Raw genomic sequence first — 72,089 nt, forward strand, 5'->3', positions numbered from 1 at the left:
ATTCTAAATTGAAATTCCTTCTCTTTATCCTTTTCTCTTTCTGCCATTACTAATTTCTTCTTTTCCATTTTGCCATTTCCCTTTCTCTCTCAGCCTGAATGCATGCTAATCCCATTGCCTTACCTTTTAGAGAAGAATCAACTCAAGAACAGCTTCTTCCCTGCTGCCATCAGACTTTTTATAGAATCATAGAATCCCTACAGTGCAGAAGGAGTCCATTCAGCCCATCGAGCCTGCACTGACAACAATCCCACCCGGGCCCTATACCCTTAACCCTGCTAATCCCCCTGACACTAAGGGGCAATTTAGCATGACCGACCCACCTAACCTGCACATCTTTGGACTGCGGGAGGAAACTGGAAAAAACCCACGCAGACATGGGGAGAATGTGCAAACTCCACATAGACAGTCACCCAGGCTGGAATTGAACCTGGGTCCCTGGCGCTGTGAGGTAGCAGTGTTAACCACTGTGCCACCGTGCCACCCTAATGGACCTACCTTGCACTAAGCTGATCTTTTTCTACACCTTAGCTATAACTGTAACACTACATTCTGCACTCTCTCCTTTCCTTCTCTATAAATGGCATGCCTTGTCGGTATAGCATGTAAGAAACAATACTTTTCACTGTATGTGAATAAATCAAATCAAATCAAAAAGATTGGTCTGCCTGACATTGCTGGCAAGTTTAAGTGCTCTGCTAGTCTTTCCACAATCTCGGATTTCTTTAATCATACAAGTGAACCTCACTCCAAGTTATCTGCCAATTCCAGTAGTTTAGCCTTAGGCACATTTTTCAATTTTGCCATGGTTGTGTCACCCATTTCCAAATCAGCTTGGACTGAAGTGAGAGATATTTTTCCTGCAGCCTTTTATTTTGAATAACAAGTTCTCACTTGCTTTCCACTTTTCCACACTTGTTACCCTTTAAAGAGTCAAATTCTCTGCACCAAAACAAGTAAGCTTTTAAAAAATCCAGGCCCAAAGAGCCCCCAATTTATGTGTCACGAAACCCCCGCTGATTTAGGTGAGAGAGCATTCCAATGTGAATCATTGGTTTCGTTTGGTGTATTTCTGTTTGGATTATTAGTGAGAAATGTTTGTGGAAATTGTGAGAACTCTTTCTTTGAACAACAATAAAAGTATTTATTAAAGGAGAAGAAAGATAATGAAACACTAAAAGAAAAATCTTATACTGCAGAAAATTAACAGTAAAACTTAGTGCCTCACAGTCTATAAACCCAAAAGCATCTATTTCTCCTGTAATCCTCAACTCTACTGACACCCATCCATTTCCAAACAATATCCATAAATCTGTCAGTCAAATCCAGCCAGTGACTGCCACACTGTACAATTGAGTGACCAGTGTTAGAATGTAATCAATGATAACATTGGATCTGTCGTAGTGTGACCAATGGTAACAAGTTGTAAGGGTCAGCTGACCCAGTAAACTGTGTCACCAATGACAAAATGATGTGATGAGCAGCTGACCAGCTGACTCAATATAAATAAGAACTAAATAAGAAATAAATATAAATAAGGGCGGCACGGTAGCACAGTGGTTAGCACTGCTGCTTCACAGCTCCAGGGTCCCGGGTTCGATTCCCGGCTTGGGTCACTGTCTGTGTGGAGTTTGCACATTCTCCTCGTGTCTGCGTGGGTTTCCTCCGGGTGCTCCGGTTTCCTCCCACAGTCCAAAGATGTGCGGGTTAGGTTGATTGGCCAAGTTAAAAATTGCCCCTTAGAGTCCTGGGATGCGTGGATTAGCGGGTAAATAAGTGGGGTGGGATTGTGGTCGGTGCAGACTCGATGGGCCGAATGGCCTCCTTCTGCACTGTAGGGTTTCTATGATTCTATGAACTTGTTGGGAATTGTTAAATTGCCTGGAATGGCCCAGGGTGAGGCTCAAGTGTTGGAGTAATGAAATTTCTTTATTAAACCTTTTTCTTTGATTTATAAGTTGGAGTAAGTTTTGTTATATTTTATTGCCTACACTTGAAGAGTTCCTTCTGGACGGTCAACAACCAGGAATGGTCTTTGGTTCAGTGAAGAAAACAATCTTTTGCACAAACTGACGTTTGCCTTCAATACTTCAACTCTGGCTGAGCTGTTTCCTGAAGATGGCTGCCCCTCTCTCTCTTGCTGCTGCTTCTTCAGCACCTCATCTGAATCTGCCGACTGCTTCCTGAACACAACACTCTGACTCCTAAATGCATCAATTGCAGAGAACACCCTGTTCCCTTAGTTTCTGCCCAAACATGGTTAAAAAAATTACATGGCAGTTTGATTTTACTTTTGCACAAAACAATGCATTCATTTTAATAGCATCCTAACATTTTGTGACATCAGTATTACTGTATCAGTCTAACAGGGTGTAAAGGCTGACAGGGCCTCAGTTTATCATCTCCCCTAAAAAATGGCTGCCCTGATAGTGCAGTGCTGGGAGTGTCATCCTGGATCATTGCTCAAGTTCACAGAGTGGGACTTGTACCCATGCAATTGTAGATCATGGGCTAATTTCTAGAAAAGACAATGGCTAGAATTTCCGTCCATTGGAAGGTCACAAAGGCAAAGCTGGAGAGCCAACGAGTCCAGGATGCATTGCTGCTTCGAGCAGAGAAGGGCTGATGGGATTGAACCCTGAGAATGGGCAGAATCCATGTGGAAATGGAGGGAAAAGTTTTCTGTCCTTGTTCGCGGCTGGGATTTCCCGGCGTCACCGAGAGTGAATGGAGTTTTGGCGGGGACACCAAGTTTTATGTTCCTGCTCACAATGGCCATGGGTGAGACCGGAGAATCCCACCCAGAGTATGTTTGTGAAGGGGTTTCGGGAGCAATTTTCTAGGGATGCAGGAATTGGTGAGAAGTGAGATCATTAATTTAGCATGTCAGCTACGACTCTCACCAACTTTTACAGATGCACCAGAGAAAGCATTCTTTCTGGTTGTATCGCAGCTTGGTATGGTTCTTGCTCTGCCCAAGACAGCAAGGAACTACAAAAGGTCATGAATGTAGCCCAATCCATCTCGCAAACCAGCCTCCCATCCGTTGACTCTGTCTACACTTTCTGCTGCCACGGAAAAGCAGCCAGCATAATTAAGGACCCCACGCACCCCCGGACATTCTCTCTTCTACCTTCTTCCTTTGGGAAAAAGATACAAAAGTCTGAGGTCACGTGCCAACCGACTCAAGAACAGCTTCATCCCTGCTGCTGTCAGACTTTTGAATAGAATTACCTTGCATTAAGCTGATCTTTCTCTAAACCCTAGCTATGATTGTAAGACTACATTCTGCACTCTCTCATTTCCTTCTCTATGAACGGTATGCTTTGTCTGTATAGCACGCAAGAAACAATACTTTTCATTGCATTTTAATACATGTGACAATAATAAATCAAATCAAATTTTTAAAAATCAAATCAATTAAGGTATTAAAACCAGGAAAAAAACCCAGATGTGGGATAATGGAGCTCAAGGTTAAGAGCCAATGTGATAGAATCCCTACAGTACAGAAGGAGGCCATTCAGCCCATCAAGCCTGCACCGACCACAATCCCACCCAGGCCCTATTCCCACAACCCCACACATTTACTCTGCTAATACCCCGGACACTAGGGTCAAGTTAGCATGACCAATCCACCTAACCCGCACATCTTTGGGCTGTGAGAGGAAACCAGAGCACCCGGAGGAAACCCACGCAGACACGGGATAACAGGGACCCCGCTTCTCTCTCCAGCGATCCTGCCAGACCCATTGAGTGTCCTTGGCCTTTCTGTTCTCATTTCAGATTTACAGCAGCTGCAGGACTTTGCTTCTAAAGGCAGATGAATTAGTGAAGGGTTTTGGATGAACAGAAACGAATGAAGGTAGAGATGTGAAGCTGACAATAAGGCATTGACTACTTCTTAACGTTTTGCGTTCTTCTCATGTGAAAATAAATTGATTAGTGCTTCGTTAGATGGCCAGCAATGGAATTGTGAGTGAACGCAATATCAATTTGTCCACTCCTGTCACCAATGATATTGCTAGCTTAGAGACTCACGGCTGAGGGCCTATCTGATCCTTGTTTCTAGCTTCAGGCTAGAAAAAACAGACAATCATTTGTGGGTGAAAGAGTTTGAATCTGAGACACAGGCTTCCCTGAAACATCTACTCCAGACATGTACCACACATTGATGCATTTGCAGAACTGCCAAAATGTTTTATTTTACACTGTCATTTTATTATACATTAAGTTCCGTCAATCTACATTGATTTTAATGCTTAATGAATGATGTTGCTGCTAATTGGCCCTTTGGACAACACATGCCATGAGTGGAAATACACCAACAAGTGGAGGAATATGAGGAAATAAATGAGAAAGGACATATTATACTCCTGCTGTTAAACGGAAGTTAAACACCTCCTCTGTGATGGTGGTATCTTAAACAAAGCTCCTGAAAGCAAGCTAAACTTTAAGCAGGTTGCAGTCATTGGAGGGATAGAAGTGGATTTACCTGTGAGAGAGGCTGCCGTTAGCCTTGAATCATCGAATCCTATAGTACACATGAGGCCATTCAGCCCATTGAGTCTGCATTGACCATCCGAAGGAGCACCCTACCTAGGCCCAATTCCCCGCCCTAACCTTGTAACCTTGTACATTGATCATGGCCAATCCACCCAACATGCACATCTTTGGACTGTGGGAGGAAACCGGAGTACCCGGAGGAAACCCACGCAGAGACAGGAGAACGTGCAAACACCACCCAGTCACCCAAGGCTGGAATCGAACCCAGGTCTCTGGCACTGTGAGGCAGCAGTGCTAACCACTGTGCCACTGTGAATGCAGTGGGGTATCTGTGGAAAACCGCTTTTTCTGAAACAGTGGACTACACACAGATTGACACTCGAATATTGTCTTTGGTAGTCACTCATTGCCATCTGTGAGGGCGGCACGGTAGCACAGTGGTTAGCACTGCTGCTTCACAGCTCCAGGGACCTGGGTTCGATTCCCCGCTTGGGTAACTGTCTGTGTGGAGTTTGCACATTCTCCTCGTGTCTGCGTGGGTTTCCTCCGGGTGCTCCGGTTTCCTCCCACAGTCCAAAGATTTGCGGGTTAGGTTGATTGGCCAAGCTAAAAATTGCCCTTAGTGTCCTGGCATGCGTAGATTAGAGGGATTAGTGGGTAAAATATGTAGGGATATGGGGGGTAGGGCCTGGGTGGGATTGAGGTCGGTGCAGACTCGATGGGCCGAATGGCCTCTTTCTGTACTGTAGGGTTTTTAAGATTCTAAGATGATCTCTCAAGCATTCCAACTTCTTATTAGGATAGACTTTTCTTGGAAAATGACGACACAAGTATTCTCCTTTTGCTGACTCATCAAACCCCGTGTTTTTCACGAAGGAAGAGTTGTGTGCCACTCGCTCTGAGTAGTGCCAGCATGGATGTATTTGCCAAACTCCCTTCCATTCAGTGTCTTGACTTCAATCACAAACACTCTCCATTATAGCGCCCTCGATACAGAGCAAAGCAGCATTCTTTTCAACCACCCCTTCTGTCACTATGCAGGACCAGTAGGATGGAGTCAGAGTGGGGGTTGGGGGGGGGGGGTGGGGAGTAATCGTTTCCCACCCTGTCTCTTCCATCTCTTAGGCTGGAACTGCAATCAGCAAATTTGATGCTAATCAAAATCGTCACAGTTAACGGTGCGGAAGAGCAGTGGGACACACAAGAGGAAGGGTTTCAGTTTGAAATATTGGGGTGTAATTGTTCTAGGTAGACAGTGTAAAGCGGGCGTTAGCAAACCAGCTGGCTGATTTTCTCTTTGTCCATTGATTGCACTAGAGAGGGGCTCAGTTAAAATGGGTCGCCAATTCACTATTACCTGTTTTATGCTATCATCCCAGACTTATTCCAAAACTGAGAGGTTTAAGCCCCACAGGCACCATAAGCAACTATTGTTTTCTGGGGAAATGGTGATGCTTCCTGGCTGTTTCTTTTGGATGGTGTTACTGGCCAACAGGAATTTTTTTTCAGTTTATTTATTAGTGTCACAATTAGGCTTACATTAACACTGCAATGGAGTTACTGTGAAAATCCCTTGTCGCCACAATCCGGCGCCTGTTCGGGTAAACTGAGGGGGAATTTAGCATGGCCAATGCACCGAACCAGCATGTCCTTGGACTGTGGGATGAAACAAGAGGAAACCTATGCAGACATGGGGAGAACGTGCAGACTCCGCACAGCCAGTGACCCAAGCCGGGAATCGAACCCAGGTCACTCTGAGGCAGCAGTGCTAACAACTGCGCTACCATGCAGCCCCAGTTTAATGATGTCACCCAAATTTTAATATTGTGCTCCTTGCCTGGATCCCCTGATCAGCATTTGTTTCTCTGTATCCAATCTATCAAATTAATTTATCAAATTAAGCACCCCTGGTAGATCATGGCACAGCCTTTTAAACTCAAGGAAACACTACATGTCCTCAGAACTTAGCCATTTAATTGGTGGCACAGTGGTTAGCACTGCTGCCTCACAGCGCCAAGGACCTGGGTTCAATTCTGGCCTCGGGTCGCCGTCTTTGCACATTCTTGCCGTGTCCGCGTGGATTTCCTCCGGGTGCTCCAGTTTTTTTAGGTTGATTGGCCATGCTAAATTGACCCTCAGTGTCAGAGGGACTGGCAGGGTAAGTACACAATGGGGGTTACGGCAATAGTGCCTGGGTGGGATTGTTGTCGGCGCAGGCTCGATGGGCCGAAAGGCCTCCTTCTGAACTGTAGGGACTCTCTGGTCCTATCCCTGGGCACCATTTTGGTAAAGTCTGCTGCTTTCCCTCTACATTTGGTATATTCCAGCGCCCCCCCCGCCCCCCCACAAGAACTGAATGTAGTGCTCCAAAGAGGCCTGACTGAATGCGAAGGGTATAATTATACCTTGGCTGGGAATACAGAATGGGCAGCAGTGAGTCAGCAGCCTGTCTTACGCCCTTCCATCAATGTCAGGTTATAGCTGAGTAGGTATTATGTGTAGGCGTTTATGACAAATAAATCATAAGTGTCATGATCGGCATTAGCTTGCAAAGCTGTCAGCATCAGGGCAATATTAGGAGTGAGGTTTATGATTGAGTTAGAGATATTGAATAGAGCAATTAAATTTGCGGAGGTGTGTTTAATTTTTAAAAAGCAACATATTTTCACTATTGATCATAATCCATAAACCAAAGTAACCTATCATCAGTCCTAATGCATGACACTGGGTCCCAATGGTACTTATGGCTTGTTTTCACCAACCTTTGTCAAGACACTCTTCACCTCATCCAAAAAGGGGTGGTGGGGTGGGATGGAGGGGGTGGTGGTGGGCATTTGGGGGGTGGGGTGGGGGAGGCCATGCAATGGTGGTTAGGGACACCAACAAGGCTCTGGTCAGATCACATTTGGAATACTGTGAGCTATTTTGGGCTCCATATCTAAGGAAGGATGTGTTGGCCCTGGAGAGGGTCCAGGGGAGGTTCACGGGAACGATCCCGGGAATGAAAGGCTTGATGTATGAGGAGCGTTTGAGGACACTGGGTCTGTACTAGGAGTTTAGAAGGATGATGGGGGGGATCTCATTGAAACTTACAGATTACCAAAAGGCCTGGATAGAGCGGATGTGGGGAAGATGTTTCCATTAGGATCCAAAGGCACAGCCTCAGAATAAAGGGACGGCCCTCTAGAACCGAGATGAGGAGGAATTTCTTCAGCCAGACGGTGATGAATCTATGGAATTCATTGCCACAGAAGGCTGTGGAAGCCAGGGCATTGAGTGTATTTATGACAGAGATAGATAAGTTCTTGATTGGTAAGGGATCAAATGATACAGGGAAAAGGTGGGAGAAAGGGGTTGAGAAACCTATCAGCCATGATTGAATGGCGGAGCAGACTCGATGGGCCGAATGGCCAAATTCTGCTCCTATATCTTATGGTCTTATTGTCAACCACAATCTTTCAGGGGCTATCTAGCCCAATGTGTATTATAGACCCTGGTCAAAATGTCCCCAGATCCATTTAGTCCAATGGGTTTGATGGACCCCAGTCACAATCTCTCACCAGCTAACTAATCCAACAGGTTAGGTAGACACCAGCTGCAGTCTCTCACTGCTTGGCTAACATTTCATTCTGATACAAATGAAATAGATAGGAAGTCTTACTCTGAGCATTGAAGCGAAAATCCATCCAGGAATAGTCAGAAAAATATATACACTAAATATGCCAAAGGTTCTGTTGTAGCTCAATATATATAAGTATATAAAATCTATATATCCATAAATGCACACTCCTGTGATCACCAGTCTTCTCATTAATGTACATCCAATTTTACATGCAGATAGAACTTAAACCATTCTGTTAACAGTAGGGCATTCATTAACTGTATAATTTGAAATAACATACAATTACCTTTGTTACCTTCTGCATGCTTAACTTTTGGGAATGTGTTAAGGGACTAAATCAATCCTGTCAAATCAATTTGTTTTTACATGTCACTTTCATGGACATTTCTACATGCTCTGGGTGAATTATTCTAAGCCTGGGTTTAACCAGATCTCATGTTGAGTAGGTGTGATTCAATGAATAAACATCCAGCAAAGATTCCAATCTCTCAATACCACAGTTAGCACCCTCTTCAAGGAATCCTATTGAGTGTGGAATTCTAGGACAAGCCAATGGAACTTTATTGTAAATTAGCCATGTTGATGTACATTTGTACAGCTGGAAGTGAGGGTGAAGTTTGTAATGCATACTTCTCCACTTCCAATTCAAGTTAGAACCATAGAATCCCTAAAGTGCAGAAGGAGGCTATTTGGCCTATGGAGCCTGCACTGACAATAATCCAACCCAGGCTCTATCCCCATAACCCCACGTATTCCTCCTGCTAATCCCCCCGACAGTAAGCGGCAACTTATCATGGTCAATCAACCTAACCCGCACATCTTTGGAGTGTGGGAGGAAACCGGAGCACCCGGAGGAAACCCACGCAGACACGGGGAGAACGTGCAAACTCCACACAGTTACCCGAGGCCGGAATTGAACCCGGGTCTCTGGTGCTGTGAGGCAGCAGTGCTAACCACTGTGCCATTGTGTCTCCCACTGTGCCACAGGAACTTTTCTGTGGGCATGATTAGTGGCATGGTGTCAGCATGGTTGCGTGAGTACACACAATTCTGACCAGAAGCCATGTAAAATATCAATTTATCCATTGACGATGGGTTGTCATCTCCCCTATATGATTAGCTTTACTGGATATTAGTGTCAAGGGGTGAAGACCTCACTCTATATTTTCATAAAATATATATCATCATGGCTAATTTATAAAATTTTAAAAGCTGGAGAAAGACTTTAAAATGAAAGAAGCCATGGCTGACCGTGGCTCAAAAAAAAGAACTTTCTGACATTCAGAGAAGTTCCTCGTTATCTCTGAAGATACACCTTGTGAGGTGCAAAAGATCAATTTCCAAGTAAATTCTACAAAGGCCATTTACATTCTTAGTTATGACCTGTTCAATGGCGAATCCTTGTTGCTCGGACAATGGACCTTGTAACCTCTTCTGAAATTCTTAATGATTGAAACATTAACTATCTCAAGAATCCAGATTAAGGAATTTATATTCTTTGTCGAAGCAAACGTGAAGAAGTGGGAGTCATGTCACGTGACCTCTCTCCCCACCCCCACCCACCCACCCCCAACCTGCCATCTTTCGTCAACCCCGCAGAAGCTCAGAAAAAAGGGGCTCTGTCCAGATTTGAATGTCTAGCCCTTTCTGTGCTGTTTCTACTGGAAGTTTTGTACCATCTCCCACATGACTAATCCCTCTCTGCATGTTGATCTCATCGTGGAAGTAATCTTCACTGGAAAAATGGATTATCCAGCATCGGTTTTCAACCTGCTGAACTCTCTGAAGGAATGAACGATTGGACTTTTGATTCTGGACTCGCATGAAACAACCTTTCTTATTTTCTCTGAGGTCTTTTCTTTATCCCTATTTTACTCTATGGGCGTGATCTTGCGCGTGATCTCACGCTCCCGCTGCAGCAAGGCCAGTGAATTTGGCAGCCAACCAAATCTCCGTTCACTACTGCGGAATGGGAAAATCCTGTTGACGTGAATGGTGGTAAGGTTCTGATCCATGAATACAGTAAAGGGTGGGGATAGGGAGCACTGTGAACCCTCTACCCACGTTTCAAGTGGGTGTGAAAATAGACCAACTCTCTGATTTTACCCTTCCGTGAGTTTGCTGAACTTGGGTCACACGAGAACACCAGGGTTGGGAAAATGCACCACTGCTGCTAACAGGGGAGATACAAAATATCAAAAATACCATCCAAATAGGGATGGGTAGTGTGAGGGGAAATCAGGGCTATCTAAGTTAAACCCCCTCCTGTCCATAACAGTAGACAAGAGTAGAAAACTTTGCGATGACACCCAATGCATCCAGTAGCAAGGTCCCAAAAACAGCAATATGATAATGATCAGAAAATCTACTTTTAGGTGAATTTGGTTGAGGGATAAATGTTGGCCAGAACACACCTGCTCTTCTTCGAAATAGCCCTGTTGAATCTTTTGCATCCACCTGGCAGGGTAGACAGCGTCTTAGTTTAACATCTCAACTGAAAGATGGCACCCCCAGCAATGCTGCAGTCCCTCAGTACTGCAGCAGGAGTGTCAGCATGGATACTGTGCTCAAGTCACTGGGGTGGGACTTGAACCTATCATCTTCTGACTTCCACTAAGTTTAAGTTTAAAGTTTATTTATTAGTGTCACAAGTAGGCTTATATTAACATTGCAATGAGGTTACTGTGAAAATCCCCTAGTCGCCACACTCCGGCACCTGTTCCGGTACACTGAGGGAGAATTTAGCATGGCCAATGCACCTAACTAGCATGTTTTTCAGACTGTGGGAGGAAATCGGAGCACCCAGAGGAAACCCACGCAGACATGGAGAGAACATGCAGACTCCGCACAGGCAGTGACCCAAGCCGGGAATCGAACCTGGGTCCCTGGCGCTGAGAGGCAGCAGTGCTAAGCACTGTGCCACCGTGCCACCCGAAACCAAAGTTTAGGTCAGTAAAAAATGGGATAAGTGAAGGAATAGAATTTAGATGATGCCAAGTGGGAGGTGGTAGCGCAGTGGTATTCAGTGAACTAGTAATCCAGAACCCGGGGTAAAGTTCCGGGATCGAATCCCACCATGGCAGATGGTGAAATGTGAATTCAATAAAAAAAATCTGGGATGAAAATGACCATGAAACCATTGTCGATTGTCAGGAAAACCCATCTGGTTCACTATTGCCCTTTAGGGAAGGAAATCTGCCTTCCTGACCCGGTCTGGCCAACGTGTAACTCCAGACCCACTGCAATGTGGTTGACGCTTCATTGCCCTCCAGGGGTGGGCAATAAATGCTGGCCCAGCCAGCAATGCCCACATCCAATGAAAAAAAAAGTATGTAGTGGAATGGGAACACTGCTTCAGTGAAACAAAGAAAGGAAGGTTGTACTGAATGTAACAAATAATTGGCAGTTTGATTTGAGACAAGGTTCATCTGCTACAAGTCCTTTGAGGAAGCAAGCTTTCAGTTCCGCTGAAAGAACCTTTCGTTTAATTATTCGTAAGGAACAATTGATTATAGAACCCCTGCCCAGGCACAGTTGGAGAGAATTAAACTGTTTCGTGAAGAAGAATTTGGCTTCATGGCTGTAATGATGTCAAAAATATTTCCCTACTCAACTACACAGCTTTACAGAAGGTGGAAGCTGTTTGATTGATGGGATAACGCTGCCTTTAAGCCCGTGGAACGGGTTACAATGTTGGGATAAAACAATGGTTATCCCATTTCTGTGAATCAATATGAACAAGGGCCAAAATTCTACCACCTCACCCGCCCGATTCCGGGGCTGTCGAGGTTCCCAGAACGGAAATCTCCGTTGACCTTGGGTGGGATTTTATGATCTTGCCCGAGCAAGGCTGTAAAATCCCGCCCAAGGATTGCTGAGGAGCAGGAAGAGGCCATTCAACTCTTCAAACCTGCTCTATCATTCATGACTGATCTGTATCTTTTCTTTACTCAGAGAGTAGTAAGGGCGTGGTCTTTACTCAGAGTAGTAAGGGCGTGGAATGCCCTGCCTGCAGCAGTAGTGGACTCGTTAACATTAAGAGCATTCAAATGGTTATTGGATAAACATATGGATGATATTGGAATAGTGTAGATTAGAGGGGCTTTAGATTGGTTCCACTGGTCGGCGCAACATCAAGGGCCGAAGGGCCTATACTGCGCTGTAATGTTCTATGTTCTATGTAACTCAACTCTATTTGTGCCGCTTTGCACCATATTCCTCAATATTCTTACACAAAAGAGGTACACTGACCTCGGGTTTGAAATCTCTAACTGAACCCTAACATCAGGAGCCTCTTGGTGAGTAAGTTTCATGTTTTTACCACCCTTTGTGTGAAAACATGCTTCCTGATTACAGTCCTGAATGCTTTGGCTCTTGGGTTGGAAGATTGTTCCTCTTCGTTCTTGAAAGGAAATTTCAAGAGTCAAAATTTAACCGTTGGATTTAGTCAAACAATATTCTCTTTTCGTCAAAGAGTTGATAAAGTGGCAGGATGGTCACCCCAGGATGTGAATCATGGGGGGTTCAGCAATGGTAATAAGGGGAGATGGTTAAACTTTCCCTTTTGGAGATGATCATTTCCTGGCACTTGTGTGGCGTGAAAGTGACTTGCCACTTGAATATAATCAGGTCTTGCTGTGCGCTGTACTGGGCTGTTTTAATAGCTGATGAGATATGAATGAGAATAAGCACTCTGCATTCATCAGAAAACATCCCCAACTCTGGCCTTATGATGGAAGGAAGGTAATTGATGGAGCAGTCGAAGATGGCTGGGCCCAAAACACTACTCTGAGGAACTCCAGCAGCGATGTCCTGGGACTGAGATGATTGACATCCAACAACCACAACCACCTTCCTTCGTGCTAGTTATGGCTTCAACCAGTGGAGGGATCACCCTCTTGATTCCCATCGACTTCAGTTTTGCTAGGGCTCCTCGCTGTCACAATCGGTCAAATGCTACCTCAATATCAGGGGCAGATACTCTGAATTCAACTCTTTAGTCTATGTTTGGAACGAGGCTCTAATGAAGTCTGGAGCCATTATGCATGTGGGTGCTTCAGCCCTGAGTATTAGCAAGTCATTCGATCATGAAAGGGTTCAAGATGCAGACAGTCCGACCAACGGAGTTCACAGACTCACACTGCACTTGCTCTCTGGGTTAGAGGTTACACATTTACTCTCTGGGTTAGAGGTTGTACATTTACTCTCTGGGTTAGAGGTTGTACATTTACTCTGTGGGTTAGAGGTTACACATTTACTCTCTGGGTTAGAGGTTGTACATTTGCTCTCTGGGTTAGAGGTTGCACATTTACTCCCTGAGTTAGAAGTTGCACATTTGGTCGCTGGCTTGATTGATCTTAACTGGACCTCTGAGGCTGGTGCCCTCCTCACCTGATGAGATTCCCCCTGTACCTCCAGGTGACTTTCGTCAGGTGGCCTGCCAGGCGCGAGCAGCCTAACCTCGGTAGATTTTTGACCAAGTGAAACCTTCTTCCAAATGTGGCCGGACAGCTGACTCAGGACAAACCAATGACTGGAGATGGGAAGGGCCATTTGAAAGGGTGTCTATGAGGGACGCATCCTGCAAGGAGTGGGCACGGTGCTTGTCTACAGAGATTCAGTGAAGCAGGGTGGAGGAGAATGATGGGAGGGGTTCGTGAGTGGTAGTGTGGTGGCCAGTTTTCAGTCGTCATTCCCCAGTGGCCTTGGAGCAGAGGCCTGTGAGGAAATCAACGGAATGAGAGAAGAAAGAAACAAATAGGTAGCTTGGAGAACCTAATTTTTCACAAACTCTTTCCAAAGCTATCATAAGCCTTGCTATGAGGGCAAAAAGATTTTCTACATCATTGTCATTGCTGTAACACACGTTTGAAAAGCAACCTCATCCTTACATTTGGGGTATGGCTTCCCCCTTGCTTAGCTGACTGAATTGCCAGTTTGAGGCTGGACTATTTTTTGGGAAGAACTTTGTCCTCAGTCCTCCTAATACTGTACACTGATGCGATTGAACAACTGATGAGGTTTTTCTTTTAATCAAGCGTTCCATTGGCTGGTTGGAGCTGACCAGTTCGCCTTCTGATTTTGGACTTGGCTCGCGTGGCTCGAGAGGTCACATGTCAAAGAGCGATGTGCGTGTCCACCGAGGTCATAGAATCCTACAAATGGTTGTTCTTGGACAGGTAGGCTATCAGTGCCACGGCAACGCCCACGTAAATGCCAGTCCCAATTGTGATGGAGAGCACAGCCAGGAACAGGGCCCGCCTGGAGCTGGAGCTGGCATGATGGTAGTCGCCCTTCGCCACGCCCTTGTTGGTCTGGAGAGGAACAAATAAAAATAAATTGGTCTTGAACAGTGAGGAATGGTGCACGTCTGTCATTCAATAGTGAAACTGTCTCTTTAACCAGAGCTCCTCATCAACATTTTCTATAAAAGCAGCATTGCATCATAACAATTTGAATTCAATAAAAAATATCTGAAATTAAGAATCTACTGATGACCATGAAACCATTGTCGATTGTCGGAAAAACCCATCTGGTTCACTAATGTCCTTTAGGGAAGGAAATCTGTCGTCCTTACCTGGTCTGGCTTACATGTTGCTACAAGAGCAACTAGATATAGGCAATAAATGCTGGCCAGCCAGCAACGCCAATGTCCCATGAATAAATTTTTAAAAAACGAAAAAAGAGCAATCGGACCAGAGTGCAGATACCTCAGGAGAAGGATAAAAGCAAATTACTGCGGATGCTGGAATCCAAAACCAGAAGAGAAAATGCTGGAAAATCTCAGCAGGTCTGGCAGCATCTGTAAGGAGAGAAAAGAGCTGATGTTTCGAGTCCTGATGACCCTCTGTCAAAGCTAAAAAGCATAGAAAGTGGGAGATATTTATACTGCAGGGTGAGGGAATGAAAGATGAGTCATAGCCATAGAAACCAGGGAAAAGGCTGCTAATGGCAGTCCTTAGGGAGAATAGAAGGTATGAATGGCCAAACGGCAGAGAAGCTGAAATCAGAGGGTAAGCTGTGACAGATGAAGATAAGGGGGGAAGGGGGGAATTGGCTGGAAGAGAAGTAAATTGAGAAAAAAGGGGGAAAGGAGAAGCAAAGGGGGTGAGAAGGTCAGGAAAGTGGGGGATAAAATAGAGAGAAAGGGCGGGGGGAAAGGAAAATAAAGAAAGATAATAAAGAAATAGAAGGTAGAGAACAGTTAAAAATGAAACAAAATGAAAACATAGGGAAACAGTCAAGAGGCCGATATTGAAAACAATCCTCTCCTGTCAACTTCACTGGTTTCTGCACTGGATGCAGGGAGCCAACTCGGAGAACTTTCTCTGAATTCTACCTCCTCTGTGATTCTTCACGGAACTGAAGTATCAAATTGGAATGTATCCTGCGTGGATACTGTCAACTGCATCAGCTGGGCTTCATTGCATGTGATGTTCGTGTTGGGCCTGTAAGTTCATTGCTGCCTTGGATGTCAATCAGGGTGTCGTTGCCACCACTGAGGGAGTGCTGCACTGTTGGAAGTGTTGCTAAACCAGAGCTTTGTCCGTTTTGCCAGGTATTTTTATTTATTTATTGGACATGAGCGTCACTGGCTGACCAGCATTTATTGCCCATCCCTAGTTGCCCTTGAGGGGAATTGAGAGTCAACCACATTGCTGTGGGTCTGGAGTCACATGTAGGCCAGACCAGGTAAAGATGGCAGATTTCCTTCCCTAAACGACATTCGTGAACCAGACGGGTTGTTCCGACAATCGACAATGGTTTCATGATCATCAGTAGATTCTTAATTTCAGATTTTTTAAATGGAATTCAAATTCCACCATCTGCAGTGGTGGGATTCAAATCCGGGTCCCCAGAACATGAGCTCAGTTTCTGGATTAATAGTCCAGCAATAATGCCACTAGGCCACCGCCTCCCCGTTGATGGTGAAAGATCCCCGGGTACCAGGTTCGCAAGAGTATTAAGGGTGTTCTCCCCAGTATTTATCCTCGAACTTAACATCACCAAAACCGATCATGTGATTGTTATTACTTTGCTGTCTGGGGATCTTGCTGTGTTTCTACAAATGTATAAAATGAAAAAGAGTGGCTAAAGTAAACATTGGTCCTTTAGAGGATGAGAAGGGGGATGTAATAACTGGAAATTAGAAAATGGCTGAGGCATTGAACAGGTATTTTGTGTTGGTCTTCACAGTGGAAGACACAAATAACATGCCAAAAATTGATGACAGGAAGGCTATGGTAGGTGAGAACCTAGAAACTATCATTATCACGAAAGAGGTAGTGTTGGGCAAGTTAATGGGGCTAAAGATAGACAAGTCTCCTGGTCCTGATGGAATGCATCCCAAGGTACTAAAAGAACAAAGAACAAAGAACAGTACAGCACAGGAAACAGGCCCTTCGGCCCTCCAAGCCTGTGCCGCTCCTTGGTCCAATTAGACCAATCGTTTGTATCCCTCCATTCCCAGGCTGCTCATGTGACTATCCAGGTAAGTCTTAAACGATGTCAGCGTGCCTGCCTCCACCACCCTACTTGGCAGCGCATTCCAGGCCCCCACCACCCTCTGTGTAAAAAACGTCCCTCTGATGTCTGAGTTATACTTCGCCCCTCTCAGCTTGAGCCCGTGACCCCTCGTGATCGTCACCTCCGACCTGGGAAAAAGCTTCCCACTGTTCACCCTATCTATACCCTTCATAATCTTGTATACCTCTATTAGATCTCCCCTCATTCTCCGTCTTTCCAAGGAGAACAACCCCAGTCTACCCAATCTCTCCTCATAGCTAAGACCCTCCATACCAGGCAACATCCTGGTAAACCTTCTCTGCACTCTCTCCAATGCCTCCACGTCCTTCTGGTAGTGCGGCGACCAGAACTGGACGCAGTACTCCAAATGTGGCCTAACCAGCGTTCTATACAGCTGCATCATCAGACTCCAGCTTTTATACTCTATACAAAGTCCTATAAAGGCAAGCATACCATATGCCTTCTTCACCACCTACTCCACCTGTGTTGCCACCTTCAAGGATTTGTGGACTTGCACACCTAGGTCCCTCTGTGTTTCTATACTCCTGATGACTCTGCCATTTATTGTATAACTCCTCCCTACATTATTTCTTCCAAAATGCATCACTTCGCATTTATCCGGATTAAACTCCATCTGCCACCTCTCCGCCCAATTTTCCAGCCTATCTATATCCTGCTGTATTGCCCGACAATGCTCTTCGCTATCTGCAATGAGATGGCGGGAGAAATAGCAAATGCACTAGTGGTAATTTACCAAAATTCGCTGGACTCTGGGGTGGTTCCCACAGATTGGAAAACAGCAAATGTGACGCCACTGTTTAAAAAAGGAGGTAGACAAAAGGCAGGTAACTATGGGTCGGTTAGCTTAACTTCTGTAGCAGGGAAAATGCTTGAATCTGTCACCAAGAAGAAATAGCGAGACATCTGGATATAAATTGTCCCATTGGTAAGACACAGCATGGGTTCATGAAGGAAAGGTCATGTTTGACTAATTTGGTGGAATTCTTTGAGAGCATTACATGTACAGTGGACAATGGGGAACCTGTGGATGTGGTGTATCTGGATTTCCAGAGGACATTTGACAAGGTGCCGCACCAAAGACTGCCCCATAAGATAAAGGTGCACGGTGCTACAGGTAATGTATTAGCATGGATAGAGGATTGGTTAACTAACAGAAAGCAAAGAGTGGGGGTAAATGGGTGTTTTTCTGGTTGGTGATCAGTGACTAGTGGTGTGCCTCAGGGATCAGTGTTGGGACCGCAATTGTTTATGATTTACATAGATGATTTGGATTTGGGGACCAAGTGTAGTGTGTCAAAATTCAGAGAGGACACTAAGATGGGTGGCAGAGCAAAGTGTGCAGAGGACGCTGAAAGCCTGCAAAGGGATATAGATAATCTAAGTGAGTGGGCGAGGGTCTGGCAGATGGAGTACAATGTTGGTAAATGTGAGGTCATCCATTTTGGTAGGAATAACAGCAAAATGGACTATTATTTAAATGGTAAAAAATTGCAGCATGCTGCTGTGCAGAGGGACCTGGGTGTCCTTGTGCAGGAATCTCAAGGAGTTGGTTTGCAGGTGCAGCAGGTAATTAAGAAGGCAAATGGAATTTTGTTCTTCATTGCTAGAGGGATGGAGTTTAAAAACAGCGAGGTTATGTTGCAGCTGTATAAGGTGCTGGTGAGGCCACACCTGGAGTACTGTGTATAGTTTTGGTCTCCTTACTTGAGAAAGCATATACTGGCACTGGAGGGGGTGCAGAGGAAATTCACTAGGTTGATTCCAGAGTTGAGAGGGTTGGCTTATGAGGAGAGACTGAGTAGACTGGGGCTATACTCATTGAAATTCAGAAGAATGAGGGGAGAGCTTAGAGAAACATATAAGATTATGAAGGGAATAGATAAGATAGAAGCAGGGAAGTTGTTTCCACTGGCAGGTGAAACTAGAACTCGGGGCATTGCCTCAAAATAAGGGGAAGCAGATTTAGGACTGAGTTGAGGAGGAAATTCTTCACACAAAGGGTTGTGAATCTGTGGAATTCCCTGCCCAGTGAAGCAGTTGAGGCTACCTCATTGAATGTTTTTAAGGCAAGGATAGATAAATTTTTGAACAGTAAAGGAATTAAGGGTTATGGTAAGCGGGCGGGTAAATGGAGCTGAGTCCACAAAAAGATCAGCCATGATCTTATTGAATGGCGGAGCAGGCTCGAGGGGCCAGATGGACTGCTCCTGCTCCTAGTTCTTATGTTCTTATGTTATGTTCTTATGAAAGCTGACTGGTACATCCCCCGAGTTTAAAACAACTGCACTTCCAAAGGTTTTCACAGGCTGTATAGTGCTTTGGGATGTCCCAAAGTTGTAAAAGGTGCTGTGGAAATGGAAGTCTCTCTTCCTCTCTCTCGCTCTCTCTCTTTCTCCCTTTCTTCTCCAGCTGATAATATTATGGAATGACAGGTTTTAATTATTCATGCACACTCTCTGCAGCTGCCTCAAATGTAAATAAGTCATATTTATGGCGTAAAGATTGTTACAAAAATAACTGCAGAGCAGCGATCAAGCTGCAATATTTGACTCTTTCCTGGCTGGAATCGGTTTGATATTTTCAGTCTACCTGCTGCACAATATAAAGCAAAGAGAACTGACTCTGAGACGGGGTGCATGAAAGAGATAGAGGGCGGGACTTTCAGGCCGCACTCACTCCAAGAGCGGAAATTCGTGCCTGACGTCAATGGACCTTTGCATGGTCCGCCGAATATTCTGTCCCACCCGCTACAATTTCCGTGACAGTCGTGACGGGAAAATTCCGCCCAGAGAATCTGGTGAACTGGTGTGATGACAATAATCTCTCCCTCAATGTCAGTAAAGCGAAGGAGATTGTCATCGACTTCATGAAGCGTAAAGGAGAACATGCCCCTGTCTACATCAACGGTGATGAAGTGGAAATGGTCAAGAGCTTCAGATTTCTAGGTGTTCAGATCACCAACAGTCTGTCCTAGTCCCCTCGTGCTGACACTGTAGTTAAGAAAGCCCACCAACACCTCTACTTTCTTAGGAGGCTAAGGAAATTTGGCATGTCAGCTACGACTCTCATCAATTTTTACAGATGCACCATAGAAAGCATCCTTCCCGGATACATCACAGCTTGGTATGGCTCCTGCTCTGTCCAAAAGACTGCAAGAAACTCCAAAGGGTTGTGAACGTAGCCTAGTCCATCACGCAAACCAGCCTCCCATCCATTGACTCTGTCTATACTTCCCGCTACCTCAGAAAAGCAGCCAGCATAATCAAGGAGCCCACGCACCCGGGACATACTCTCTTCCACCTTTTTCCATCGGGAAAAAGATACAAAAGTCTGAGGTCATGTACCAACTGACTCAAGAACAGCTTCTTTCCTGCTGCCATCAGACTTTTAACAAAGAACAAAGAACAAAGAACAATACAGCACAGGAACAGGCCTTTCGGCCCTCCAAGCCCGCGCCGCTCCCCGGTCCAGGATTGAATCCTGAATCCAGGATCCCCGCCCAATTTTCCAGCCTATCTACATACCAATATCCTATCCACCGAGCTGTCCCTCACAGCTACGATGCTTTGTTCATCACAACCTATTAACTCACCCCCACCCCCCCATTCCAGACCATGTGATCTCCAGGTTTTGAATGGACCTACCATATATTAAGCTGATCTTTCTCTACACCCTAGCTATGACTGTAACATTACATTCTGCACCCTCTCCTTTCCTTCTCCCCTATGTACCCTATGAACGGTATGTTTTGTCTGTATAGCGTGCAAGAAACAATACTTTTCACTGTATTCCAATACATGTGACAATAATAAATCAAATCAAATCAAAATGCAGGCCCTCAAGTAAATCCCTGGGAGGTGAGGAAGTGGGGGGCGGTGGGAGAGGCTGGGGAATAGGCTGATCAGAATAGAAATGCTATGGTCTTTCGGTACTTTAATTCTAATCAAAAACCCAATTCAATCGAATCCAATTTATGGTCCCCACGTAAGGGACTAACAAGGTCCAAGCTGACAAGATGAGACATTGCACACCATCCCGGGCTTGATCTAACGCTTCATCTTAGCCAAAAGGCCAAGATGGCTTTGGAAAATTGCATCAGGTAAGGTCTCAGTTTAACCTGATTGGTTACCCTGATTCTTTACCCTAGCTTTGGCAAATCACCATCGCAAGCGCCAGCACACCCCAAGTGCAATGGGCTAGCCTCGCCACCTGCCTGATTTGCAAAGATGAAATGCCAGATCAAGCGTAAGATGGGGTGCGATGCCTTATCTTGTCAGCTTGGATTTTGTTTGTCTCTCTTGTGGGGACCATGAATTGGATTCAATTGGAAGTTGAATTTGGTTTTTGGAGGAAGCAAGGAATGGATTCGGGTTTGCTCGGTCCACTTTGAACTTTGGCTTTGTAACTTCAAGGATGGAGTAAAAACATTAAAAAAACAATGTTATGAAGGCGGGAGGAACTTGATTTTGAAAGAATAATTACATTGGCATTGGTTGCTGAAGACACCAGGGTGAGGTCACGGTGGACTAATTTAGCAGATGGGTCAGAAGATGAATTGGGTCCTACACTTCTGTACATGAGAGTTATAGGGCCTGAAAAATGGCCCGGTCCATTCTTGAGTTGGACATTTTTCAGGGATCCTTGGGGCGCAGGATATTGGGCCCTGAAATTGGGCTGCGTTGTACCTGTTCTCTAATCGTAAAAGGGCACAAAGAAGTCTGATTTCTACCTGTACAATTCTTCCACAAAGCACCATAAAGACAAGACAGTGTTATCCTGGAAAATGGCGAGCCACATGTACACAAAAGTGATGTATGACACACAACTGTCTTTGTGTTGAGTCAGTGATGAATAAAACTACTAAATCATTTTTTTATGAGCCATTGGATTAACCCACTCCGTCATCTCTCACGCGACACACAGCTATAGCAGCTGCTCTATTTAATTGTCGGGAGGTCATTGCAGAATCCAGAAATACTTCACGCCTGGTTGTTTGGGGGTCACACAAATAGCTGAGGAAGATTGAATTCAAGCAGAGATTCAGCATAATCCAAGGTTGGTGAGGTAGTGTGAAGGGCTCCTTTCTCTATTGATTCACATTTGTCTCTGTCAGATGCCGTCTGTTCAATTCGCTTTCTGCGTCTGTTGGCTAGAATCAAAATGTGAATCATATGTTGGCCTCCGAACACTTCCTCAGCCGGCCAAGGCATTTTGTGCTTACACAGCCAGATCCTGTCTCTGTGCGTTAGCTCTAATGGAAAGTGGATGTGATGGAGGGCACTGATTGGATTTTTGTCCTGCCTGACCTCTCAGATAAAGATCCCAGAACAAAGGTTCAGGACGTAGCAGCCCGCTTGCTCGGCACCCCATCCACCACCTTGAACATTCACTCCTTCCAACACTAGCGCACAATGGCAGCGGTGTGTGCCGTATGCAAGATGCACTGCCGCAACTCACGAAGGCTCCTTCAACAGCACCTTCTACCAACCTAGCAAGACAAGGGCAGCCGGCACACGTGAATGTCACCAACTGCAAACATCTCGACTTGGAACTGTATCGCCAGCTGTCACTGGGTCAAAATCCGGGAACTCTCTCCCTAACAGCGCTGTGGGTGTGCCTACACCAGATGGACTGCAGCAATTCAAGAAGACAGCTCGCCACCACCTTCTTAAGAGCAATTAAGGATGGGCAATAAACGCTGCCATGCCAATGACACTCACATCCCATAAAGAATCTTAAGAAATCACTATTGTGTCAAGAAGGTGTCCTGACCTACGTTTATTCCTAATCCAACATCATTTAAAAAAGGTTATTGGGTCATTATCCCTGTTACTGGGATCTTACTGTGCACAAATTGGCTGGTATTTTGTGCGCACCACAACAGTAACTACACTTGAAAGTACTTCAGCTGCTGTAAAATACTTTGGAACACCCTAAGTTTTTTTTATTCATTCGTGGGACATGGGTGTCGCTGGCTGGCCAGCATTTATTCCCCATCTGAGAAAGTGGTGATGAGCTGTCTTCTTGAATCGCTGCAGTCCATGTGCTGTGGGTTGACCCACAATGCCGTTAGGAAGGAAATTCCAGGATTTTGACCCAGTGACTGCGAACGAACGTAGATATATTTTCAAGTCAGGATGGTGAGTGGCTTGGAGGGGAACTTGCAAGTGGTGGTGTTCTCATTTATCTGCTGCCCTTGTCCTTCTTAATGGAAGTGGTCGTGGGTTTGGAAGGTGCTGTCTAAGGTTCTTTGGTGAATTACTGCAGTGCATCTTGTAGATAGTACACACTGCTGCTACTGAGCACCGGTGGCGGAAGGACTGGATATTTGTGGATGTGGTGCCAATCAAGTGGGCTGCTTTGTCCTGGATGGTGTCAAGCTTCTTGAGTGTTGTTGGAGCTGCACCCATCCAGGCAAGTGGGGAGTATTCCATCATGCGCCTGACTTGTGCCTTGTAAATGGTGGATAGGCTTTGGGGAGTCAAGAGGTGAATTACTCAGCACAGCATCCCTAGCCTCTGAGCTGTTCTTGAATCCAAGAAAGGCAACCCACAGAGCAATTGGCTGACTATCGACATAAAGGATAGGGGGCCAAACTGCCCCCTTGGATGATTGTAGGGTGAGATATTGTGGTGAACCATTGTTGGTTCCCACCAGGTAGTACTGAGCCATGGTCTGGCCAGTACTATGAGTCTGTAGATATGTTACTGTTGGGGTTAGGGTTGGGCTGTTCTACCTGTTAATATAGTCCTTATGGTATACCCCAGTCGGCTCTGCCTCCTGCGAGAGGTATAAAGGTCACTGCTCTGCCTGGTGACGCTTTAGTCTGGGATCGTATACTGTATATGGTAGCTCTGTTATTGTTGGCAATAAAAGCCTTTATTTCCCGAGTACATCCAGCCTCTTGTGTGTTATATCGCGCATCAGATATATGACAGGCAATCTCACACAGCTGGATTGAGGCCCTAAGGTTGGCTGGGGGAAAAATACAATGCAGGGGAGGTGGAAGTGGGGTAAGGTGATGGTGGGTGGAGATCCTGGCATTGCAGTGGCCTGGAGTAAGTTTGGGGATCCTGGGGAGGTGGGGGTTGCACAATTCAGACAGCCCCCATCTCCGTTATCACCCTTGGAATTTGGTAGAACTTACTCAGTTCAGGCTCATGACTAGTTTAGGCTGAAGATGGTATTTGGAGCCTGCATTTACATCAGAAGGCCCTGATCTCCACCTGAAACGGGATCTACTGTCTGAAAAAGTTGGCCCTTTGAAAATGGCACCAGCCACAACACGGGTATTAACAAGGACTCTATAGTTGTCAGCCCCACTTTGAGGTTGTTACTGTACAATTAAAACCAGTGAAAAGTTGAATTGGCCCAGTTACTAATACCTGTATGAATGGTGACAGCATGTAGCTTTTATCCATTTGTCATTGAGAGCTCTACACTCACAGAGAAAGGAGAAGAATTTGGTAGTTGTTCACATGATTTATTCTTTTAATAATCCTGATTACATGCACAATATTAATATCTGAGGACTAAGTACTCAATCTTATAATTCCACCACAAATGGCCATGCCATTGTTTGAGATACATAGCTGATAAGACGTTAAAACATGAAGAGTTTCTTAGCAACCACGTAGGTTCCTAAGCAACAGTCATGTAAATCAATTCAGCAGATAATGAAGACGTACACGGATAAAAGCTTGCGATCCTTTCCCAAGACGTTCGATTTGTCTCCCTGATTGAGAAACCGTGGCTGACCTTGTATTAATTTATTGAACATTTTCAAATTTGCATCGGGTTCAATTTGTTACAGTCAGCGAGATGAATGGAAGTGTGAGATTTCATCCTCCGAGTGCTTAACGTCTTCATAGCAAGTGGTATCAGCTGTGGCGTTCTGATTTGAAAGTCGTGGGTTCAAGTGCCACTGCTGAGAATTGGCCACAAGATCTCGGCTAACTCTCCTGTGCAGGACTGAGGGAGTGCTGCACAGTTGGGTATGCTATCTTTTAAATGAGATGTTGAACTGAGGTTGTGACCTTCCCCCCATTTTAAATTCCCTTTTTTATGTATCCTGTACATGTATCATCTCAATGCAACCTTCTGCCTCTCACACCCAGCCATCTTTTGTCCTTAAAGTTGCTACTTTTTGTTGCAGTTTCTACAGTCCTAACATAGTCTCCCTCCTTCAGCTCTGACGAAGGGCCAAGAGGAATCAAAATGTTAACGCTGTTTTCTCCTCCAGATGTGGCCTGACCTGCTGAGCTTTTCCAGCATTACCTGTTCTGGTTTCAGATTGCAGCATCCTCAGTATTTTCTTTGTGGTAAATTGAGGGCCTATCTGCCCTCACAGGGGGATGTGTACAAGGTCTTGTGGTATTATCTGAAGAGCCAGAGTGTTTTCCCTGGTGTCTTATCCCTCAGGTAAGGTAAAGTCGCCATAGTCCCAGAGGACCATAGGCTTTGAGGGGGAGAGCTGACTGGTGGTGAGGAACCTGAGAATCACCACACCTCAGCCGTGGGGCCTTCATGAATAACCTCAACCGGTACGGGAATTGAACCCACGCCTTTGGCGTCCCTCTGCAACACAAACCAGCCGTCCAGCCAACTGAGCTAAACTGACCCCCTCACCTTATCCCCCAACAAGCATATCATTAAAGCAGATTATCTGGTCATTAGCTCATTGCCGCTTGTTGGACAGTGTGCAATTTACCTGCCTCGCCCGCGCCTGGGATTCTCCAGTCCCGCTGCAGTGAACGGCCGAGTGCCAAATTCTCCGTTCTCACTTGCAGTGGTACGAGACTGGAGAAATCGGGCGGCAGTCTTCACATCTTAAGACGATGATTACACTTCGAGAGTGCTTCAGGAAGAGAAGTTTTCAGGAAATGGAAAGGCCACTTGAATTCTCCATTCTTGGGATGCGGACATTGTTGGCAATGCCGGTGTTTATCACTCAATGGGAGGAGAATGGACAACATTCAATTTGCAGTTAGTGCCAGAGGCAGGCCGGGTGAATTGAAGTTTTCCTGTTAGCAATAGCAGATGGTAATCAATTGGACTCTTGCCCTAAAGGCAGGCTGACTTAACAGATGGGCATTTTATTTTTGTCATTTTGTTTTTGCATCTCTGCACAAGGTTCTGTGATATCTGGTAATAGAAACATAGAAACAAGAAGCAGGAGTAGGCCATTCGGCCCTTCGAGCCTGCTCCGCCATTCATTATGATCATCAAATTCAATATCCTGATCCCGTCTTCCCCACATATAGCCCCAAGAGCTATATCTAATTTCTTCTTGAAATCACACAACGTTTTGGCCTCAACAAATATTTTCCCTCACTGGGATTCAGAAGAGGAATTGTTCCCAGCATGCCCTGGGGGTGAATATGGCCTCCCACTGAGACCCCCCCTCCTCCTCCTTTCTTTCCCAGCAGCCTGTCCCACTCTGTGTGACCTCTGCTCACTCTCCAAGTCATGCTGTGTTCCCAGGGGAATGAACTCATGCCGGGAGCAGCTGGTTTATGCAGAAGCCTTGGAGTCAGCAAGAACTCTTTCATAGAAACATAGAGAATAGAAGCAGGAGTAGGCCATTCGGCCCTTCGAGCCTGCTCTGCCATTCATTTTGATCATGGTTGATCATCAAATTCAATATCCTGATCCCCCATTCCTGCATATCCCTTGATCCCTTTAGCCCCAAGAGCTGTATCTAATTTCTTCTTGAAATCAGACAACATTTTGGCCTCAACTACATTCGGTGGTAGTAAATTCCGTACATTCACCACCCTCTGGGTGAACAAATTTCTCCTCACCTCAGTCCTAAAATGTTTACCCCTTATCCTCAAACTATAACCCCGAGTTCTGGACTCCCCCACCATTGGGAACATTCTTTCTGAATCCACTGTGTCTAACTCTGTTAGAATTTTATAAGTTTCTATGAGATACCCTCTCACTCTTCTGAACTCCAATGAATATAATCCTAACTGACTTAGCCTTTCCTCATATGCTGACACACCCAGTCTCTCCAACTGTACCGGATGTATTGACTTCATTTGTAGAAGTGTTGAATGATCTTCACTTGCTGGATAGATGAAGCCTCAAGCAGAGAGATAGACCCGTGAATCTCTCACAATGTGGGCTGAAGGTTCACTGTACAGGGGGTAGCATCTCAACGTCACAAAGATTTCAGCTGGTTTCGAAAGGTCAGCGGATGGATTAAGGATTTGGGAGCACTGGCAGAGTCCAGGCAATTGCGACCACTCCGAGGGAGGGCCAGCGGGTTCTTTTTTTTATTATACATTCGTGGGACATGGGCGTTGCTGGCTGGCCAGCATTTATTGCCCATCCCTAGTTGCCCTTGAGAAGGTGGTGGTGAGCTGCCTATGGTGGTGTATCAGGGAAAATAAGCCTAAGGGGGCAAGATTCAGAGGCCAGCAACTTGAGAAGGAGTGCAGGAAGAACGTGCAAGGTTATGAGGATAAGGCAGGGGAGTGGGATTAGGCAGAATGCTCTTGCAGCGTGCCCATGCAGATTCGATGGGCTGAATGGCCTCCTTCCGCACTACAAAGATTCTGTGGTTTTGAGTCTTGGAGCATGGGGTGTTGGCACCATGTTGGAGAAAGAAGGGACTAATACCCTCAGGGTGGGAAGGGGGTTCAGGAGGATGGGACCTAAGATGTTGCTGGCCCCTATCAAGCCATCATGGTCAGCTAGCTTTGACATGGGAATGTCGGTTGGGAATGCCATTGTCGGTGGGCATCATTCTTTATGTTTTGTCTTGAAGCATTGAGATGGGAACTCTTGTTAAAAATGAACGAACAGAAATGAAACATAACAAAACACCTTTCACAGCCAATGAGGTTCGATTGAAATGCAGTCACTGTTGACTGAGATTTCGAAAGGAAAGGCTATTTAAAGACATCTAATGCGTGGATAATTCAAGCAGAATTTTCACAGCTGAAACTACGTAAGCACAGAGTGGTCCAACCTCTATTCCACCGTTGACACTGGATTTCCTACAAGGCTGAGGTTGCTGATGTTGCAACTGCAGTGGGTGCACTCACAGAATCATAGATTCCCTACAGTGCAGAAGGAGGCCACTCGGCCCATCGAGCCTGCACTGACAGCAATCCCAGGCCTCATCCCCGTAACCCCATGTATTTGTGTTGTTAATTCCCCATGACATTAAGGGGCAATTTAGCATGGTTAATCCACCTAACCCGCACATCTTTGGGATGTGGGAAGAAACTGGAGCACCTGGAGGAAATCCATGCAGACACGGGGAGAACCTGCAAACTCCACACAGACAGTGACCCAAGCCAGGAATTGAACCTGGGTCCTTGGCGCTGTGAGGCAGCAGTGCTAACCACTGTGCCACCGTGCCGCCCCACTCCTTGCCCATGTTGGTGCACTGCCTGTAACATCACTGCCATTAATGTCCCAGATGCCCGCCTGCATCAAAAACAGCCAATAAAAGAAACTCAGCAAGGAACAAAATCTTACTCCCTGCGCTAGAAACTGTGATGTGGAGATGCCGGCGTTGGACTGGGGTGAACACAGTAAGAGTTTTAACAACACCAGGTTAAAGTCCAACGGGTTTATTTGGTAGCAAATACCATTAGCTTTCGGGGCGCTGCTCCTTCGTCAGATGGAGTGGAAATGTGCTCTCAAACAGGGCACAGAGACACAAAATCAAGTTACAGAATACTGATTAGAATGCGAATCCCTACAGCCAACCAGATCTTAAAGGTACAGACAATGTTGGTGGAGGGAGCATTAAGCACAGGTTAAAGAGATGTGTATTGTCTCCAGACAGGATAGCCTGCAAGTCCAGGAGGCAAGCTGTGGGGGTTACTGATAATGTGACATAAATCCAACATCCCGGTTAGGCTGTCCTCATGTGTGCGGAACTTGGCTATCAGTTTCTTGGCTATCCGAAACTGATAGCCAAGTTCCGCACACATGAGGACGGCCTAAACCGGGATGTTGGATTTATGTCACATACTCAGTAACCCCCATAGCTTGCCTCCTGAACTTGCGGGCTATCCTGTCTGGAGACAATACACATCTCTTTAACCTGTGCTTAATGCTCCCTTCACCCACATTGTCTGTTGGCTGTAGGGATTATTATTCTAATCAGTATTCTGCAACTTGATTTTTGTGTCTCTGTGCCCTGTTTGAGAGCGCATTTCCACTCCATCTGACGAAGGAGCAGCGTTCCGAAAGCTAATGGTATTTGCTACCAAATAAACCTGTTGGACTTTAACCTGGTGTTGTTAAAACTCTTACTGGAAACTGTGAACAGTGATATATACTCTCTGCTAAACAAATTGTTTGCCTTTTTGAAAAATAAAAATAGTTGATATGAAACTTTATTCTGTATTTAACGCCTGTCATTCGTGGGTGTGTGTGGGTATGTGTGTGGGTATGTGTGTGGGTGTGTGTGGGTATGTGTGTGGGTGGGTGTGGGTATGTGTGTGGGTGGGTGTGGGTATGTGTGTGGGTATGTGTGTGGGTATGTGTGTGAGTGGGTGTGGGTATGTGTGTGGGTGGGTGTGGGTATGTGTGTGGGTATGTGTGTGGGTGTGTGTGGGTATGTGTGTGGGTGTGTGTGGGTGTGTGTGTGGGTGGGTGTGGGTATGTGTGTGGGTATGTGTGTGGGTGCGTGTGTGTGTGTGTGTGACGGGATAATATGGAGGGCAGCTTCCTCTGCTGCTGTAAATACAGAAAAGAGGAGGAAGGGCTTGGCAAAGAGTGGGTGAGCAAGAGGTGGCGAAGGCTCATGCCACTGATGCTGGATATTGGTAAAGAGAGGGGAAGAGAGGGGGAGAGAGGCAGCGAGGGCTCAGACCAGTAATGCACTGGGCAGCAAAGCACAAACCAGCACTGGCACCAGCTGACTGGTGCATGCCAATGACATCAAAGGTGGCAGAAACAGTGCAGGTAGCGATGAATGCAGTGTGGGCCAAAACCGCACGTTTAGGAGTTACAGTGATCCTGCAAAATGGTCGGCAGAACAGAAACTGAAAGCGTATCCTCTGGCACCTCCTCAAACCGCTGCTGTTCTCTCAGGGCAGAATGGTACCGGCACATCCGCCCGAGGTCCGTACGGTCCCGCCTGAGACCAATGAAGACTGTCTTTCTCCGAGCCTCATCCACCCCCAAAATCGGGGCGGGCGTGCCAGTAAAATTCCGGCCTCAGAGTCAGGACTTGAATCTGTTTCGATTGCCCGGAGGCAGATTGCGTCACATCACCGTGCGCCACGTGAAGGAAGCCTCCACATTCCTCACTTTCGCTTCAGGGTCGCACAGGGTCCCTGGCAAGCTGAGGCACAACTAATGTCACAGACCCGAAACATCTCCAGTCAGGGCTCTGTGAAGGAAATTCACAAAATCTATTGCCGTGGTGCCTCAGGGCAGGGGTGAATGCAGAAGGTTCATTTCATTTGAGGCTGCTGGATTGCAATTTAATATCTTTCTGAATTTTGCAGTGTTATCTACCTTCATTGTAATGCAGTCCTCGGGAGCTGGACTATAATGAGGAAAGTGCTGGAGTGCACATCCCACAACATTGCATAAAATTAAACCAAGGTCCAATAGCTTTCAAACAGAGACTTTGCAATTTAATGAGTATCTCTGCTGGCCAGCTGAATATTACCCACACACTACACGTCCTCCTCAATAATATCAGGCAGATTCATAATCGCTGTTTTCACATGGAGCTATTTAGTTGTGGGAATGCTGTTTTTTGCACAAAGGATTAAGAAAGCCCACCAATGCCTCTATTTTCTCAGGGGGTGAAGGAAATTCGGCATATCCACTACGACTCTCACCAATTTTTATAAATACGCCATAGAAAGCATTATTTCCAGTTGTATCACAGCTTGGTATGGCTCCTACTGTGCCCAAGACTGTAAGAAAGGGTTGTGAATGTAGCCCAGCCCATCACGCAAACCAGTCTCCCATCCATTGACTCTGTCTACACTTCCTGCTGCCTCGGCAAAGCAGCCAGCATAATCAAGGACCCCACGCACCCCTGGCGTACTCTCTTCCACCTTCTTCCATTAGGAAAAAGGTACAATAGTCTGAGATCACGTACCAACCAACTCAAGAACAGCTTCTTCCCTGCTGCCATCAGACTTTTGAATGGACCTACCTTATATTAAGTTGATCTTTCTCTATACCCAGCTATGACTGTAACACTACAGTTTGCATCCCTCTCCTTTCCTTCTCCCACAGGTACTCTATGAATGATCTGTTTGTCTATATAGCACGTAAGCAACAATGCTTTTCACTGTATCCTGGTACATGTGACAATAATAAATCAAAACAAATCAAATCAACATAAAAATCTGCTGATGCCAAACACCTTGGGATGTTGTTCAAAGGAAAGCAATGCATAATATGCAGGAGGTTGGGGTGTCGACACTTCAGATCCAAGGACCCTCTCTTAGTCTCGTCAATGGAGAACCAGCTTTGCACCCTCCAAGCCACTCTGTCAGGGCTAATATTGCCTACTGACCAGGGTCTCACTTGGTCAAGGTTTGAACCTTCGTACTGCAACCTGACCAATAAGAAGAGAAACCAAACTTGCATAACGTATGAGCAATGCCAAAGCTGTCTGTGGTTCCTGTTCCTTTGTTTCAAGTGTCCTGGCCAACATTCATCCTGTGGAGATGCCGCCGTTGGACTGGGGTAAACACAGTAAGAAGTTTAACAACACCAGGTTAAAGTCCAACAGGTTTATTTGGTAGCAAAAGCCACACAAGCTTTCGGAGCTCTTAGCCCCTTCCCAAACAGTATCACTCAAACACATTGTTATTTGTGGCACCACACTATGTACACATCGTCCGTCCATTTCCTACATTACAACAGCAATTACACTTCCAAAGAAAAAGTACTTCATTGGCTGAGAACTGCTTTGGGACTTCTTGGGGCTGTGGAAGGCTGTATACAAATACATTTAATTGTGTGGAAGTTAAGGTTTTTCTACTACTGTCAGTAAAAATCCAGTGGTAGTTCAGTTCAACATCATTTTCTCTTCAGTTATACACAAGAGGGAAGTAGTCACAGGGGTCAGACAGTCTCAAGCAGGTGTCATTCTTAGCTGGAACACTAGGGGCCCTAGTACTGATCTTTGTAGACACCACTGCAGGTCGGGGGTGGGGGGAGCGGGGATTTTCCCATCCCGCCCGCCATGGGAATCGCAGCAGGTGGGGGGTGGGGAGGGGGGTGGTGGTGGTGGAGCGGAATAATGCAAAGGTCCTTTGATCTTGGGCAGGATTTTCCGGTTTCGCGGTGAGCGCAGCCAGAATCTTTTGGTTGTTCGCACCAGTGGGATTTTCCAGTCACACTGCAGCGAATTGAGATTTGGTTGAGTGCCAAATTCTCCATCCTCGCTTGCAGGAGCAGCGGGGCGTGAATGGCTGGTAATATCGCGCCCCAACCTCTGCCACTCAGAATAGCTGCCCTTTACTCCTACCCTCTGTTCCCTGTCTTGCACCCAGCTAGTTGTCCCTTCGTCCACTTGACCTCTGACCCCATATGCTTGGACCTTATTTATTAGTTTATTATATTACAGAAGGGCTTTTTGAAAACTGGATCAATTACATCCACTACATTATCCTTGTCTACTCTCACTCTCAGAATTCAATGGGGTTGGTCAAGCAAGTCTTTTCTCTTTGAAATTCATGCTGACTATTCATTATTATAGTTTAGGTTTCTCAATGTTCAGCTTTAGAATCATAGAATCATAGACTCCTACAGTGCAGAAGGAGGCCATTCAGCCCATCAAATCTGCACTGACCACAATCCCACCCAGGCCCTATTCCCATAACCCCATGCATTTACCCTAGCTAGTCCTCCTGACACTAAGGGTCAATTTAGCATGGCCAATCCACCTAACCCATACATCCTTGGATTCCATTATTTTTCATACCACTGATGTTAAGTTGGCTGGTTTATAGTTTCCTGCCATGTTCTATGTCCCTTCCTAAATATAGGTAAAACACTGGCTGTCTGCTATATCTCTAGCACTTCCATAACTATTTCTACAAAGTATTTAATATGTGTAATAGTGTCTCTGCTATCTGTAGATTCTTTGAAAAATGCGATGATGCAGTCCGTCTGAACCTGGGGTTTTATCCTCTTAGATTTTGATTAGTTTATTTAATATTTCTCATCTTTTTATTTTAACTGTGGTTGTATCATGTCATCTTCCACTGTCAAATCTACCCAACTTTGTCTCCCTGGCAAATATAGGGTGGCACAGTGGTTAGCACTGCTACCTCTCAGGGTCAGGTTCAATTCTGGCCTTGGTTGACTATCTGTCTGAAGTTTGCACGTTCTCCTCGCGCCTGTGTGGGGTCTGTTGAGTGCTCCGGTCTCCTTCCACAGTGTGGTGAGGTGGATTGGCCATGCTAAATTGCCCCTTACTGTCCAAAGATGTGCAGGTTAGGTGGATTGGCCATGCCAAATTGTCCCTCATTGCCAAAGATGAGTCTGTTAGGTAATGCTAGATTGCCCCTCATGTCCAAAGATGTGTAAATTTGGGGGATTGGCCGTGACAAATTGCCCCTTAGTGTCCAAAGATGTGTAGGTTAGGTGGATTGACCATGCTAAATTGCCCCTCATTTCCAAAGATGTGTAGGTTAGGGGGATTGGCCATGGTGAAGGAGCAGAGTTATGCGGATAGGGTGGGGAGGTGGGCCTACGTAAGATGCACTTTCAGAGAGTCAGTACAGACTCAATGGGCTGAATAGATTCCTTTTGCGCTGTAGGGATTCTGCGGTTCTATGCTTCAAAATACTACTAAGTGGGTAAGTAGTATTTTGGGTAGACAACACACCCGTCAGGACAGAGATTAACTCGTGAATCAAAACAATCAAGAGTAGCTTCATGAGTTTTGATCTAACAAGATACATTGAGCTGAAGGAGTTGCTGCTATTTAATAAAACATTGGTAATCAATGGGTCACTCCTATGTTTGAGGATGAAATGTGATGCTTCCTTCATTTCTAAAGCAGTCCTTGTGACCTTCCACCCCTACTTACTTCGTGTGAAAGATAGAAGGCAGCGATTCCCAAAGGCCAGAAGCAGCACAGCATGGAGAAGACGCTGAGACCCAGATGATCCCTGGGTGGTATCATTAGGAAATTGTCCTCACTTTCTGTCTCACTCGAGTAATCACTCTGCATGGAATCAAAAGGCAAAGCATCCGGTTAATTACATATTCCATCGTTCATCATAAAAGCATTGGGTTAGTGAAAAAATCCAAGACCAAATTAAAGAGTTAATAAATTCATGATTAAATTGCGACGCATTCTGTTTTGTGTTACAGAGGCTTCCAACATGCACTTCAATGCCAACCTCTGGGATATGCAGGAATTCTCAATGCCAGTCACTGTTAATCAGAGATATCTACTAAACAGAAGGCTAAGTGATATAGAACCATTGGCATGGTGGCACGTCAGCACGCTGGCACAGTGGTTAGCACTGCTGCCTCATAGCAGCAGGAACCCGGGTTCAATTCCAGTCTTGGGTGATTGTCTGTGTGGAGTTTGCACGTTCTCCCAATGTCTGCGTGGGTTTCCTCCGAGTGCTCCGGTTTCCTCCCACAGTCCAAAGATGTGCAGGTTAGGTAGATTGGCCATGCTAAATTGTCCCTTAGTGTCCCAACATGAGTAGGTTAGGGGGATTAGCCATGGTAAATGTGTGAGGTTACGGGGATAGGCCTATAGGCCTATACGGGGATAGGCCTATACTCCGTCAGAGTATCAGACTTGATGGGCCAAATGGCCTCTTCTGCACTGTAAGGATTCTATGATTCTAGGAATCTATGATTCTATGGCACAGTTTGATATCTATAAGAATGAAGTCTAGATTGAGGGACATTTAAGTGATTAAAGGGAGCATGTTTGCCAGTCTCAGATGAATTCTTTTAGGGAGGAAAAATCTCAAATATGCGTCAATTCTGGGCCTATTGAGACAGAGGCATTATTGATGCAGTCAATGCACACTTGAGGGGTAGACTGTCACATCATGAGGCTTGGGATAATGAGGACTGTCATGAAGCGGCTGGTCATTTGAAAACCACTCTATTACACAATTTAAAATAATGAACTGGTGCCAACAACTACTGACTTAAATCATCCAATTTGCAACTTTCTTTTTCCCATTTGTTCACGAGTTTTGTTTAGCTAATCTCACACCTCCAATGTCGGGAGAAACTGAGACAGCAATGCAATAGATCCCTATTTAATCCTTTATATCGGAATAGAGGGGCGAGGATGTTATTTAAGAGGCATACACATTAGAATAGCCAATTTATTCACAAGTAAGGATTGATCATAGAAAGGCAGCTTTGTGAAGGTTTTCTTTGCTTGGTGTCACTAATGAGGTAACGTTTGACCATGTAGCCTCCTGGTTTGATTTGAATTAACTTCAAAGGGTGTTGGATAATCCTTTTAATCAACATATAAATTTGACTGACTAGGACACCAGGAGGAAGATTCTTTGGCCTCTAACAGCGTGTTTCCTGCCGGTGGGAGGTGGCGCGTTGTTTGCCAATGGTGGGATTCTCCGGTCTCGCTGCTGTCAATGGGAATTCCCATTGATATCACCCCACACTGGCGGGAAATCTGCGGGTGGGGTTGCGCTGCTGGGGGGACCGGAGAATCCCGCCAGCATGAATGGCTGGAGAATTCCGGCCCAGATGTTCTGGTCTCCATATTGTCAGTTTCGAATGTTAGACAGAAAAATCCTGGTTTAACACATAGGTAGCTACAGAATGTCCCCCAAATCACTCACTGATCCCTGACCCCCTCCGACCGGCAACTAGCCCCCTGACCGGCCACTGCTCCAGGACCCCGTCACTGCCCCCTGAATCCTCAACTATCTGACTACATCCAACCCCGACTACCTCCTGAACCTGCAAACTCCAAAATATACTCTCGACCCCTCCCCCCACCACCTCCTGATTACCCTCCGACTCCCTGAACCCCTGACCCCAAACTACCTCCTGAACCCTTGAACACCTTCCAACTACCCCCCTGACTCCCTGAACCCCCGACGACATCTCTCGATTAATAGTGATTGCCAGTGACTTCCCTTAAACAACAGTGAGTGGCAGATTGTGAGATACTGCAAATATTCCCAACTGCAACATGGGGGAGCAGGATGCAGAACATTCATCAACATGGTCACTTCACAGCCACTGGCAATGCCACCCATGCCCTGCTCAGTGGTCTCAATGGTAGCAGATTTCAGTGAGGGCCTCCTTACCAAAGTGCAGAAATTACAAATATTTTCCCTCACTGGGATTCAGAAGAGGAATTGTTCCCAGCATGCCCCGGGGGTGAATATGGCCTCCCACTGAGACCCCCCCCCCTCCTCTTTTCTCTTCCAGTAGCTTCTGTGTGACCTTTGCTCATTCTCCAAGTCATGCTGTGTTCCCAGGGGAATGGCTATGAGTGAACTCATGCCAGGAGCAACTGGTTTATGCAGAAGCCTTGGAGTCAGCAAGAACTCTTTCATAGAAACAAAGAACAAAGAACAAAGAACAATACAGCACAGGAACAGGCCCTTCGGCCCTCCAAGCCCGCGCCGCTCCCCGGTCCAGGATTGAATCCTGAATCCAGGATCCCCGCCCAGTTTTCCAGCCTATCTACATACCAATATCCTATCCACCGAGCTGTCCCTCACAGCTACGATGCTTTGTTCATTACAACCTGTTAACTCACCCCCACCCCCCCATTCCAGACCATGTGATCTCCAGGGAGAGGCGAAAACCCAGAGTGAAAAACCCCAGGGCCAATATGGGGAAAAAAAAAATCTGGGAAATTCCTCTCCGACCCCCTGAGGCGATCGAAACGAGTCCAGGAGATCACAATGGCCCTGATCGGAAAATGCTTCCAAACCCTAGTCATTTCCACTTCCACGAACACCATATGAATTCCCTGCCCCCGAGACAGGTTCCCAACTATCCGCAGTCTCGCTCTGTACTGGCACCAGCAAGATGATCATAGAATGAAGCCTTGAAACGAGAAACCAGGAACAATTAGCCCGCGCCGCTCCCTGGTCCAAACTAGACCACTCTTTTGTATCCCTCCATTCCCACTCCGTTCATATAGCTGTCTAGATAAGTCTTAAACGTTCCCAGTGTGTCCGCCTCCACCACCTTGCCCGGCAACACATTCCAGGCCCCCACGACCCTCTGTGTGAAATATGTCCTTCTGATATCTGTGTTAAACCTCCCCCCCTTCACCTTGAACCTATGACCCCTCGTGAACGTCACCACCGACCCGGGGAAAAGCTTCCCACCGTTCACCCTATCTATGCCTTTCATAATTTTATACACCTCTATTAAGTCTCCCCTCATCCTCCGTCTTTCCAAGGAGAACAACCCCAGTTTCCCCAATCTCTCCTCATAACCAAGCCCCTCCATACCAGGCAACATCCTGGTAAACCTCCTCTGTACTCTCTCCAAAGCCTCCACGTCCTTCTGGTAGTGTGGCGACCAGAACTGGACGCAGTATTCCAAATGCGGCCGAACCAACGTTCTATACATCTGCAATATCAGACCCCAACTTTTATACTCTATGCCCCGTCCTATAAAGGCAAGCATGCCATATGCCTTCTTCACCACCTTCTCCACCTGTGACGTCACCTTCAAGGATCTGTGGACTTGCACACCCAGGTCCCTCTGCGTCTCTACACCCTTTATGGTTCTTCCATTTATCGTGTAGCTCCTCCCTACATTATTCCCACCAAAATGCATCACTTCGCATTTATCAGGATTGAACTCCATCTGCCATTTCCTTGCCCAAATTTCCAGCCTATCTATATCCTTCTGTAGCCTCTGACAATGTTCCTCACTATCTGCAAGTCCTGCCAGTTTTGTGTCGTCCGCAAACTTACTGATCACCCCAGTTACTCCTTCTTCCAGATCATTTATATAAATCACAAACAGCAGAGGTCCCAATACAGAGCCCTGCGGTACACCACTAGTCACAGGCCTCCAGCCGGAAAAAGACCCTTCCACTACCACCCTCTGTCTTCTATGACCAAGCCAGTTCTCCACCCATCTAGCCACCTCCCCCTTTATCCCATGGGATCCAACCTTTTTCACTAGCCTACCATGAGGGACTTTGTCAAACGCTTTACTAAAGTCCATATAGACAACATCCACGGCCCTTCCTTCGTCAACCATTTTGGTCACTTCTTCAAAAAACACCACCAGGTTAGTGAGGCATGACCTCCCTCTCACAAAACCATGTTGACTATCGTTAATGAGTTTATTCCTTTCTAAATGCGCATACATCCTATCTTTAAGAATCTTCTCCAACAACTTCCCCACCACGGACGTCAAGCTCACCGGCCTATAATTACCCGGGTTATCCTTCCTACCCTTCTTAAATAACGGGACCACATTGGCTATCCTCCAATCCTCTGGGACCTCACCTGTGTCCAGTGACGAGACAAAGATTTGCGTCAGAGGCCCAACGATTTCACCTCTCGTCTCCCTGAGCAGCCTTGGATAGATTCCATCAGGCCCTGGGGATTTGTCAGTCTTTATATTCTCTAACAAACCTAACACTTCCTCCTTTGTAATGGAGATTTTCTCCAACGGTTCAACACTCCCCTCCGAGACACTCCCAGTCAACACATCCCTCTCCTTTGTGAATACCGACGCAAAGTATTCATTTAGGATCTCCCCTACCTCTTTGGGCTCCAAGCATAAGTCCCCACTTTTGTCCCTGAGAGGTCCGATTTTTTCCCTAACAACCCTTTTGTTCCTAACGTATGAATAAAATGCCTTGGGATTCTCCTTAATCCTGTCTGCCAAGAACATTTCGTGACCCCTTTTTGCTCTTCTAATTCCCCGTTTGAGTATTTTCCTACTTTCATTGTACTCCTCCAGAGCTCCCTCCGTTTTTAGCTGCTTGGACCTAACATACGCCTCTCTTTTCCTTTTGACCAGTCCCTCAATTTCCCTGGTTATCCACGGTTCTCTAATCCTACCCTTCCTATCCTTCTTTTTTACAGGCACATGCTTGTCCTGTAGCCCTAACAACCGTTCCTTAAAAGACTGCCACATACCAGATGTGGATTTACCCTCAAACAGCCTCTCCCAATCAAGAGCTGCCAATTTCTGCCTGATCCCAATAAAGTTAGCCTTCCCCCAATCCAACACCTTCCCCTTGGGACACCACTCATCCTTTTCCATCACTATCCTAAAGCTAACAGAATTGTGGTCACTATTTGCCACATGTTCCCCAACCAAAACTTTGAAGACCTGACCGGGCTCATTCCCCAGTACCAGGTCCAGTATAGCCCCCTCTCTAGTTGGGCTCTCCACATATTGTTCCAACAAACCCTCCTGTACACATTTTACAAATTCCTCCCCATCCAGAGTCCCTGCCCTCAGCGATTTCCAGTCTATACCAGGGAAATTGAAGTCTCCCACTACAACAACCCTATATTTCCTGCACCTATCCAGTATCTCCTGACATATCCATTCTTCCACTTCCCTTGGGCTGTTGGGGGGCCTGTAGTACACCCCCAACATAGTGACTGCGCCTTTCCTGTTTCTAAGCTCCACCCAGAGTGACTCGCTACACGACTCCTCCGAATTGTCCTCCCTCTGCACCGCTGTAATATGCTCTCCAACCAATACTGCTACTCCCCCACCTCTTTTGGCCCCTCCTCTGTCTCGCCTAAAACACTTGTACCCTGGAATATTCAGCTGCCAGTCCTGTCCCTCTTTCAATCAAGTCTCTGTCACCGCAACCACATCCAAATTCCTCGTGCGCATTAAGGCCCCAAGTTCGTCTGTTTTATCTGCTATGCTCCTTGCATTGAAGTATAAGCACTCCAGACCCCCAGGCTCAGTGAGGTCGTCCTCCCCCAGAGTGCTCTTCTTCTTTGCCAGCCTTGTCCCAGCCCCAAGCTCGTCCCCAGCCACCACACTTATAGACCTAATAGTTTGATCCCCACCCCCCTGCCATACTAGTTTAAACCCCCCCGAACTGCATTAGCAAAGCTCCCAGCCAGGATATTTGTGCCCTTCCAACTTAGTTGTGACCCCTCCCTCTTGTACAGGTGCCATCCTCTCCTGAAAACTTCCCATTGGTCTATGAAAATAAAGCCCTCCCTCCTGGACCAGTCCTTTAGCCAGGCATTCATTTGAACCAATTCCCTATTCTTAGCCTCACTGGCACGAGGCATTGGGAGCAGCCCAGAGATGGCCACCCTAGTGACCCTACTTTGTAACCTATTTCCCAACTCCCTGAATTGCTCTCTTAGGACCCCCCTACTCTTCCTATCTACGTCATTTCCACCAATGTGTATAATGACATCCGTTTCTTTATCTTCCCCTTTTAATATGCCTCCTATCCGCTCGGAGACATCCGTGGCCCCAGCACCAGGTAGGCAGACTACCATCCTGGAGTCCCGTTCGCCCCCACAGAATCGCCTGTCTGTCCCTCTAACTGACGCATCCCCCACCACTATCGCTCTCCTAACCCCTCTCTTCCCTTTCCGGGCCACAGAGCCTGACTGTGTGCCAGTGACCTGGTCACTGTGTCTTACCCCTGGAGAGGCACACTCCTCCACACTATCTAAAACAATGTACCTAAAACATAGAGAATAAAAGCAGGAGTAGGCCATTCGGCCCTTCGAGCCTGCTCTGCCATTCATTTTGATCATGGTTGATCATCAAATTCAATACCCTGATCCCCCCTTCCCCCCATGTTTCTTGATCCTTTTAGCCCCAAGAGCTATATCTAATTTCTTCTTGAAATCACACAATATTTCGGCCTCAACTATTTTCTGTGGCAGTGAATTCCACACATTCATCACTCTCTGGGTGAACAAGTTTCTCCTCAACTCAGCCCTACCCTTTTTCCTCAAACTATGACCCCTAGTTCTGGACTCCCCCACCATTGAGAACATTTTTTCTGAATCTACTCTGTCTAACCCTGTTAGAATTTTATAAGTTTCTATTAGATCCCCTCTCACTCTTCTAAACTTCAGTGAATATAATCCTAACTGACTTAGTCTCTCCTCATATGACAGATCTGCCATCCCAGGAAGCAGCCAGGTGAACCTTCACTGTACTCCCCCTATAGCAAGCACCCAACACTCCACTCCTCACAGACTTTGTGACTGGCTATAAACTGAAAGATCCATGCATTTGTGTAATTGAAGTTACAGCCAGAGGTAATTAATCGGCAGTTTATCTATAAGCAGGTGATGATCCCTTAGAGGTTGAGGTGGGGGGGGGGGGGGGGTTCGGGGTGGGGTGCGGGGGTGACCTTCCTCCTGTGTGTGCAGCTGTGCAAGTTTAAGAGAGGGCATCAGTTGGAGGGTGAGTTCCAGAACGGTACCACTGGAATCAAGTCACTATCGAATATTGATTAACGCCATGATCTGTGTATTTACGGCAGCCATGGGGTGCACGATGGCACAGTGGTGAGCACTGCTGCCTCACAGCGCCAGGGACCCGGGTTCAATTTTGACCTCGGGTGAATGTGTGGAGTTTGCATGTTCTCCCCGTGTCTGCGTGGGTTTCCTCTGGGAGCTCTGGTTTCCTTCCACACTCCAAAGATGTGCGGGTAAGGTTGATTGGCCATGATAAATTGCCCCCTTAGAGTCAGGAAGGTTAGCAGGGTTAATACGTGGGGTTACGGGGATTGGGCTTGGGTAGGATTGTTGTTGGTGCAAGCTCGATGGGCCGAATGGTGTCTTCCTGCACTATAGGGATTCTATGATTCAGTGTGTGTGCTACAACCATCACAATGTGGCGTCTGTGGCATGCCTCACATTATCACATCCCATTTTTTTCTACGTTACAGTTTTAGCTGAATTGATAATAAGAAGGAATATAAAAAATGTATCGCTTTTCTTACAAAATGGCAGAAAGCACTCTATTTGAAGACTGTTTCTGGATTTCTATTCAATCAGCTAAATTACATGAGATACACATGGTTGCAGATTGAAATAGAACCACATGATGTCTGGTGAGATTGTATTTTGACAGTTTCATGAGTATCTGAAGAGACTTTCCCCTGTAAGTAGAGGGCTCATGAGTTCTGTCCATCGTGGATACTGAGTGAATGGGAATGGGCAGATACAGAGTGGGAGAGGGCATAGAGGGATATTGGGGGACAGGGTGGTTATAGAGGGTGAACGAAGTGTCTGGAGGGGGCATGGGGGGTTGAGGGAGGTGAGGGGGTTGAGGGATGAGGGTTTGGGTACTTAACACTCATGTACAGAACTGGGCCGCTGTCCTAGTGAATGGAGGTGGGGCTTCTAATCTGTCCACCTCCATTTCCACTTTGGGCCTGTTTTGGGAGGTGGTGGTCCCCTCTCTATCCCATCCCTGCCACCCACCAATGTGGGCAGGCATAGCCACTCAGTAGGTGCGATTGTTAGGTCAGGAAACCTCCAGACCTGCTGTGCCCACCTCAAAGAGGAAAATTTGTCTCCAGGTGTACCATGCACACTGGCAGGCTGGCATAAGGAAGATTGTTGTGAAGAAGTAAAATAGCATTGTGAGAATAGGAAAGTAATTTTAATAGGAAACTGGGAAAAGCCCAATAGTATTGAGTGAGGGTCAGTAAATGCAATGCATGACTGCTTCATGACCTATTGCTTCGAGGTAGCTCCAAGTGGAAGGGTTGGACTTTACAGCTTCGCTCAACCCGAGACGGGAAAATCTTGCCCGAGGACATTTCCATTGTCTGCCTCTCACCTGCTCCGATTCCATGGCGGGTGGGGCGGTAGAATTCTGGCGCAAGTGTTCACCTTGACCTGGCGTTTATTAGTGACTCAAGCAGCGTACAGATGATGGAAATTGTGACATCTTCACAGAGCAATGACCATAAAATGATTGGAATGGAGGAACAACTCATTTAGCCCCCCAAACCTACTTTGCCATTCAATGAGATCAAGGCTAATCTGGATCCTACCGCCATTTACCTGACTAAAGTTCAGCCGTTTGCTTTATAAAGGTATACAAGGAACCAATCATTCATAAGGGATTGTGCAAATGCGTTGTGGGTTCATTTATTAATTCTAGGAACATGTGAAGATGTACAAATGGATCGAAAGCATGAAGAGATCAGAGCTGCAGAACTGTGTGTTTGTGCTCTGCTCCAGGCCAAAGCGAAACTGAGGCTGGATCACATGACACAGTTCCTTTAAAGTGATGTCATACTGCTATTCCTTAAAGGCATAAGTCCCATATCCCTCAGTCTGTTTGTTTATCAAACGTCTATTATCCTCAGGTTGAACATTTTTAATTTATCCAGCTTGAACAGACTTTTTTTGTGTTGGTGTTGCGTGGGGAGGGTTCCAGATTTCCACCTCTCTTTATGTGAGGAAGTGCTTCCTGACCACTCTACTTAGCTCCAATTTGAAAGTTGCGCTGCTTGTCTGGACTCCCACCAGAGGAAATAGATAGTTTGCTGCATAATCATCTTAAACACCTGGACCTATTATACTCAAGAGAATACAAGGCTAATCTAGGCAACCTGTAATTGAGTCCTTATAGCCTGAGCATGATTTTGATGACTCTGCATCTTATCTCTTACATGGGTGGTGGTGTCTAGGACTGAATGGCTTGGAAATGATCTGGGATCCAGTTGGAAATTTCCAAGACCCACCCTCCCAGCTCTCTCCCCACCCAGCAGGTTTTCCTGCAATGGAGGCAGCACGCCGTTGGCTTCCAGTCCCGCTGATGTCTAGGGTGTTTTGCATGGCTTGCCCATCCCACTGCTGGGGAACCCGTGGTGGGGGTTTGACTTTTGTGGGACAGGAATGTCCCGCTGGTGGGCAGGACTGGAAAATCCCACCCGACGAACCAAAGAACAAAGAACAAAGAACAGTACAGCACAGGAAACAGGCCCTTTGGCCCTCCAAGCCTGTGCCGCTCCTTGGTCCAACTAGACCAATCGTTTGTATTGGTCAAGTATCCTTTATCCACACATCCGAAAACCAAACACATCCGAAAACCAGGGGCAGAATTTTCCCGTCCTGCCCACCATGGGAATCGTGGCATGCTGGAAGTGGACCATGCAAAGGTCTGTTGAGCTCGGGTGGGATTCTCCGGACTTGGAGCGAGCGCGGCCGGAAAGATCCCGCCCCAAACGTTTTTTGAACGACTCTGTAGTTAATTTGTATGTTAATACAGCAAATAAATATTCTATTACAGGCGTAATATGTGTTAATGGGAGTGCAACCTCAACAGAGTGTGAAGGTTGTTGAGTTGAGGAGTTTGATGAGAAGGGGAGGGAGGTACTCCTTTGTTTTTTTACCCACTAGAAATTGGATTCTGCTCTACTATATTGGAATAAGCGAGTTGTTGGTGAGTAGCACAAAGAACAAAGAACAAAGAAAATTACAGCACAGGAACGGGCCCTTCGGCCCTCCAAGCCTGCACTGACCATGCTGCCTGACTTAACTAAAACCCCTTACCCTTCCGGGGACCATATCCCTCTTTTCCCATCCTGTTCATGTATTTGTCAAGACGCCCCTTAAAAATCCTTACTGTATCCGCTTCCACTACCTCCCCCGGCAATGAGTTCCCGGCACCCACTACTCTCTGTGTAAAAAAATCTGCCTCGTACATCTCCTTTAAACCTTGCCCCTCGCACCTTAAACCTATGCCCCCTAGTAATTGACTCTTCCACCCTGGGAAAAAGCTTCTGACTATCCATTCTGTCCATGCCTCGCATAATCTTGTAGACTTCTATCAGGTAGCCCCTCAACCTCCATCATTCCAGTGAGAACAAACCAAGTTTCTCCAACCTCTCCTCATAGCTAATGCCCTCCATACCAGGCAACATCTTGGTAAATCTTTTCTGTACCCTCTCCAAAGCCTCCACATCCTTCTGGTAGTGTGGCGACCAGAATTGAACACTATATTCCAAGTGCGGCCTAACTAAGGTTCTATAAAGATGCAACATGACTTGCCAATTTTTAAACTCAATACCCCGGCCGATGAAAGCAAACATGCCGTATGCCTTCTTGACTACCTTCTCCACCTGCATTGCCACTTTCAGTGACCTGTGTACCTGTGCACCCAGATCCCTTTGCCTATCAATACTCTTAAGGGTTCTGCCATTTACTGTATATTTCCTACCTGTATTAGACCTTCCAAAATGCATTACCTCACATTTGTGTCTGGTGTATCTGGTGAACATCCGGTAAGTGGTCTATTTTCGAAAGGTTTAAAATGGTACCAAATTTGTGATGAGATTAATAAATATCCAAAAGCAAATAAGTAATTGAATAAAATAGTTAAGTAATTAATTATAAGTATGGCAGGACAGGTGATGTGGTACGCGGCAGCTCATGGATACCAGTGTTATCCAGGGCAAGCATGTCTGCAGCAAGTAAGATTTGGCTCAGAGTCACCGAGTTGGAGGCTAAGCTGCAGACAGTGCGACATATCAAGGAGGGAGATAGTTACCTGGACACCTTGTTTCAGGAGGTGGTCACACTCCTTAGGATAGGATCCTCTGGTTTGGAATATGGTCAGGGACAGGAGGGTGTGACTGCAGCTGAGACAGGTAAGGGGACTCAGAGGGCAGGAGTGTCAGTCTCTGCCATTGTCCAACAGCTTTGAGGTCCTCTCAGCTTGTTTGGATGGGAATGGGGGCTACAGGGTGGATGAGCTGACTGACCCTGGCACCGTGGTACAGGAAGCCATTCAAGTGGGGGGAGCAGAAAGGAATGTAGTGGTCCTAGGGGAACAGTATAGTGAGGGGGATTGACACTGCTCTCTGCAGCACAGAGCCAGAGTTCAGACGGCTGTGTTGTCTGCCCAGTGCCAGGGTTCAGGACATCTGCTCAGGGCTGGAGAAGAACTTGCAGGGGGAAGGGAGGATCCAACGGTTGTGGTCCGTGTAGGTACCAAAAACATAGGCAGAATGAGGAAGGAGGTTCTGCGTTGTCAGTATGAGGAGCTAGGCACCAAATTAAACACAGGCCCAGGTTTTCATTCCACACCTTCTGACATTTTGTCAGTAAAAAGCCGGTCTTGAGAGTGAAGGGCGCTCCAATTACAAAGTAATACTAAAGGCCCTCCTTCCCCCCCAACAGACATCGGGACCATCACCCCAGCCCTTGAATAAAGAGATCCAACCTCCCCTACACCACTCAATGATTAGTCCACCCCCCACGCCACACAGCTATCACATTTGCCAGTATTGGGGGCACACACAGCTTCAGCCCCCCCGCCTTTCCCCCATTCTCAGTGTCCGGCCAACCTCCCCATTGCCATGTAAGTACAACCTCTCCACCATTGCTCCACCCCTCACATAATGGGAAGTCCCCTCCCCCAATGGGCTACCCTAAAAGCCCTGGCCCTGGCCTTGCTGCCAACCTGGCAGTGCCAGGGCAGTGCCCTGCCATGTCTCTCACCACCTGGGGGTTATACTCACATCCGTGTCCCCACCATGGTCATCACGACTGGTTTCCATTTTTGAAAACCAATAGTGATTCCCGTCAGCGTGACGTCACGCCAGCGGGGGATCATCTAACGCCCCTAGAAGCATCAGCATTAAGCCAGTTAGTAATGTTAAAATGTATTTCGATTCATGGTAATCAGATTTACACCCCTTCTCGGTCTGAACCTGATTATGTCGCCGGTGGGGGTGGGGCGGACCAGATAATTTCTCATTGTGATGTTTGATGAGCGATATATTTTGAACATAGAGATTGTTCCCTTGTTCTTCCTTGAAATAGCACCCTGGAATCTTTTATACACCTGAGAGGGAACCCAGTCTTGGTTTAATGTTCAGTCCAAAAGCTGGGCACTGACAACCATTCACCACTGCCTCAGTACTGACATTGCAGTGTCAGCCTGGATTATGTACTCAAATCTCTGAAGTGGAACTTGAATCCATTACCTTCTTTGGAGAGAGTGCAAAGAAGGTTCACCAGGATGTTTCCTGGTCTCGAGGGTGTTGGCTATGAGGAGAGGTTGAATTAACTAGGATTGTTTTCACTGGAAAGATGGAGGCTGAGGGGAGACCTGATAGAGGTCTACAAAATTATGAGAGGTATAGACAGGCTTTTTCCAAGGTGGAGGTGTCAGGGGGCACAAGTTCAAGGTGAGAGGGGGAAAGTTTAAGCGAGATGTGCGGGGGAGTGGTGCGCTGCCACAGCATTATTGTAAGACACTCATGTTTTCTTTTAATTAATTCCTGGGACTTGGACGTTGTATATACGGCATAAGCGACACGGTGGCACAGCGGTTAGCATTGCTGCCTCACGGTGCCAGGGACCCGTGTTCAATTCCGGCCTTGGTAGAAGCAGGCACATTAGCACCATTTAAGAGGCATCTGGATGGGTATATGAATAAGGAGGGAATAGAGGGATATGGTCCAAATATGGGCAGAAGGTTTTTTTTTAGCTTAGTTAAGGCATCATGATCAGCACGGGCTTGGAGGGCCGAAGGGCCTGTGCTGTCCTGTTCTTTGTTCAGACTCAGATGAGGCTATTACATTGAGGCAGGGGCTGACAACCCTGTAGTCAGAATAGTTAGAGAAGGATTCAGGATCATAAAGGGTGCAAGTGTCTTAAACGATCACATGACCATCACAAATGTTTTGAATTATTGATTCCTGTGAATATTCACAAGGGAAGGCATGAGACACGCAATCTTCTCAAGCAGATCATTTCTCTGACTGACATTGGATGCAGGATGAATATTGACCAGAATACAGAGGTAACCAAGGAAGAATGATGGCTTTAATGATGGAGGTACCAATCAGGTTTAATAGACCAGAAACAAATACATCTCCAGGGATAGATAGCACTTAACCCCTGAGAGAGGTGAGGGAGGGAGTTTGTGAAACACTGACAATCAGGATCAATGAGTTAATGTGGAGATTGGTGGACTAGTGGGCCTGAGTTATAGGGAGAAGTTGGCCAGGCTAGGAATTTATTCCTTGAACCGTAGGAGAATGAGAGGTGGTCTTATTAAGATGTATAAAATCATGAGGGGCATAGATAGGATGAACGCACATAGGCCGGAATTTTATCGGGGCGGGCGAGGCTCACAGAACGGAATTCTCAGTTGGCCTCGGGCAAGAATTTATGAGCCTTGCTCGAGCGAGGTTGTAAAATCCCAGCTATAGTCTTTTTCCCAGGGAAGGGGAATTGAAACTAGAGGGCACAGGTTTAAGGTGAGAGGGGCAAGATTCAAAAAGGACCTGTGAGGCTACTTCTTCATGCAGAGAGTGGTGCGTATATGGAGTGAGCTGCCAGAGACTGAAGTCATTGACTGGTGTTTGACTTGGAACAACAGAGATAGCTAGCTGTCAGGAGTTATATATATTGTGTCATGTTTAAACTTAGTAATTGATAAAAGTTATGTTAATTCTTTTTGTTATATTTAAACTGTGTTCTTAAATAAACTTTGTTTGATAAAAGCTTCCTGGTGGATCAATTGAATCATACCTGGAGTGGAACACCTTATGCTTACCAATGCCAAAATCAAAGGTAAAACTTAGGGTCTAGGCTAACTTTACAAAACATCTTGGAGTTTCTGGCTTGGGTCTTAACAAGAGAGACATTTAAAACTGGAGGCAGAGTACCAAAGAAGCAAAGGCTAATGACCGAGTGGCAAGGGCCTGAGTTATATGAATGGACTGGAAAATTTTGGCTTGTTAGCCAGGAGGAGTGGTATCTGAGAGGAATAAATGATTAAAAGTAAAGCTTAAAGTTTATTATTTGTGTCACGAGTAGGCTAACACTGCAATGAGGTTACTGTGAAAATCCCCTAATCGCCACACACTCTGCTGCCTGTTCGCGTACACTGAGGGAGAATTTAGCCAATGCATTTAACCAGCACATCTTTCTGACTGTAAGAGGAAACCGGAGCACCCAGAGGAAACCCACACAGACACGGGGAGAACATGCAAACTCCGCACAGACAGTGACCCAAGCTGGGAACTGATCCCGGGTCCCTGGCGCTGTGAGGCAGCAGTGCTAACCACTGTGTCACCATGCTGTGAGGCAGCAGTGCTAACCACTGTGTCACCATGCTGTGAGGCAGCAGTGCTAACCATTGTGTCACCATGCTGTGAGCCAGTGGTGCTAACCACTGTGTCACCGCGCTATGAGGCAGCGGTGCTAACCACTGTGTCACCATGCTGTGAGGCAGCGGTGCTAACCACTGTGTCACCATGCTGTGAGGCAGCAGTGCTAACCATTGTGTCACCATGCTGTGAGCCAGTGGTGCTAACCACTGTGCCACCGCGCTGTGAGGCAGCGGTGCTAACCACTGTGTCACCGCGCTGTGAGGCAGCGGTGCTAACCACTGTGCCACCGCGCTGTGAGGCAGCGGTGCTAACCACTGTGCCACCGCGCTGTGAGGCAGCAGTGCTAACCACTGTGTCACCATGCTGCCCCATTGTGCCTCATGATAGGAGTCAAAGAACAAAGAAGAACAAAAAAAGTACAGCACAGGAACAGGCCCTTCGGCCCTCCAAGCCTGTGCTGATCATGATGCCCTAACTAAACTAAAAGAAAACCTTCTGCCCTTACTTGGACCATAACCCTCTATTCCCTTCCTTTTCATGTACCCATGCAGATGCTTCTTCAATGTTGCTAATGTTCCTGCTTCCACCACCTCCTCTGGCAGCGCGTTCCAGGCATCCAACACTCCCTGCATGAAAAACTTCCCCCGCACATCTCCTTTAAACTTTCCCCCCCTCACTTTGAACCTGTGCCCCCTTGTAATTGATACTTCCACCCTGGGAAAAACCTCCTGACTATCCACCCTGTCTATACCTCTCATAATTTTGTAGACGTCTATCAGCTCTCCACTCAGCCTCCAATTTTCCAGTGAGAACAATCCTAGTTTATTCAACCTCTCTTCATAGCCAATGCCCTCGAGATCAGAAAACATCCTGGTGAACCTTTTTTGCACTCTCTCCAAAATGTCCATGTCCTTCTGGAAGTGTGGTGACCAGAACTGCACGCAATCATGGGCATCATGGAGGTAGAAAGCATAAGTCCAGAGTATTACTCTAGGCATTTGATTTAAAGTAAGACGTGGGTTCAAATGAGTAAATCGCACATTGAAGACTGATACCTTTATCATAAAAACTGATCAACACCTGGAATGAACGTTCAGACAGAGCAGAGAAGAGGGAAATTCTGGAAGCATTTAAAAAGATGCTAAACATTTTTTCATTCATTCATGGGAAATGGGTGTTGCTGGCCGGCCAGCATTTATTGCCCATCCCTAGTTGCCCTTGTTCAAGGCGCAGTTGAGAGTCAACCACATTGCTGTGGCCCTAGAGTCACACGTAGGCCAGACCAGGTAAGGACAACAGATTTCCTTCCCTAAAGGACATTAGTGAACCAGATGGGTTTTTCCGACAATGGTTTCATGGTCATCAGTAGATTCTTAATTCCAGATATTTTTAATGGATTTCAAATTCCACCATCTGCTGTGGCGGGATTTGAACCCGGGTCCCCAGAATATTAGCTGATTTTCTGGATTAACAGATAATACCAGTAGCCCATCGCCTTGGCAAGTTGAAAGAAGTTAAAATAGGCAGAGGGGAGGAAAGTTGTCAGATTTTTACACATTAAAGGTGGGATTTTCTGGCCGTACCTGCTGGTAGGATCATCCGGTCCAGCCGAGGCTGACCCCTTGCTGTGGGTTCCCTGGTGGCAGAGGGGGTGAACAATAGGAAACCCTGTTGGTAGCAGCGGGACTGGAAGAAGTTTAAAGTTTATTTATTAGTGTCACAAGTAGGTGTGTTCACACTGCAGTGAAGTTACTGTGACAATCCCCTACTCGCCACACTCTGGAGCCTGTTAAGGTACACGAGGGAGAACTTTGCATGGTCAATGCACCTAACCAGCACATCTTTTGGACAGTGGGAGGAAACCGGAGTACCCGGAGGAAACCCACATAGACACGGGGAGAACGTGCAGACTCCGCACAGACAGTGGCCCAAGCCGGGAAGCGAACCCGGATCCCTGGCGCTGTGAGACAGCACTGCTAACCACTGTGCCGTGGCAGTATGCCCCTGCTCCTAATAACTCAAGTGTGCTGAATAAATGTTTTACCTGGTCTTCTTCCAATTTTCCTCAATCTATGTCCGCTGGTTAGATAGTTAAACTGCCTCGCAGTAAACTCTGGCAGATAATGACATCCTTGATATGACTTCTTCCTGCTTCTGCTCCCACGCAGTCATTACTGGCAATCTGCTTCATATCATTACAGGACGGTGTTTACTTTCATTTTGTTTACGTCAATCTGGGCAAAAGCATTTAACGTGGGAACTGAAAGGTGATTGGGTGACCTAATTAACACAACAGTTCGTCAGCCTAGCTTTGCTAACAATTACTGTTCTTGACTGGCTTCAGTTTAATGGATAGGGTGACCCCCTGGTGTCATCTGCCACGATGTGGAGATGCCGGCGTTGGACTGGGTAGTGTTTGCTACCAAATAAACCTGTTGGACTTTAACCTGGTGTTGTTAGACTCCTTACTGTGTCATCTGCCACAATGTGGAGATGCCGGCGTTGGACTGGGGTGAACACAGTAAGAGTTTTAACAACACCAGGTTAAAGTCCAACAGGTTTATTTGGTAGCAAATACCATTAGCTTTCGGAGCGCTGCTCCTTCGTCAGATGGAGTGGATATGTGCTCTCAAACAGGGCACAGAGACACAAAAATCAAGTTACAGAATACTGATTAGAATGCGAATCCCTACAACCAACCAGATCTTAAAGATACAGACAATGTGGGTGGAGGGAGCATTAAGCACAGGTTAAAGAGATGTGTATTGTCTCCAGACAGGGTCCTGTCTTTGGCTGTAGGGATTCGCATTCTAATCAGTATTCTGTAACTTGATTTTTGTGTCTCTGTGCCCTGTTTGAGAGCACATTTCCACTCTATCTGACGAAGGAGCAGCGCTCCGAAAGCTAATGGTATTTGCTACCAAATAAACCTGTTGGACTTTAACCTGATGTTGTTAAAACTCTTACTGTCATCTGCCACAACCAGAGTTGTGGCTAGGTAATACTAATGCCCAGCCATCGGAAGGCTGCATGTTTAAGCCCCACTACAGAGTTGAATCTACACGGACACTGCTGCGCTGCCTTTGGTGAGGTCGTTTGGGGTGGGACATTAAACTGAGACTCTACCTGCCCTTTCAGGTGGACATTAAAGATCCGATGAAGAGTAGGGCAGCTCTCCTTGGTTTTTCGACCAACAGTTATCCCTTGATCAAGATTAAACGAATGGTCTGCTTATTATTGCATGGCTGGTCACGTGAGCTTGCTGTGCATTCATTAGCTGCCCTGTTTCTCGAGATTATAACGTTTCAAAAGTATTCGCTGGGCTGCAAAATGCTTTGCAATGGTCCTGACAAGCAATACACAATTGCAATTTAAAAAAATGTTTTTAAAAAACTCTTTCATTGTTCCTCTACTGAATGTGGGAAGACTTATATTGTAATCAGCGACCGCAACCTTCAGTACATGACAATTGTCATTATTCTGCCAAGGTGCCTTTGCTTCTCATTTATATTATGTTAAAGAAATTCCTGGCCTCCCACGTCCCCATCTCTGTAACCTCCTCCAGTCCTCGGAGATCCTCAGAGATCTCTGCGCTCTTTGAATTCTGGCCCCTAGTAGGTCTCCATTTTCCTTCACCCCCATCATTGACTTTCAGGAGCCTGGGCCTTCAGCTCTGGAACTCCACCCGAAAACTCGCTGCCTCGCTGCCCTCCTTGACAATGGTTCTTTATGGGCTACAGCTTTGGCAAAATTCTGGGTCACCTGCTCTCTATCCCCCTCCCGGGGCTGGGTCTAAAAGTTTAATTTTCTAACAGCTCTGTGAAACACCTTGGGACTTTAAAAAAAAAACGATGTCATAGGTGCTGCGTAAATGCAAGTTGTTATTGTTCACACCCCCGCCCCGCCCCCGCCATCTCCCTCGGGAGCTGATAGCACAGATTGTGTTTCCATTGACTTCAGGGCAGCCTAGTGATATTATCGCCAGAGTATTCATCCAGAAATTCTGCTAATGTTCTGGTGACCCAGGTTCGAATCCCGCCACAGCAGATGGTGGAATTTGAATTCAATTAAAAAAAATATCTGGAATTAAGAATCTACTGATAACCATGAAACCATTGTCAGAAAAACCCATCTGGTTCACTAATGTACTTTAAGGAAGGAAATCTGCTGTCCTTACCTGGTTTGGCCTACATGTGACTCCAGAACAATGTTGTTGATTCTCAGCTGCCCTCTGGACAGGGCAATTAGGGATGGGCAATAAATGCTGGCCAGCCAGCGACGCCCATATCCCATGAATGAATACAAAAAATGGAGTGTAAAATCAGGCGAGGTTGTAAAATGGGCTTGCAAGGCCCAATTCCGTACTCTCTCCCATTGGGCAGGTTATCTTAAAGTTACCCTCCACTCCCAGTAGTTAGATTCTGAAGAATTATAGAATCCCTACAGTACAGAAGGAGGCCAGTCAGCCCATCAAGTCTATACCGACCACAATCCCACCCTATTCCTGTAACTTCACGCATTTGCCCTCTAATTCCCCTGACACTAGGGTCAATGTAGCATGGCCAATCATATCTTTGGACTGTGGGAGAAAACCAGAGCACCTGGAGGAAACCCACACAGACATGGGGAGAACGTGCAAACTCCACACGGACAGTAACCCGAGGCCGGAATTGAACATGGGACTCTGGCGCTGTGAGGCAGCAATGCTAACCATTGTGCCACCGTGCCACCCATAACTATTTTGAAACAGATTCCTACCTCCAGCTCCTGGAAGTCATCCTCATCCTCCACGTCGTAAGACAAGGTTTGCACTTTGCTATCATCTGCTGCCAGGTCTATAAATTGGCTTTCTCCATAGTCCAGGCCATCCTTTGTGGGGGACCTGCTTTCAATAAAGGTAGTTTCACAGCAGTCTGAGCTGTTGCTCTCGCTCCAGGGTCTCAGGACGCCCTCAGAGTACAAGATGATACTGGGTCGGTACTGGGCGTCGACCGTGTGTTGCAGGGTACTGGGGTTGAGGACCTGTTGCTGGCCAGAGTCATTCCTGCTCCTCTCTATGTAGTTCTGAGGTGGGAAACTCCCCAATGTGTGTCCCTGGTATTGAGGCGCTGAATAAAGGGGCACCAGGCCATCCTTGCTGTCTGCCGCCAAGTCTTTGGTGTTGATTAGGCCGTTCCTCTTCCCAGCCTCCACAGGAGCTGTGTGACTCAAACCCTTGCCTTGATCCATGTGACCCTCCATTTGCTTTGCTACCTCCTACCTACTTTCCTCAGAATTCCCACTGCTGCCCAAGAAGAAAAGTTATTCAAGTGGAGCCCATCCGACCCTTAGGTCTTCTTCCTGTTGAGAAAACAGAAATATTATGTTGCTTATCATTGCAAGCCAAGGGATAAGGTTAGGAATCCGGACAGCCCTCCTAACCTCTCCATCCACCTTTTAGAATCATGTCACAGTGTTATACAGTACAGGGACAGACCTTTCGGCCCAACTCATCCATGCCGACCACGTTTCCTAAATGGAACTAGTCCCATTCGCCTGCGTTTGGCCCGTATCCCTCTAAACCTTTCCCATCCATGTACTTGTCCAAATGTCTTTTAAATGTTGTCATTGTACCCGCCTCTACCACCTCCTCAGGCAGCTCATTCCATATACGCACCACCTTCAGTGTGAAAAAGTTATCCCTCAGGTCCCTTTTAAATCTTTCCCCTCTCACCTTAAACCTATGCCCTCTAGTTTTAGATTCCCCTACCCTGGGGAAAAGACTTTGGCTATTTACCTTATCTCGGCCCCTCATGATTTTATAAACCTCTAAACGGTCACCTCCTTATCCTCCCACACTCCAGGGAAAAAAGCCTATCCAACCTCTCCTCATAATTCAAAGCTTCCAGTCCCGGTAACATCCTTGTAAATTTTTTTGCACCCTTTCCGGTTTAATTAACATCCTTCCTGTAGCAGGGCGACCAGAATTGTACGCAGTGCTCCAAATGTGGCCTTACCAATGTCTTGTACAGTTGTAACATAGCGTCCCCACTCCTGTACTCAATGCTCTGACCGATGAAGGCAAGTGTGCCAAACACCTTCAAGTTAGGAATATTTTTGAGCTCAATCCACAACTTTATAAAGGGCTTTAATGCAGCAAACCATCCCCAGGTATTTGAAAGGAAGGAGTGCCATTGAGCATAGTCTGACCATGAGCCACAGAATGAGCTACAGTGAAACCTTTATTACTGGCAGGGGAATGGTGATGCGAGTTAATCAAAAAAGGAGTCGAGAGTTCCATTTCCCAATGGAATACAACACAATACATGTCGCATGAACGAATATGACAGGACACTAATATGCAAGAACAGTCTTCTTGATCTTCAACCTTACATTGAAACGTGAATGAAGGTAGCAAACAATACAGTATACAGGTTCCGGATAACTGTAATTGCTGCCGGTTGGTAAAGGGGCAATTGGTGTCAAACCATCATGAGAAATTCCCATTAGTAGGGAATTCCGGTTAGTAGGGAATTCCGGTTGGGAGGGAATTCCAGTTAGTAGGGAATTCCGGTTGACAGGGAATTCTGGTTAGGAGGTAATTCTGGTCTAGTAGGTAATTCCCATTAGTAGGGAATTCCCGTTAGCAGGGAATTCTGGTTAGTAGGAAATTCCGGTTAGTCAGGAATTCTAATTAGTCAGGAATTCTCGTTAGTAGGGAATTCTGGTTAGTCGGGAATTCTGCTTAGTAGGGAAATCCCGGTTAGTAGGGAATTCTGGTTGATAGGGAATTCTGGTTAGTAGGGAATTCTGGTTTAGTAGGGAATTCCCATTAGTAGGGAATTCCGGTTAATAGGGAATTCTGGTTAGTAGGGAATTCCCATTAGTAGGGAATTCCAGTTAGTAGGGAATTCTGGTTAGTCGGGAATTCCCGGTTAGTCAGGAATTCTCGTTAGCCAGGAATTCTGGTTAGTAGGGAATTCCCGGTTAGTCAGGAATTCTCGTTAGTCAGGAATTCTGGTTAGTAGGGAATTCTGGTTAGTAGGGAATTCTGGTTAGTAGGGAATTCCGGTTAGCAGGGAATTCGGTTTAGTAGGGAATTTTGGTTAGTAGGAAATTCCGGTTAGTCGGGAATTCTGCTTAGTAGGGAATTCCCAGTTAGTAGGGAATTCTGGTTGTGATAGAATTCTTGTTAGTAGGGAATTCTGGTTGGTAGGGAATTCTGGTAAGTAGGGAATTCTGGTTCAGTAGGGAATTCCGATTAATTGGGAATTCTGGTTAGTAAGGAATTCCGGTTAGTAGGGAATTCCCATTAGTAGGGAATTCCAGTTAGTAGAATTCTGGTTAGTAGGGAATTCTGGTTAGTAGGGAATTCCTGGTTAGCAGGGAATTCTGGTTAGTAGGAAATTCCGGTTAGTCGGGAATTCTGCTTAGTAGGGAATTCCAGCTAGTAGGGAATTCCGGTTAGTAGGGAATTCCCATTAGTAGGGAATTCCGGTTAGCAGGGAATTCAGTTTAGTTGGGAATTTTGGTTAGTAGGAAATTCCGGTTAGTCAGGAATTCTGCTTAGTAGGGAATTCCCGGTTAATAGGGAATTCTAGTTAGTAGTGAATTCCAGCTAGTAGGGAATTCTGGTTAGTAGGGAATTCCGGTTAGCAGGGAATTCCAGCTAGTAGGAAGTCCGGTTGGCAGGGAATTCTGGTTAGCAGGGAATTCTAGCTAGTAAGGAATTCCAGTTAGTAGAGACTTCCCGTTAGTAAGGAATTCTGGTTAGTAGGGAATTCTGGTTGGAAGAGTGATGGACAACACAAAGTTGACTGTATTAGGGCAGGTGACCAAAAGCTTGACTGAAGCTTTTCTGCACGGTTGGTTTGCAGATAAAAAATGGTGGCGAGGCTGAGGAGAGGGGCATTCAAAAGCAGTGGATGGTGAGGGTGAAGGCAGTGAGGGGCTGCACAGGAGGATAGAGCAGAGCGATTGGAGGATTGGAGGGGGCTATAGGCGTAGTGAGGGTGGAGGCTTTGGAGGCATTTGAACAGAAAGATAAACATTTTAAAGAGCTGTTTGCGAACTGGAATTAATGTAGGTCAGTGAGTAGATGAGTATTGGTTCACCAGAAATAGGACACAAGGCAGCAGAGTTTAGGACAGGCTCAGTTTTGAGTTTCAATATGATTGAAATTTGGGAGAGTTGAATCTTATCTTGTTGGTTGTGGGTTAACAGTTGGTGCCTTTAAGGGCCATGGATCAGACTGCATCTCGGCTTAGTTTTCCTGATGCAGGTGATGCTGTCTGCTGTAGACTTGCAGTGAGGGACCTCAAACAACAGGCTTTAGTCCCTTCAACATGCATGTGGCAAAGGGTCTCAATGTGTGTTATAAACTTGAAGCACCAGTTTTTGGTATATAGCTATATGATGGATGGCACATTAGTTTCCTTATAGTACAGAAGAAGGCCATTCAGCCCATCAAGTCTGCACCGACTCTCTGAACAAGCCTCCCACCCAACTCCATCCCCGTAACCCCATGCATTTACCCCACTACTTCCCCTAATTTACTCATCTTTGGACACTAAGGGGCAATTTACCATGGCCAATCCAGCTAACCCACACATCTTTGGACTGTGGGAAGAAAGCGGAGCACCCGGAGGAAACACACGCAGACACGGGAGAACGTGCAAACTCCACTTAGGCAGTCGCCTGAGGCCAGAATTGAACTCGAGTCCCTGACGCTGTGAGGCAGCAGTGCTAACCACTATGTCATCGGGCCGCCCACTTCTGGCTTGTAATGTGTGTGTGCACTTCCTGCCTGCTATATTGGAGGCTTAAATAGTTGCAGAAATACACAAACTTTGCGATCAGTTTTCCAAACCTTTGTTCTTTATAGTTATTTTACAGTTACTGATGACAACTCTTCATTTATAGTCCAGATGTTGCATAGAGGAACCCATGGATTATTGATATTTAAAATTTGTTTTACAGTAGTCATGGCGACCTCTATACAATGTTAAATACGTACAATGGAAACCCTCTGTGGAGTGAAATTCTCCTCTAGTCCTCATTTTGTGGCCTACTCCTGCTTCTAATTTCAATGTTTCTATGTTTCTATTAGTCTCAAGATGAGTTGAATCATTATCTGCAGAACTAGTTATTCGAATCCCACTTGTGTCTAAAGACTCACAATCTGACCACATTATTACAATTTGCACATATCATTCACCAGGTCCCACCCTTTCTTCTGTCTATTCTTGGGACATGGGCATTGCTGGCTAGGCCAACATTCATAGCCCATCCCCAACTGCCCTTGTAAAACTGGTGGTGAGCTGCCTTCTTGAACCACAGCAGTCCATGTTGTATGGGTACTGCTGGGAAGGGTGTCCCGGGACTTTACCTCAGCAACAATGAAGGAATGGCAATCTATTTTCAAGTCACACTAGTGTAGAACTTGTAAAGTCAATAGTGTGTAACTTGGAAGGGAAATTGCAGGTGATGGTCTTCCCAAGTGCCCCGCTGTTCCCTTGGTTCTCAAAGGTAGAGATCGCAGGTTTGAAAGGTTTGGAACCTTAATGAGTTGCTGCAGTATATCTTGTACTTGGTACACACTGCTGTTACTGTGTGTTGGAAAGAGTGAATATGGTGCTGATTAAGCGGGCTGCTTTGTCCTGAATGGTGCTACATTGCACTACACTGCCTGTACTTATCCTTTGCCACTCTTGATTACCTGTTAGTGTCGGGCTATCATCACACTGCCTATATATTCTGTGCCTCGCACCTCTCTCCACTTCACCTGACGAAGCAGCAGCGCTCTGAAAGCTTGTGATTTTAAATAAACTGTTGGACTATTACCTGGTGTCGTGTGACTTCTCACTTTGTCCATCCCAGTCCAACACCGGCATCTCCACATCACTGGATAGTGCTGTGTTTCTTGAAAGTCATAATCTACCCCTCCAGGCAAACAGAAAATATTCCATCAAACTCCGGGTACTCCAGTTTCCTCCCACAATCCAAAGATGTGTGGGTTAGGTTGATTGGCCCTGCTAAATTGACCCTAGTGTCAGGGGGATTAGCAGGGTAAATGTGTGGGGTTACAGGAATAGGGCCTGGGTGGGATTGTGGACGGTACAGACTTGATGGGCCAAATCGCTTCCTTCTGTACTGCAGGGATTCTATGATTTTATGAAATCATAGAAATCCTACAGTACAGAAAGAGGCCATTCGGCTCATCGAGTCTGCACCGACCACAATCCCACCCAGGCCCTACCCCATATCCCTACATATTTTACCCGCTAATCCCTTTAATCTACGCATCCCAGGACACTAAGGGGCAATTTTAGCATGGCCAATCAATCTAACCCGCACATCTTTGGACTGTGGGAGGAAACCGGAGCACCCGGAGGAAACCCGCGCAGACACGAGGAGAATGTGCAAACTCCACACAGACAGTGACCCAAGCCGGGAATCGAACCCAGGTCCCTGGAGCTGTGAAGCAGCAGTGCTAACCACTGTGCTACCGTGCCGGTACCTCCTGACTTGTACCTTGTTGATGGTGGACAGGCTTTGGGGAGTCAGAAAGTGAGTTAGCTGCTGCAGAGTTTCCAGTCTCTGGTCTGTTCCAGTAGCCATGGTATTTATGTTGCAATTCCAGTTAGATTTCTGGTCAATGGTGACACCCAGGATGTTGATGATGGGGGAATTCAGCAATGTTGTTCAAAGTCAGGAGGAGAGGATTGGAGATGGTCATTGCCTGGCCCTTGCCAAGTATCAGCCCAAACCTGAATATTGTCCAGGTTTTGCTACATGTAGGCACAGACCCTTTAGTATCTGAGGAATTGAAAATGGTAATGAACACTGTGCAATCATCAGTGAACATTCCCACCCAGGAATTATGATGGAAGGGAGACCATTGAGGAAGACGCTTTAAAGTTTTGAAGTTAATTTATTAGTGTCACAATAGACTTACATTAACATTGCAATGAAGTTACTGTGAAAATCCCCTAGTCGCCACATTCCGGCGACTGTTTGGGTACACTGAGGGAGAATTTAGCATGGCCAATGCATCTAACCAGCACGTCTTGCAGATGCTGAATCTGGTTGGGTCTAGGACTATACCCTGGTGAGGTCCTTCAGCAATGTCCTGGGATGAGATGACAGGCCTCCAACAAATACGATCATAGAATCCCTACAATGCAGAAGGAGGATATTTGGCCCATCGAGCCTACGTTGACAACAATCCCACCCGGACCCTATCCCCGTAACCCTAGGTATTTATCCTGCTAACCCCCCTGACACTAAGGGACAATTTAGCAAGAGCAATCCATCTAACCTGCACATCTTTGGAGTGTGGGAGGAAACCGGAGCACCTGGAGGAAACCCACGCAGGCACGGAGAGAATGTGCAAACTCCACACAAACGGCCGCCCAACCTGAGTCCCTGGTGCTGTGAGGCAGCAGTGCTAACCACTGTACCACCATGCTGCCCACTGTGCTCGGTAAGATTCCAGCAAGTGGAGTGTTTCCACTGATTGTCATTGGCTTTCATTTTTTTCAGGGCTCCTGGATGCCACACTCGATCAAATGGTGTCTTGATTTCAAGACAATCACTTGCAATTCACCTTCTGAGACCAGCTCTTTTGCCTATGTTTGGACCAAAGCTGTAGTGAGGTCAGGGGCTGAGTGACCCAGGCAGAAACCGTTGCCTGGTGACTGCCGCTTGATAGCACTGTCAATAACACCTTCCACTACTTCACTGATGATTCAGAATAGACTGATGGGGTGGTAGTTCTCTTTTACATTAATAACTTGAACCTGGGGTACAGTGCACTCCTGCTAAATCTACAGCTTACACTGTGGGGGTGGCAGTGGCTCCATGGCACATGAACCTTCTGCCCACTTTCGGGAGACACCATTTGTGCTCCCATCACTGCTACTCTAAGAGCCCTTGTGGCGCACTGGTAGCGCCCCTGCCTCTGAGCCAGAAGCTCCGGGTTCGAGTCCCACCCCACGACTTGATGGTCAAGGAAGGTGCATCCATAACGCAGCCAAACAGATGGCATGTGTCAACCTGCAACTCCTTCCAAACACGCCAATGGCTGGCAGTAAGAGCGGGGGAGACTCCTAGTCAGCCATGTTTGATGTGGAGTGGCCCCCCTCAAGCTATAAGCCTCTAGTGACAGACTGGCGACTTTTCCTATAGAAACATAGAAAATAGGTGCAGGAGTTGGCCATTCGGCCCTCCGAGCCTGCAACACCATTCAATATGATCATGGCTTTCAGTATCCCATTCCCTCTTTCTCTCCATACTCCTTGATCCCTTTAGACGCAAGGGCCACGTCCAGCTCCCTCTTGAACATATCTAATGAATTGGCCCCAACAGCTTTCTGTGGTATAGAATTCCTCAGGGTCACAACTCTCTGAGTGAAGAAGTTCTTCCTCATCTCAGTCCTGAATGGCTTACCCCTTATTCTTAGACTGTGATTCCTAATACTGGACTTCCCCAACATCAGGAACATTCTTTCCACATCGCGCCTGTCCAGTCCCTTCAGGATTTTATATGTTTCTATGAGATCCCCTCTCATTCTTCGAAATTCCAGTGAGTACAAGCCCAGTAGCCTTTCTTCATACATCAGTCCTGCCATTCCGGGAATCAATCTGGTGAACCTTCACTGGATTCTCTCAAGAGCAAGAATGTCCTTCCTCAGACAAGGAGACCAACACTGCACACAATACTCAAGGTGTGGCCTCACCAAGGCCCTGTATAATTGCAGCAAGACATCCTTACTTCTATACTCAAACTCTCTTGCTATGAAGGCTAGCATGCTATTCCCTTTCCTCACCGCTTGCTGTACCTGCATGTCAATCTTCAGCGACTGTTCTACCATGATACCCGGGTCATGTGAGGTAGCTAAATGGATACAAAATTGGCTCCTTGACAGAAGCCAGGGGGTGGTTGTACAGAATTGTCTTTCAAACTGGAGGCCTGTGACCAGCGGTGTGCCTCAGGGATCAGTGCTGGGTCCACTGTTATTTGTCATTTATATTAATGATTTGGATGAGAATATAGGAGGCATGGTTAGTAAGTTTGCAGATGACACCAAGATTGGTGGCATAGTGGACAGTGAAGAAAGTTATCTCCAATTGCAATGGGATCTTGATTAATTGGGCCAGTGGGCTGACGAATCGCAAATGGAGTTTAATTTAGACAAATGTGGTCGGTGCAGACTCGATGGGCCGAATGGCCTCCTTCTGCACTGTAGGGATTCTATGATTCTATGATTCTATGAACAGGTTCCATCAGTTTACAGCTGGCAGGAGGCAAGGAGACGGTGTGAAATTATGGGATAGAAAAAAGGGGCGGCACGGTAGCACAGTGGTTAGCACTGCTGCTTCACAGCTCCAGGGTCCCGGGTTCGATTCCCGGCTCGGGTCACTGTCTGTGTGGAGCTTGCACATTCTCCTTGTGTCTGCCGAATGGCCTCCTTCTGCACTGTAGGGATTCTATGATTCTATGAAATGCGAGGTGTTGTATTTTTGTAGATTGAACCAGGACAGGACTTACTCAGTTAATGGTAGGGCATTGGGGAGAGTTACAGAACAAAGAGATCCAGGGGTACATGTTCATAGCTCCTTGAAAGTGGAGTCACAGATGGACAGAGTGGTGAAAAAGGCATTCGGCATGCTTGGTTTCATCGGTCAGAACATTGAATACAGGAGTTGGAATGTCTTGTTGAAGTTGTACAAGACATTGGTAAGGCCACGCATGGAATACTGTGTGCAATTCTGGTCACACTATTATAGAAAGGATATTATTAAACTAGAAAGAGTGCAGAAAACATTTACTAGGATGCTACCGGGACTTGATGGATTGAGTTATAAGGAGAGGCTGGATAGACTGGGACTTTTTTCTCTGGAGCATAGGAGGCTGAGGGGTGATCTTATAGAGGTCTATAAAATAATGAGGGGCACAGATCAGCTAGATAGTCAATATCTTTTCCCAAAGGTAGGGGAGTCTAAAACTAGAGGACATAGGTTTAAGGTGAGAGGGAGAGATACAAAAGTGTCCAGAGGGGTAATTTTTTCACACAGAGGGTGGTGAGTGTCTGGAACAAGCTGCCAGAGGTAGTAGTAGAGGCGGGTACAATTTTATCTTTTAAAAAGCATTTGGATCGTTACATGGGTTCGATGGGTATAGAGGGATATGGGCCAAATGCGGGCAATTGGGATTAGCTTAGGGGTTTTAAAAAAAAAGGCGGCATGGATAAGTTGTGCCGAAGGGCCTGTTTCCATGCTGTAAACCTCTATGACTCTCAATCTCTATGTTGCACCTCCCCTTTTCCTAAATTGCCACCATTCAGATAATCTTATTTTTTGCCACCAAGGTGGATAACCTCACATTTATCCACATTATATTGCATTTGCCAAGTATTTGCCCACTCAGCCAGCCTGTCCAAGTCACCCTGAGGCGTCTTGGCATCCTCCTCACAGCACACACTACCACCCAGCTTAGTGTCATCTGCAAATCTGGAGATGTTGCATTCAATTCCTTCGTCCAAATCATTAATGTATATTGTGGACAGCTGGGGTCCCAGATCTGGACCCTGCGGTAGCCCTCTAGTCACTGCCTGACATTCAGAAAAGGACCCGTTTATTCCCACTCTCTGCTTCCTGTCGATCAACTAGTTCTCTATCCACATCGGTACATTGCCCCGATACCATGGGCTTTCATTTTGCTCACTAATCACCTGCAAGCAGAATTCTGGGAATTACTATGTATGGAAACAGAGGAAAATCTGCCTTAGGGCACTATAGGTGTGGGAGGAGAATTGGAATTGGTCTGGCACTTTGCCAGTGTCTCAGCAGGGCAGCCAGCTCAGATTGTTAGTGCCCATTCCCAGATGGCGATAGTCGGACCTTCAAAGGGTCAGCGCTACTTGAAGTCGTAAGGCCATCTGCACTTTATCCCAGTGAAAGTCAGCCAGCTTCCACCAGCCGAGGTGCAGCCACTGTATTAGCTGCGTTTGCACCCACTGCGTGAGTGCAGGAGGCCAAGGAACGGCAATAAGCTTTTCAGGGGAACCCAACTCTGGTGAGTCAGTCACTAATATTTAAGCAATAGCTGGGTGACAGAAAGGAGTCAGGAGGCATGTTTAGAGAAAGTAGCCCATGTCACCAGGCAGCCACTCTCTGGTTTATATTCATTTCCCAAATATATTTGCGGAGCAGGCTCAGGGGGCCAAATGGCCTACTCCCGCTCCTACTTATAATGGAGGGGAAGTGGGGGAGGGGCAGATTGGAAATGGAAGGTGGAAGAAGTGTCACAAGTAGGCTTACATTAACATTTCAATGAAGTTACTGTGAAAATCCCCTAGTCACCACATTCCGGTGTCTGTTTGGGTACACTGAGGGAGAATTTAGCATGGCCAATGCACCTAACCAGCAGGTCTTTCAGAGGAAACCAGAGCACCCGGAGGAAACCCATGCAGACACGGGGAGAACGTGCAGACTCCGTACAGACAGTGACTGTGGTGAACCATCGTTGGTTCCCACTGTGGGATTGTTCTAATGTTGTTGTTGGGTTGTTCTAATGTTGTTGTTGGGCTAGGGTGGGATTGATACACCTGTGGTTGTTACTGTTGTGGCACATCCCAGTCGGGCTCCGCCTCCTGGGAGAGGTATAAGACCCCCTGCTCGGGCGGGGCCCCTTCAGTCTGGGATAGTGTGTTAAAGTTCTGATAGTTCCATTGTTAGTTAATAAAAGCCTTCTTTTACTGAAGCTTTGTGCCTCGTGTCCAATTGATGCGCATCAGTGACCCAATCCGGGATTCGAATGCAGGTCCCTGGAGCTGTGAGGCAGCAGTGCTAACCACTGTGCTGTCCCTATTGAGAGATCAGGGCAAAGCTGGGTGGCAGATACAGGGGGCGGACAGAGGGAATGTCACAGGGGAGAGGAGGGCAGAATTTAGGGAAAGGGCAGTTGCAGAAGTTGAACCAGAAACACTACTAAAAGAGCAAAACTATTGCTAGCCGAATGAGAAACACTGGCTTACCTTTCCAATTCAGGTGTTGATTCACCTAATGAACTCTTCCAGTAGATTTTATTTTGACGGCATCTTAATCACGGCCATTGCACTCGTCAGTTGTACGCCTGACTCGATTACCAATAGTGGCTCGGTGAAGAAGGCAAATATTTATTTCAGCAGTCTGGAAAACTACCTAATCTATAAATGGGAAATGAGCTGTACTTTGGTGAAATGAATGGTATCACTCTGCGTACAACAACCCCAAAATGTTAGTTTGTTTGAAACAAGACGATTGAAGCTTAATAAAATGCTATTTTGGTTAGAATTTCAAAATAATTCATTCATTAGGATGTGACCCTTACTGGCAGAGTAGACATTTCTTGCCCGTCTTTCTGAGAAAGTGATGGTGGGCTGTCTTTGGTCAGTCATTGTTGTTGCAGTTTGATAGCACTGAGTGGCTCGTTCAGTCATTTCAGTGGTGTCATAACCTCAACGAGGCTCATGAGCATTCATATCGAGAGGGCTAGAATACAAGAGCAGGAATGTACTTCTGAGGCTGTATCAGGCTCTGGTCAGACTCCATTTGGAGTATTGTGAGCGGTTTTGGGCCCTGTATCTATGGAAGGATGTGCTGGCCTTGGAAAGGTTCCAGAGGAGCTTCACAAGAATGATCCCTGGAATAAAGAGCTTGTCGTCTGGGGAACGGTTGAGGACTCTGGATCTGTACGCGTTGGAGTTTAGAAGGATGAGGGGAGATCTTATTGAAACCTACAGGATACTGCGAGGCCTGGATAGAATGGACATGGAGTGGATGTTTCCACTAGTAGGAAAAACTAGAACCAGGGGGCACAATCTCAGGCTAAAGGGACGATCCTTTAAAACAGAGATGAGGAGGAATTTCTTCAGCCAGAGAGTGGAACTCTTTGCCACAGAAGGCTGTGGAGGCCAGGTCATTGAGTGTATTTTAAGACAGAGATATGTTTATAACAAATGGACAGCCTCATGATCATTTTTTAAAAACAAAAGAATTAAAATGATGTGTAAGTTGAATTCAAATATTCAAGCTGCCACAGTAGGATTTGAACTGACATTCTGTGGGTTATTAGTCCAATGATATAGTCACGACATTGCCATTCTCCCTACTGTTATAGTGACAAGGTAATTGAACACCAATTAAGACATTTTAGCCACTTCTGTCTCTGAGGTGACTGTCATTTTGAGAGTTCCTATGGCATTGGCAAAATAGATAGTAATAGAATGGAAACACCAAATATTAATATCGCAGCTTTTACAAAAATATCTGTGTATGGGGTGTGGGCATCGCTGGTGAGGTCAGCATTTATTGCCCATCCCTAACTGGTCTTGAGAAGGCAGTGGTGAGCTGCCTTCTTGAACTGCTGCAGTCCAAGTGTCTAAATGCATTCACAGTGCTGTTAGGGAGGGAGTTCCAGGATTTGTACACAGCGATAGTGAAGGAACGGCGATATATTTCCAAATCAGGATGGTGTGCGGCTTGGAGGGGAACCTGCAGTGTTGTTCCTATGTATTTGCTGCCCTTGTCCTTCTAGATGGCAGAGGTAATGGATTGGGAAGGTACTATTGAAGGAGCCTTGGTGAGTTGCTGCAGTGCATCTTGTAGATGGTACACACTGCTGCCACTGTGCACTGGTGGTGGAGGGAGCGAATGCTTAAGGTGGTGGATGTGGTGCCAATCAAGTGGGCTGCTTTGTCCTGGATGGTAATTGGCAAATGGTATTTTTGATTAGTCATCTCAGTGCCAACCCTTCCCTAGTTTCCTCTGAACTTCTTAAGTGCCTAAATTATAGTAAATACAAGACAAAGAATTGGTAGTGGAACGGTTTCTATGCTTTATAGATAACCATTCCAGCTCCTGCCATTGTTAAATTCAACAAGTAATATCACGACAGCTGAAATAGAAGTGCTGACCAGAACGGTAATCTCCAACTAGCTTGTTCCCTTGGAGCTTGAGCCATTTGGGTTGCAGTTTTTAAGAAACCAAATGTACTTGGAAGCGGGATCATAGAATCCCTACAGTACAGAAGGAGGCCATTCAGCCCATCAAGCCTGCACTGACAACAATCCCTCCCAGGCCCTATCCCCATAACTCCAGGTATTTACCCTGCTGGAACCCCTGACACTAAGGGGCAATTTAGCATGGCCAATTAACCTAACCCACACATGTTTGGACTGTGGGAGGAAGCCGGAGCACCCGGAGGAAACCCACGCAGACACGGGGGAATGTGCAAACTCCACACAGACAGTGACTTGAGGCCGGAATTGATTCAGGGTCTCTGGTGCTGCGAGGCAGCAGTGCTAACCGCTGCACCATTGTGCCGCCTACAGTTGAGTCAGTTGAATTTATTATCTATGGTTCAGCAAGATGTAAAAATCAATTCCGTAGCAGAAAAGAAGAGGCCAGGAATGGAAGCAGATTACTGTGCTTGCCAGGAATGGGAAATTAAAGCAAAAAATGTGGGAAGCCCTCAGTTGGACACAATGCATCTCGTGGAGAGGGAGACGGAGATAATGTTGCAGGCTGATGAGCTTTCATCGGAAATGGGAAAGGTTAGAGACTGAAGCTAGTGGAGAGGCGGAGGGGAAGGTATGTGGGGGAGGGGGTAAGAGGGATCAAAGGGACAATCTGTGATAGATTGAAGGGCAGGTTTACAAAGGAAATGATGGGATAACAGGACTAATAATGGGGTAAGTAAACTGGGTCCTGAGGAATCATAACAGCAGAAGCTTGAAAACGTGGGAGTGGTGGCTAAAATCGAAAGATGTCGAACTCAATGTTGAGGCCGGAAGGCTGTCTAGTGTCACCTTGAAAGATAAGGTTCCATTCCTCAAGGTGAGAAACAATCCCTTCGGTTCGTGTCAAAAAATAATTGGAATGATTGGGATAAAAACAGAAAGTGCTGGAAACACTCAGCAGGTCAAGCTGCATCTGTGAAGAGAGAAACCGAGTTAACACAAACGTCAACTCCATTCCTCCCTCCCTAGGTGCTGTTTGACTCGAGTATTACCCTCAGCTTCTGTAGCCAATTTCCAGAACTCGTGCTATTTTGCATTTGTATTTCTGGGGAGCCTATCGGCCTGATGTGGAACTGGCTGGAGCTGACCAGTCCCCAATCAGTGAGCTGTGTGAGGATCAAACCTGGCCCAATAACTGCTCTGGTGTTGAATTGGAGCCAGTGCTGAGTAGGCCCAGGCTTTCTCCCTGCAGCCCAGAGCAGCCCTTCAAGAGGAGCTCCTCTTCCCACTCAATTCAAATTGCAGTAGGCCCCTGCAGGCAGCATCACTGAAAGCTCCATTGGTGTTCAGATACAGAGTTTAGAAAAAAACAACTCTGTCTCATTCTGTTCGTGAACAGAACAGATTCACAATTATGTAACGTGAGTTAAAGCGCTGTAACCCCTCCCACAGTTGCATACGTGCATTCTGCCCACAGTGTCACCTCTGGTCAATGTCCAACTTATCCCGACATCTTTCCAGCTTGGAACATTGACCTAGAGAAAGGTCCACACAGAACTACCCAGTCCCACACAGAACCACCGCCCAGTCCCACACAGAACCACCACCCAGTGCCACACAGAACCACTCAGTCCCACACAATACAACCACCCAATCCCACAAAGAACCACCTCCCAGTCCCACACAGAACCACCACCCAGTCCCACACAGAACCAGCACCCAGTCCCACACAGAACCACCGCCCAGTCCCACACAGAACCAGCACCCAGTCCCACACAGAACCACCACCCAGTCCCACACAGAACCACCACCCAGTCCCACACAGAACCACCCAGTCCCACACAGAACCACCACCCAGTCCCACACAGAACCACCCAGTCCCACACAGAACCACCACCCAGTCCCACATAGAACCATCAGTTCCACACAGAACCACCACCCCATCCCACACAGAACCACCACCCCGTCTCACACAGAACCACCACCCCGTCCCACACAAAACCACCCTGAGGGTGCAGTTTTCCGGCTGCGTTCGCCCCAAGAATGGAAAATCTCGCCCGAGGTCAATGAACCTTTGCATGGTCCTATCCTGCCCGTTACAGTTCTCGTGGTGAGTGGGACAGAATGTCCCACCCTTAGTGTCCAAAGATATGTGGGTTAGGTGGATCAGCAATGATAAATTTGTGGGGTTGCAAGAGTTAGGCCTGGTTAAAATGTTCTGTTAGAAAGTCGGTGCAGATTTGATGGGCCAATTGTTTTTAATGCTCTGGAGCATTAAATGGCCTCCTTTTGCACTGTAGGGATTCCTACATTTGGCCCATCGAGCCTGCACAGACCAAAATCTCACCCAGGCCCTATCCCCGTAACTCCACATATTTACCCTGCTAATCCCCCTGACACTAGGGTCGATTTAGCATGGCCAATCCACCTAACCCACACATCTTTGGAGTATGGGACAAAACTGGAGCAGACTCGGGGAGAATGTGCAAACTCCACACAGACAGTCATCCGAGGCTGGAATTGAACCCGGGTCCCTGGCGCTGTGAGGCAGCAGTGCTAACCACTGTGCCACCATGCTGCATAAATTAGAGAACATGTGCGGAAATCCCTCCAGGGCAGCTTTGAGAATCAACAAATCAGTTTGAAAATATCTGGGGAAAAAATAGCTGCTGCTCGTAAAGTAAAAGTAAAGTTTAGTTATTACAAGTAGGCTTACATTAACACTGCAATGAAGTTACTGTGAAAATCCCGTAGTTGCCACGCTCCGGCGCCTGTTCAGCTACGCTGAGGGAGAATTTAGCACGGCCAATGCCCCTAACCAGCACGTCTTTCAGACTGTGGGAGGAAACTGGAGCAGCCAGAGGAAACCCACACTGACATGGGGAGAACGTGCAAATTTCCGCACAGACAATGACCCAAGCCGGGAATCGAACCCGGGTCCCTGGCACTGTGAGGTAGCAGTGCTGACCACTGTGCCACCCATGGAGGTGACCACAAAACTCTCAGATTCGTCGGAACTCTACTGCCCCGCCCACCACAGAATTGGAGCAGGCGAGGGGTGGACAATGGAAATGTCCATTGACCTTGGGCGGGATTTTCTGGTCTTGGGTTGAGTGAGGCCATAAAATCCTGCCCATTGTCACAAATCAAAAGCTTTTCCCTCCAGGGAAGGAAACCTGCCCTTCTTACTGATCTACATATGACTCTAGTCCTACACCAACATGGTTGACTCTTAACCACTGCCCTGAATCAGCCTAGTTCATAAGAACATAAGAACTAGGAGCAGGAGTAGGCCACCTGGCCCCTCGAGCCTGCTCCACCATTCAATAAGATCATGGCTGATCTTTTTGTGGACTCAGCTCCACTTACCCGCCCGCTCACCATAACCCTTAATTCCTTTACTGTTCAAAAATTTATCTATCCTTGCCTTAAAAATATTCAATGGGGTAGCCTCAACTGCTTCACTGGGCAGGGAATTCCACAGATTCATAACCCTTTGTGTGAAGAAGTTCCTCTTCAACTCAGTCCTAAATCTGCTCCCCCTTATTTTGAGGTCATGCCCCCTAGTTCTAGTTTCACCTGCCAGTGGAAACAACTTCCCTGCTTCTATCTTGTCTATTCCCTTCATAATCTTTTATGTTTCTATAAGATCTCCCCTCATTCTTCTGAATTCCAATGAGTATAGCCCCAGTCTACTCCGTCTCACCTCATAAGCCAACCCTCTCAACTCTGAAATCAATCTAGTGAATCTCCTCTGCACCCCTTCCAGTGCCAGTATATCCTTTCTCAAGAAAGGAGACCAAAACTATACACAGCACTCCAGGTGTGGCCTCACCAGCACCTTATACAGTTGCAACATAACCTCGCTGTTTTTAAACTCCATCCCCCTAGCAATAAAGGACAAAATTCAATTTGCCTTCTTAATTACCTGCTGCACCTGCAAACCAACTCCTTGTGATTCCTGCACAAGGACACCCAGGTCCCTCTGCACAGCAGCATGCTGCAATTTTTAATTATTTAAATAATAGTCTATTGTGCTGTTATTCCTGCCAAAATGGATGACTTCACATTTACCAACATTGTACTCCATCTGCCAGACCCTCGCCCACTCACTTAGACTATCTATATCCCTTTGCAGACTTTCAGCATCCTCTGCACACTTTGCTCTGCAACTCATCTTCGTGTCATCTGCGAATTTTGACCCACTACACTTGGTCCCCAATTCCAAATCATCTATGTAAATCGTAAACTTAGTTAAGGGCTGGGCATTAAATGCTGGTCACATCACTAACACCTACATCCAGAGCATTAAAAAACACACACACACACACAAATTAGCAGGCAGGCCAACGTGGAAATGGGGTTGAGTGCCCTTGAATCCTTGCAAAGATGCCTATCATTCCCTAACATTTCCGAGCGTATAAAAGGCACAATCTTTAGCTTGTTTCTCGCAGGATAATTTATACAACTTGAGTGCCCCCCTCCCAGTGCAGACTCTGGGTTTGGAATTGGAGGCAACTTCCTTGTCGGAAGAACAGTCATGTACTCGACATTTTTCGCAATTTCTTTCTGTCTCCCCAATCCATTTGGCAGGTTAGGTGACTGGCTTCTTGATCCCCCCCCCCCCCATCCCCGTCGGGTGAGCCAGCGTGTCTGCCTTTGATACCGAGCCAATTGTTCCCAGGAACTGAGCCAGGTTCTGATGGAAGCCTCAGTGTGGGCAGGCTTACTGATATATTGAGCACTGGTGAGCAACGTTTAATTTCTATTCTGCAGTTTTATCTTGCACCTGCAAAGTTGAGATGCAGAGTCGCTCTATCGAGGCAGCTGTTTTGTTCTGCTCTGATTCATGACCCTTTTGTTGAACAGAACTGTCAGCGCAGCAAGTTTATATCCAACCAAAGGTGTTTCCTGACGGCACAATACTGAACATTGAAGATCTAACGGGGCTTTAAAGGCAAGCACCCCTGGTTCAAGGACACTCTCATTTTAATGACACAATGCTTTACTCAGCACTCAGTGATGCAGATCCGAATTTCACAAGAGGCAATGCCGCCATTTCTTTAACGCTCCTTCACCCCCAATGCATTTTGATGAATTCTCGCTCCTCTGCTGAGTCTGAGTGGAATTCAATTTAATTAGCAATCTCCAGGGACCCTGAAAAAGGAGCTGTCATCAGTTCCTCTCAATCCTCGCTTTGCCTCCGAGTCATTATCCGAAAGATGTGTTTATCACCAGCATCAGCCTGGACAAGTGCTTGCAATCTCCCCCTGAGCACTAGATTCGAGTCCCTTTCCAGGACTCTTGAGTACATAATCCAGACTGACACTCCCAGCACAGTACTGAGGGAGTGCTGCACTGCCCGAGGTGCTGTCTTTAGGATGACATGT

General features: G+C 46.5%; 1 protein-coding gene across 1 annotated transcript; it reads right to left on the reverse strand.

The window, feature by feature from the left end:
* Positions 1 to 14,082: 14,082 nt before the first annotated feature.
* Positions 14,083 to 54,056, reverse strand: syndig1 (synapse differentiation inducing 1). Its single transcript, XM_078230599.1, has 3 exons — positions 53,475 to 54,056; positions 33,714 to 33,851; positions 14,083 to 14,439 (listed from the first exon to the last, which is right to left on the reverse strand). The coding sequence occupies exons 1-3, from the start codon at positions 53,955 to 53,957 to the stop codon at positions 14,281 to 14,283; spliced, it is 780 nt and encodes a 259-aa protein (XP_078086725.1). The 5' UTR covers positions 53,958 to 54,056; the 3' UTR covers positions 14,083 to 14,280.
* Between the last annotated feature and the right edge of the window lie 18,033 nt (positions 54,057 to 72,089).

Source organism: Mustelus asterias, chromosome 15 (assembly GCF_964213995.1).
Source record: "Mustelus asterias chromosome 15, sMusAst1.hap1.1, whole genome shotgun sequence".
Taxonomy (NCBI): Eukaryota; Metazoa; Chordata; class Chondrichthyes; order Carcharhiniformes; family Triakidae; genus Mustelus; species Mustelus asterias.

Coding starts and splice junctions, on each gene's coding strand:
- syndig1 (XM_078230599.1), bottom strand. CDS start 53,957: ATGGAGGGTCACATGGATCAAGGCAAGGGTTTGAGTCACACAGCTCCT. Junction 33,852..53,474: donor ATGACTTCCAGGAGCTGGAG/GTAGGAATCTGT, acceptor GATTCCATGCAG/AGTGATTACTCGAGTGAGAC. Junction 14,440..33,713: donor CCTTCTATCTTTCACACGAA/GTAAGTAGGGGT, acceptor GTTCCTCTCCAG/ACCAACAAGGGCGTGGCGAA.